Below are 72,089 nucleotides of genomic sequence, written 5' to 3'. Positions count from 1 at the left end.
CCAAATTGAACAACTATCCAAGCAAGAAAGCAGCTTCCTAAGAACCAAAAACTCAGGTGAGCAATCCTGTGTTAAATCTTCCAGTTTTTAACAGAGTACCAAGGACAGACACACTGAAGAGGGAAGGAAGGGCAGTATTCGTTGCCTGCAACATCCCTCTTGCACCCTCAGCAGCGCTCTGCAGAGAGCAAATCTGTGTGCTTGGGGGAGGGAGAGCAAAGCCATAGTGATCGTGGGACTTTGCACTGGAACTCAGTGCAGCCCTGAGTTCCACGGTCTCACAGCAGAACACAACACAGAGCATAATTCTGCCACTGCCTCTCATTTAGATGAGCCCCAGTGGGAGAAACCCAGCTGAGTAACGTGGCCTAGGGTTGGGAATAAATTGCAATCCTTGGACAAGCCCTGGTACTGTGCTAGGCTTGAAGCCAGTGAGCTTAGGGTGCAACCCAGTGAGACACCAGATGTGGTAGCCAAGAGACTGCTTGAGTCACCCTTCCCCCACTCCAGGCAGCCCAACTTGGGGAGAGACTCGTTCCACTTGGGGAAAAGCAAGGGAAGAGTACAGAGGACTTTGTCTTGCAACTTGGATGTCAGCTCAGCCACAGAAAAATAAAGCACCAGGCAGATTCCTGAAGCCCCCAGTTAGAGGCCTTAGCTCCTGCATAGTGGCTTTAGACCTATCCTGGGCTAGAAAGAACCTGCCATCCTAAAGGGAAGGACTCTAGTCCTGGCAAGATTTACCACCTGTTGACTAAAGAACACTTGGATCTTTAATAAACATCCAGCAGTAGCTGGTACTCAGTAGTTTCCACAGGCCTTGGGCAGAACCTAATACTATACTAGCTTCAAGTGTGACCCAGGGCAGTGTCAGGTCTGGTGGCCATAGCAGTGCCCACATCACCCCTCCCCCAGGCAGACCAAAAGAGAGTGAGAGATTCCTTTCAATTAGAGAAAGCTGAGAAAAAAGAGCAAGAGACTCTGCTTGGTAATGCAGGGACTTCTTGATTATACCCAACCCCCCCCATCACAGTGTCTCCAGGAGTCTGCAAGAGTTGCAGAGGGTGGGGCATCCCCCAGCTCTGATACAGCTGCAGTGACCAAAGACCTCATTTCAATATATAATTCCCTTCAATGCCCAGACATCAACAAACATCCCCAAGGAAAACACTACCTGGTTTACTCCTTTGAAACGAAGTAAATAAAGTACCAGCAACCAATCCCAGAATGACAGAGATATGTAACCTTCCAGATGGAGAGTTCAAAATAGCTGTCTTGAGGAAGAACGAAACTTCAAGATAATATAGAGAAAGAATTCAGAATTCTATCCGAGAAATTTGACAAAGAGATTGAAATAATTTTTAAAAAGCAAGCAGAAATTCTGGAGTTGAAAAACTCAATTGATAAACTGAAAAATTCACAGCAGAGTTGATCAAGTAGGAGAAAGAATTAGTAAGCTTGAACACAGACTATATGAAAATAGTCATAGAAGAAAAAAAGAAGAAAAAAGAACAAGCCACATCTACAAGATCTGAAAATAGGCTTAAAAGGGCAAATACACGTGTTATTAACCTTAAAAAGGAAGGGGAGAGATAGATCATGGTAGAAAGTTTATTCAAGGAAACAATAACAGAGAATTTCCAAACCTAAAGAAAGATATCAATATCCAAGTATGAGAAGGTTATAGAAAACCAGACAGGCTGGGCGCTCATAGCTCAGTGGTTAGGGCACTGGCCACATGCTCTGGGACTGGTGGGTTTGAACGCGGCCCAGGCCCAAACAAAAATAGCCAAGCGTTGTGGCAGACACCTATAGTCCCAGCTACTAGACCTGTCGTCCCCAGCTACTCTGTCTCAATTTAAAAATATATTTTTTATATTGTTGTTTAGCTGGCCTGGACTGGGTTCGAACCCAGCTAAACAACAATGACAACTGCAACAAAAAAATAGCTGGGTGTTGTGGCAGGCACCTGTAGTACCAGGTACTTGGGAGGCAGAGGCAAGAGAATCGCTTAAGCCCAAGAGTTGGGGGTTGCTGTGAGCTGTGACACCACAGCACTCTACCAAGGGCGATATAGGAAGACTCTGTCTCAAAAAAATAAAAATAAATTTTTTTAAAAGAAAAGAAAACCAGACACATTCAACGCAAATCAGCTGTCTCAATGTATTTAATAATCAACTCTCAAAGGTCGTGTGGCTGGCACAGGAAAACTAGTTTTGCATGTTCTTACTCATATGTGAGAACTAAAAACTATAAAAATTAAACTCAGAGAGACAAAGAGTAGAATTATGGTTAACAGAGGCTGGAAAGGGTGGTGGGGAGTGGTGTGATAAAAAGTGGGGATGGTTAATGGGTATAAAATACAGTTAGAATAAATGAGATCTCGTAGTTGGCTGAACAGCAGGATGACTACAATTAACAATAACTTATTGCATATTTTAAAATAACTAAAAGAGTGAGATAGAAATGTTCCCAATACACAGATATGATAAATGCTGGAAGTGATGGATACACAAACTACCCTGATTTGATCATTACACAGTGTACACCTGTATCAAAATACCATGTCCCATAAACATGTATAATTATTATATACCAATAACAACTAAAATATTTTTCATTTTTAAATCCTCATGGTCTTCTATAAATACATTAACAGACCCTTGGGTACAAATCCCAAACTAAGAACTTCAATAAAATTGACCCTGTGACTTTTAAAAATCTCATATCGCCCAGGCAGATAAACATACGATGTAAACTAGCAGTTCTCAGTTCTAAGGCAATGGCCAGAGTATCTAAAATGGGCTTAATTTTTTTATTAATATTTTTAGATAGTCTTTAAAATAAAAAAAATCAACCTTCAAGGCCGGGCGTGGTGGCTCACGCCTATAGTCCCAGTGCTGTGGGAGGCCGAGGCAGGTGGACTGCCTGAGCTCAGAGGTTCGAGACCTGTATGAACAGCAGTGAGCCAGAGTAAGACCCCGTCTCTACTAACATCAAAAACAGCCAGACGTGGTGGTGGGCGTCTGTAATCCCCACTACTGGGGAGGCAAGGAGACAGAGCATCTCCAGAAGAAGAACATCTAAAAAAAAAGAAGAAAGAAAATGAACAACAAAAAAAAAGTACTTCAAACGAAGAATGAACAAGCAAGCTGGAATTAAAAATAAATAAGTAAATAAATAATCAACCTTCAAAAGTTACTAGCCAAAATATAGCTGCACTCTCCCAGAAGAAAAGAATAATAAAACAAACACCATATATACTGTCTAATAATTGGGAGCTAATCAATGGACACACAGGCACAAAGAAATGTTGAGGTCATTGAAAATCAAGAAGGGAAGAGAACGGGGGTGGGGGTAAAAATCTATACACTGAACACTATTCAGGTGCTAGACACACTAAAAGCCCTGACTTAAGCCTTATAAAAGGTATCCATGTAACAAAAACATATGTACCCCCATAATATTTTGAAATTTTAAAAAAAGAATGTCTTCAGAATGAAAGAAAATGATACCAAGTAATTCAGCTCTGCATAAACAATGAAAGAGTCCATAAATGACAAATATGTGAATAGGTACATAGGAGTACTTGTTCTTGTTTCTTACTTCCCTCAAAAGACAAAGTCTATCAACAGATAGATGGATAAACAAAACTTTCGATTCAAGGAAATACTATTTAGCCTTAAGAAGAAATGCTGCAACATGGATGAACCTCAAAGACATTATACTAAATGAAATAATCCAGACAAAAAGGACAAGTATTATATGATTCCACTTATACGATGTACCAAGAATAAGCAAATTCATAGAGACAGAAAGTACATCAAATGTCGTCAGGAACAGGAGAGATGGAAGAAGAAGTTGCTGCTTAATGGCTACAGAGTCTGTGTTTAGGATGATGAAAAACTTTCAGCAATAGATAGTGGTTATGGCTGCACAAAATTGTGAATACAATTAATGCCATTGAAACATACACTTAATATATTTTAAATGGCTAATTGTGTTATCTGTATAGTCATGTGTCACTTAACCACAAGAATATGTTCTGAGATACGTCATTAGGCCATTTCATCATTGTGCAAACCTCCTTGAGTGCACTTACATAAACCTAGATGGTATCGTCTACTACACATCTAGGGTATATGGTCTAGTCTTATTCCTAGGCTACAAATCTGTACAGCATGTGAGGTACTGAATACTGCAATGCAATTGTAGGCAATTGTAACACAATAGGCATTTGTGTATCTAAACATAGAAAAGGAATTTTTCAGCCCAATGTAAGCTTGTGGGAAGAATGTTGTACATACAGTCCATCTTTACATGGTACGTGACTGAACTTTGAACTGAAGGAGATTAGAAGGACTTCAGAAGCAAGCTCCTTCTGACCTTGTTCCATCCTTTTGTCTCTGACCCCTTTCTCTCCTCACAAAGTGAGTCATAGAAACCAGAATTCCTCTGATTTCTAAAGCAGGTCATAGAAACTAGAACACTTCCCCCGAAGAAAGCCATAAAACCTAGAAAGGTCACTCTTTCTTTTCTCTCTTCTCCCTTGAAGACCCTCATTCCAGAGGTGTCCTGCCCCATAACCAAGGGGTTGGAGGAGAAATGCTACACAAACAGGCCAAGAATCTGAGCAGACAGGCCTTGCTAGATATCCCCCCTCAGTCTATCACTGTTAGGTAATACGCTTGTGTCCAATCGCATTTCTACACATCTGTCAATTCTTCATCAAATCTAAGAAATAAAGATAGACAATTGATAGACACTTCATTTCTGAAGTGTCCCATGTCATGTAAAATTTTTATTAATTAAATTTATTATAGTTTTTTTTCTTATTAACCTATCTTTTGTTATCAGAATTTGGCCATGACCCCTATGACAGGTAGAAAGGTACCACATCTTCCTACCCCTATAGCAGTTCAAGTCGGGTTTTCTGTCCCTGATAATGGTTTTGGTTAAAACCATTCTAAATTATTCATTCCTAGTGGGGAGGGATCTTGTAACTTAGAGAATAGATATATTTACAACTTACACTCTCAGAGGGGTAACCACAGTAAGCAAGAGGAGTTTGTTCCTTAAATCAAAGGTCAGCAAACTTTTTATGAAAAGGAACAGAGAATAAATATTTTAGGCTTTGAATATTTACAGCATGGTCTCTGTTGCAAATATTTAACTGTGTTATAACACAAAGGCAGCCACAGATAATATGTAAAAGAATGTGTATAGTTATGGTCCAATAAAACAATGGACACTGAAATTTTAATTTTGTGCAATTTTTATTCACTTAATATTTAATAGTAATCTTCTTTGATTTTTTTTTATCATTTAAAATGTAAAAATATCCTCTTACAGAGCTGGACAGATCCTCTAAACAGAAATTAAACAAAGATATAAGAGATTTAAATGAGACCCTAGAACAATTATGCTTGATAGACGCATATAGAACACTCCACCCCAAAGATAAAGAATATACATTCTTCTCATCACCCCATGGAACATTCTCCAAAATTGATCATATCCTGGGACACAAAACAAATATCAACAGAATCAAAAGAATTGAAATTTTACCTTGTATCTTTTCAGACCATAAGGCACTAAAGGTGGAACTCAACTCTAACAAAAATGCTCGACCCCATCCAAAGGCATGGAAATTAAACAATCTTCTGTTGAATAACAGATGGGTGCAGGAAGAAATCAAACAGGAAATCACTAACTTCCTTAAGCATAACAACAATGAAGACACAAGCTACCAAAACCTGTGGGATACTGCAAAAGCAGTTTTGAGAGGAAAATTCATCGCTTTAGATGCCTACATTCGAAAAACAGACAGAGAGCACATCAACAATCTCACAAGAGACCTTATGGAATTGGAAAAAGAAGAACAATCTAAGCCTAAACTCAGTAGAAGAAAAGAAATCTCCAAAATCAAATCAGAGATCAATGAAATTGAAAACAAAAGAATCATTCAGAATATTAATGAAACAAGGAGTTGGTTTTTTGAAAAAATAAATAAAATAGATAAACCATTGGCCAGACTAACTAGAAATAGAAAAGTAAAATCTCTAGTAACCTCAATCAGAAATGATAAAGGGGAAATAACAACTGATCCCACAGAGATACAAGAGATCATCTCTGAATACTACCAGAAACTGTATGCCCAGAAATTTGACAATGTGAAGGAAATGGATCAATATTTGGAATCACACCCTCTCTCTAGACTTGGCCAGGAAGAAATAGAGCTCCTCAACAGACCAATTTCAAGCACTGAGATCAAAGAAACAATAAAAAAGCTTCCAACTAAAAAATGCCCTGGTCCAGATGGCTTCACTCCAGAATTCTATCAAACCTTCAAGGAAGAGCTTATTCCTGTACTGCAGAAATTATTCCAAAAAATTGAGGAAGAAGGAATCTTCCCCAACACATTCTATGAAGCAAACATCACCCTGATACCAAAACCAGGAAAAGACCCAAACAAAAAGGAGAATTTCAGACCAATCTCACTCATGAATATAGATGGAAAAATTCTCAACAAAATCCTAGCCAATAGATTACAGCTTATCATCAAAAAAGTCATTCATCATGATCAAGCAGGCTTCATCCCAGGGATGCAAGGCTGGTTCAACATACGCAAGTCCATAAACGTTATCCACCATATTAACAGAGGCAAAAATAAAGATCACATGATCCTCTCAATAGATGCAGAAAAAGCATTTGATAAAATCCAGCATCCTTTTCTAATTAGAACACTGAAGAGTATAGGCATAGGTGGCACATTTCTAAAACTGATTGAAGCTATCTATGACAAACCCACAGCCAATATTTTACTGAATGGAGTAAAACTGAAAGCTTTTCCTCTTAGAACTGGAACCAGACAAGGTTGTCCTCTGTCACCTTTACTATTCAACATAGTGCTGGAAGTTCTAGCCAATACAATTAGGCAAGACAAGGAAATAAAGGGAATCCAAATGGGAGCAGAGGAGGTCAAACTCTCCCTCTTTGCTGACGACATGATCTTATACTTAGAGAACCCCAAAGACTCAACCACAAGACTCCTAGAAGTCATCAAAAAATACAGTAATGTTTCAGGATATAAAATCAATGTCCACAAGTCAGTAGCCTTTGTATACACCAATAACAGTCAAGAGGAGAAGCTAATTAAGGACACAACTCCCTTCACCATAGTTTCAAAGAAAATGAAATACCTAGGAATATACCTAACGAAGGAGGGGAAGGACCTCTATAAAGAAAACTATGAACTCCTCAGAAAGGAAATAGCAGAGGATATTAACAAATGGAAGAACATACCATGCTCATGGATGGGAAGAATCAACATTGTTAAAATGTCTATACTTCCCAAAGCAATCTACCTATTCAATGCCATTCCTATCAAAGTACCTACATCGTACTTTCAAGATTTGGAAAAAATGATTCTGCGTTTTGTATGGAACCGGAAAAAACCCCGTATAGCTAAGGCAGTTCTTAGTAACAAAAATAAAGCTGGGGGCATCAGCATACCAGATTTTAGTCTGTACTACAAAGCCATAGTGCTCAAGACAGCATGGTACTGGCACAAAAACAGAGACATAGACACTTGGAATCGAATTGAACACCAAGAAATGAAACTAACATCTTACAACCACCTAATCTTCGATAAACCAAACAAGAACTTACCTTGGGGGAAAGACTCCCTATTCAATAAATGGTGTTGGGAGAATTGGATGTCTGCGTGTAAAAGACTGAAACTGGACCCACACCTTTCCCCACTCACAAAAATTGACTCAAGATGGATAAAGGACTTAAATTTAAGGCACGAAACAATAAAAATCCTCAAAGAAAGCATAGGAAAAACACTGGAAGATATTGGCCTGGGGGAAGACTTCATGAAGAAGACTGCCATGGCAATTGCAACAACAACAAAAATAAACAAATGGGACTTCATTAAACTGAAAAGCTTCTGTACAGCTAAGGTGACGATAACCAAAGCAAAGAGACAACCCACACAATGGGAAAGGATATTTGCATATTTTCAATCAGACAAAAGCTTGATAACCAGGATCTATAGAGAACTCAAATTAATCCACACGAAAAAAGCCAACAATCCCTTATATCAATGGGCAAGTGACATGAATAGAACTTTCTCTAAAGACGACAGACGAATGGCTAACAAACACATGAAAAAATGTTCATCATCTCTATATATTAGAGAAATGCAAATCAAAACATCCCTGAGATATCATCTAACCCCAGTGAGAATGGCCCACATCACAAAATCTCAAAACTGCAGATGCTGGCGTGGATGTGGAGAGAAGGGAACACTTTTACACTGCTGGTGGGACTGCAAACTAGTACAACCTTTCTGGAAGGAAGTATGGAGAAACCTCAAAGCACTCAACCTAGACCTCCCATTTGATCCTGCAATCCCATTACTGGGCATATACCCAGAAGGAAAAAAATCCTTTTATCATAAGGACACTTGTACTAGACTGTTTATTGCAGCTCAATTTACAATCGCCAAAATGTGGAAACAGCCTAAATGCCCACCAACCCAGGAATGGATTAACAAGCTGTGGTATATGTATACCATGGAATACTATTCAGCCATTAAAAAAAATGGAGACTTTACATCCTTCGTATTAACCTGGATGGAAGTGGAAGACATTATTCTTAGTAAAGCATCACAAGAATGGAGAAGCATGAATCCTATGTACTCAATCTTGATATGAGGACAATTAATGACAATTAAGGTTATGGGGGGGGAAGCAGAAAGAGAGAGGGAGGGAGGGGGGTGGGGCCTTAGTGTGTGTCACACTTTATGGGGGCAAGACATGATTGCAAGAGGGACTTTACCTAACAATTGCAATCAGTGTAACTGGCTTATTGTACCCTCAATGAATCCCCAACAATAAAAAAAAAAGAAAAAAAATAAAAATAAAAATAAAATGTAAAAATACATCATTAGGTCAAGAGCTATACAAAAACAAACAGTGAGTGGAATTTGCCCCACAGGCTGATGACCTTGCCTGCCTCTAGCTTAGATTTTCATCTCTAGATCCTCTATTGCCCCTACCCAGAACAGGAAAGGTAACAAGTCTCCCTGGCTTCAACTGCAATGAGGGCAAATAAAGTGGAAAGGACTTTCCAGGTTCCCTCCAATACTATAGGAAAACAGCCCAATGGGAAGAGAGGGGGGCAAAAAAGTTATCTATCTTCCAAATTTCACGTGTGTTTGGGACAAGCTATGAATAGGGTTTCATTCTTCCCGAAAACAGATTCTCTCTGCCATACCCCTCTAGAAACTGCAAGACATAGAGATAAGGTTATAATTCTTTCCTAATCCTAAATATTCTTGCAAATTGAGATCCACAGAGGTATTGTTCCAATCTCGCCACTGTGGGGAAAGACCTTCTTGGCTAGGACGCAGCAGGAATTCTCTAACATGGTAGAATAGTCATCAAACATTGTGAGGGGAAAGTCTTAAAGCCAATGAAAAAAGGTAGCAGTACATATTGCTCCTCCTTAGAATTGGACTATGGGTCATGAAGAAGGAAGATTATCACCTAACAGGTTCTTCTAAAGGAATTGTAGGGTCTGAAGGGAAAGTCCTCTTCGGCCAGCTAAAGTTACATAAAGAAATCAACTCACAAAAGACAGTTTAATAGTTAAATGTATTTAACATGAATGACTGGAAGCCTTCAGAATGTAGACCCAAAGATAAAGAGGAAACTGCCCATTTTTATGTTTGGGTCAACAATGTATGGGCAGCTATGTAGAAATATGATTGTACAAAAAGGGCATGATGTAATGCTAATAGACTGAATGGGGAATTCAATATGGCCTGTCTAGATTCTTCTTGACCTCTTCTTGCCCTTTCTTCCTTTTGGACATGGGGCAGGATCCTCTCAGGAGGCTGTCTAATGACCTGCAGTCAAACAAGATAGAGCAGATCATTTTTTGTGGCCAGTCCTTACACAGAGAGGTAAAGTTAGAAGAATATTTTTAGGTTTTATGGCTGGTTTAAGGGATAAGGAGTTCTGGCTTCTATGACCTACCTAGGGAAAGAAGAGTTATATTTTCCATGGCTAGCCTCGGAGGACAAAGGGACTAAGGGACAGGAGAGCAAAAGAAGGTCAGAGAAAACCCTTTGTTCCTGAGGTTGATGGTAAGGCCTTCATTTTCGGGTATTGTTTTATGAGACCCAACAGAACTTAACTGGATGTAGAACTTTGACTTGATCAGAATTAGAAAAGAAATTGGGGGAGAAACAAAGGCAGCACATTTTAAAAACAGAGGGTTGCCAGATTTAGAGAATAAAAATATACCCAGTTAAATTTGAATTTCAGATAAACAACTATCAACAGACAAAGAATGACAAAATTCATAAATTTGGAAAGGAGAGCTTTATTTTTCATAAGGGGGTGCAATCTGGCCATCTTGCACGCTGGGAAGCAGAGCCTCTAACAAGAAGCTGAGAGCAAGCACTTCTAGGGGAAAGTAAAAGGGAACAGGAATTAATGCTGAGCGTGGTGGCTGAATATACATAGTTAACAAGGAATAGGAGAAGTTATGAATATTTATGAAAGGAGAAACATGTACATGGGCAATGAGCTCCATGCAACTTCCTGGGACCCATGTCTTCAAAATGATGGCATTAACATGATCTAAGAACAGAGTTTTTGACTCTCTGAGGTCCAAAGGTGAAACAGAGGACACAAAACCCTCTCTGCACAGCCCATGTATACTAGTCAGAATCACTTTGTAGTCAGTGGTCTCTTATCAGGAAAGAATGCTAGTCAATTGTGCCAAAACCACAAAAGGGAAGGAATAGTCATAAGGATGGCTGAAATCAGCAGTACAGCATGTCTTTCCAAAGGGTTGGTTACTGTTTAACACTTCGGAATTAAAGCCTATTGACAGCAAGGGAGGGGGTACGATGAGGTTTGTCTGACCTCCCATTTCATCATGGCTAGAAACTCTGTTTTGAGTTTTCCCTGGTGTCTGGTGTCTTCTTGACCAAGAGGGCATCCATTCAATCAACTCACAACAAATGCTTTTTAAATCTAAGTATATCCCAAATATTACACTCTATGTTCTTTCTGGCAAGCCAACAGGCTGTGATGAGGGAAAAAACTGAGATCTCCCAGCTCTTTCCTTTCCTGCAAAAGGAAATTGGAACTTTGAGAAGCAATAGCTTCTAGGAAGCAATGAGGAGCTTCTAGAGACTCATCAGGCATCCCTTTAGCTCTGCTCTCTTAAAAGTGTGGAGCAAACACTTTCCATTTTGTAAAGGCACTGTGTTACTGGGAGGCTTTTATGTCATGTAGGTAAAAGCTTATGGCCTCCAATACCTTAGAAAAGCATGGAAGGTAACGCTGGGGCAAAACATTTCACCCGTTTCCTCTATCTCTTTGTCTCTGTGTCACCCTCCTCCCCCCTCCCCTTTCTTTTTCATACTCTTCTCCCTCTCTCTTTCTCTCTTTTTCTTTCATCTCACTCTCTATCTCTCTCTCATTTTGGGTACAGTATTAATTAGTTTCTGCTTAAACCCCTATTCAGATAAAGACTTAAAGAATCTCAAAAATAGCTACTTAGATGGGTAAATTCTTTTTAAATCCCCATTGAGTTTCAAAATAACACTGATTCTTTCATTGACTCAAAAAAGGATTTCCCTTCCTCCAGCTCTGAACTAGCTATTCCCAAACTATAAATGTTCAATTACTTCCCAGACAGCAAATGTGCATTCTGCTTGCTCCATGCTATATATTTTCTGTGGTTTGCATTATCATTTGCTAAATACACTCACACATTCTCTTTACCTCTGGCCACACTCTAAGACCTTTATGTGACTTTTCACCCTCTAGGAGCAGCCCAGATAAATCACTACTCAGCCAGTTAGCACACAAAGAGGAAAAGATTCCCATGTTCCAAATAAGGCAATTTGTTTAACTTACTTGGCTGCTAGGGAGTTGTGGAAATGATGCTAATGTAGACTGGGAAAGAACATCACACAGCCCTTCTGGTTTTATCTCACTTCTGATGGGACAGTCCAAATATTCTTACCAGTTTCTTCTCTGAAAATGCACGAACCTTCCATTTTTTTTTTTTTTTTTTTGATAGGATAGCAAATTTAGGAGTATCTTCACTATCTTGGTATTCTGTATTCCTTACACAAAATTATAAATATTCTTGGCATTTATTCATTTTTTTAATAAAAAAATTTTAATGCGATCCACATTCCCCCACCCCCAAAGAAAGAAATAAAATGTGTTAACCTTTATGCCAACTGGCAAAGCTATCATTTTACAGAAAGCAAGTCAGAGACTATGCAATTCTTCACACGTGGTTAAATTTATTGTATATCCAAAAGACAGATCAATCATTGCACTAAGAAACTGGAAACCTGAGTTCTGATCTCAGCTTTGCCCACAGATGAGTATGGCCATTATTACTCAGTACATTCCTTAAAGATAGGAATTGTGTGCTGTCCCCTGTTTCTCTCTAGTTAATTTTTAACAGATAAATTATACATGATCTACTTACCTAAAATATATAACAACACTATAGATACAGGTGAATTCTCCCTTGGAAGTCTTCAGTCCTTTCCCACCAAAAACACTATTATAATCCAATATGTATCTTCACCAGGCTGTTTACCTGCACCATAGAAAATATATAGTATTGTTTTTTTGGTGGTTTCTTTTGTTCACATAAGTAGTCATAGAGTACATACAACTCTACAATTTGGTCTTTTTACTCTATAATATATATTTTCTTTTAGGTCAATCCATGTAGATATGGGTAGGTCTCATATTTTTCCTCTGAATTTTTAAGTAATATTTCACCATATAAATATACCATCTCCTATCTATCCACTCCCTGAAAAGGAAGATTTATACTGTTTCCAATTTTTCTTGATACAAACAACACGGCAGTCAACCCCTTTGTATGGTCCCACACGTGCCAGAGCAAATACCTGGGCCATAGGCTATGAATATTTTCCATCTTCAGAGATAATATCAAATTTCTCCCTTAGAGTCAGAGATCATTTTACCATTTCCACCAGAAGCACAAATTAGTCTTTTTCCTACAGCTCAATAACACTCAATATTAACTTTTCATTTTTGCCACACTAGTAGGTAAAAACAAAGTGGTATCTTAGTTTGCATCTCCTCACTATCTTAGTGACAGTGAACATCTTATCAAATGTTACTTAGCCTTTAATGTTTTCCAATTGTGTGAATCACGTATTTATATCATTTACCCATTTCTTGGTTTATTTGTTCTTTTCTTTATTTTTCATTTTATTTTATTTTATTTTTTTGCGACAGACTCTCAAGCTGTTACCCTGGGTAGAGTGCTGTGATGCTCACAGCATCCTCCAACTCTTGGGCTCAAGCAATTCTCTTACCTCAGTTCTTTTTGTTTGTTTGGTTGGGGTTTTTTTTTTTTTCTATTTTAGTAGAGATGGGGGTCTCGCTTTTGGTCAGGCTATCTTGAACTTGTGAGCTCAAGCAATCCACCCACCTTGCCCTTCCAGAGTGCTAGGATTACAGGCGTGAGCCACTGCACCCGGTGTTTTATTTGTTCTTAATCATATTGATTTTCTTTATATATTCTGGATATGAATCCTCTATTACACATATTGCATTTGTTCACATTTTGAAACACCAACACCTAGCAGAAGGCCTGATTCTTAGTCAGAGGTAATAATTATTTGCTGAGTACATGAATAAGTGAATGTGGTGTAAAAGCCATATATTGAGCAATCATTCTGTGGCTCACAAGAGGGTTGTGGTATTTCTATCATTTATCTATAAAGATCAAGCAAATAGGAACATTAAATGAGCCTTTAAGCAGTATGCCCTACTCATTTTTGAATCCCCAATTCTTAGGACAAGACCTTCTGTAGAATAATCACTCAATAAATGTTGAATGAATTAAAGACCAGAATGGAAGAAATCAAAAGAGCCTCCTCCCTCTCACATACTTGAGAGACCAATTCTCAATCCCATAGTAAGTTAACAAAAATTGTAATAAAATCTGGTATGCAGCCAGTACAGAAGAATGTATTCCATCTCTGCTCCACTCAAAATCTCTTGATCTCTATAGAAAAAAAAAAACAAAAATGGAAAATGAGGTAGCCAGAGTGGATACCTCACAAGAAAAGCAAACAGAAACAAAATGCATATTCCAAGCCACTTGACTCAATGCGGGGAATTCAAGTTAAAATTGTTAAAATCCGAGGTGCTTCCTCTGCCCTTTCTTCCACGGGAGGTCAGGGGAAGGACGAGGGGCCAGGATAGCACTCCTCCCCCCCCGTCCTCCCCCACCTCCCAACTCTCCACTTCAAGGTGCTCCCCTTTTTCTTTCCAGATTGTTGTTCTTTTCTATCAAGTGTTGATCCCTGGATTTTCCTGGATTGTCATGATTTCTATTGAAAGACTCACTGCAGAAATGCCACCCACATTCATATACATATAAATATGTTTCTTTTCTTCTGCTTTCTTGCTCCATCAGGGCTCTGTGGAGCTATTTGTTATAATTATTTCTGGCACTTTGCCCATCAAAATGTACAATTCTTCAAAAGGATGGAAATGACAGTGAATCTGCCTCCTCCCAAGCAATTGAGGTTTTTATTTGAATCCTGTTGTCTTAGAAACAAGCGAATTTCATTGAACATACACACACCCCACTATAGTGGTTAAAACGTCAGCTAGAGGCACATTTCCCCCACAATCCATTCCCTGCCTTCTCCAACTCACAGGCTGGTTGGCTGCTGGGGTGGAAACAGAACAGAAGTCAAGCCTCTCCTTCAATCCCACACACATGGTTCTTGACAAAATATACAACATTTTGAGGATCTATTTCCTTATGAAAAAGTAAAAATAAAACCAGCACCTTTCTATCAGTCTCACACTCACTAGGAAAATTGAAAGAGAAGATAGATGTGAAAAAACACTTTGGAAACTAAAAAACTAAACAAATGTAATCACATACTTGAATTACTATTTTCCTCTAAAGGAAATCATTAGATTTTAGCTCAGAGATGTATGAATAAGTTCTCTGGATATTATCTTTTCCTGAGGGTAAAACACACCATCCTCAAAGACCCATACTACTGTGAGCTGAAATTAAGCATTTGTGACCAATGGTTTACTCAAGTTTTGGTCCCTTTTGCTAAATGAGAAGTAACTCCGAGCAGACTGGAGGCAGAGGTGTGTCCTGCTGTTCCTGGCTGCTTAGTGTGTAGCACTAGGGACGCCTGTCATTATGTCTGTTTCAGTCAACCCTGACTGCATAACAAACCACTATAATCAAGCAATCCTCTTCTTTTGCTTATAATTTTATTATTGGGGGGGTTCTCTTTAATCTCATGATCGATATGAAGGTACAAATGTTTAGGTTACATTGTTTTCATTTCTAAGGTAAAGTTCAAGTTGTAGTTGAACCTTCATCCAGGGGGCGGGCTGAACACCCTCACATTGCGCACTTTGATGAGATCCTGCCATTCACCCTCCCTCCTCCACCCTCCTTTGTCTCTCCTGTCTCCCTCCTTAGTATTTTTCATGTGGGCATGTAGTTTTTATATATTGCTATTATATCAGTTTTGAGTACATTGGATACTTGCTTTTCCATTCTTGAGATACTTTACTACAAAGAATGTGTTTCAACTCCATCCAGGTAAGCACAAAAGATGCAGTCTCCAACTTTTCTTATGGCTGAATAGTACTCCATGGTATACATATGCCACAGATTCTTAATCCATTCATGGGTTGATGGGCACTTGGGTTGATCCATGTACTGGCAATTGTGAATTGAGCTGCAATAAATATGCTAGTGTAATGTCCTTGTGGCAAAATGATTCTTTTTTCTTCTGGGTAATGGGGTTATGGGATCAAATGGAAGGTTTACTTTTAGTTCTCTGAAGATTCTCCATACTTCTTTCCACAGAGGTTGTATTAGTTTGCAATCCTACCAGCAATGCAAAAGTGTTCCCTTCTCTCCACACTCATAATTTTATAAATCAGAAATTCAGAAAGGTCTTGCCGGGGCAGTTCATCTGTGCTACGCACGATGTCAGTGGGGGGCCTGGGCTGTAGGATCCACCTCCAAGATGGCTTCCTCAGCCACACGTCTGACTTTTCCTTGGCCTTTTTCTTCATGTGGTATCTCAACTTGCAACACCTCTCCACATGGTGGAAGGTTTTCACATCGTTGTGGTCTCAGGACATGGTCTGGCGTCCAAGAGGTGGGCTGCAAAAGCTACTAGGCCAGTTAAGAGCTACACCTACAAATCACACAACATCCTTCTTGTCATGTTCTACTGGTCAAAGCAGAAACAAGACCTGTTCATGTTCAAGTAGATGAAGAAATCAACTGGCAAAGTCACATTGCAGAAGAGCATGAGAAATGGGAGATGATGCCTCCCAAGTAGCAAGTAGCTGGGATTACGGGTATGTGCCACCACACCCAGCTAATTTTTTCTATTTTATAGAATCCACTATGTTGCCCAGTCTGGTCACAAACTCCTGACCTCAAGCAATCCTCCTGCCTCAGGCTCCCAAAATGCTAGGATTATAGGCGTGAGCTACCTTGCCTGGCCCCTGACATTCTTTAAAGATGACTATTTAGGGATTTTTCTTTAAGGAATAAAGGAATTTCTTAAGGAATTTAAAGATACTTTTTATATTTAAATCCATTGCAATTACGATCTTTATTGATATTCAATTTGTCCCATCTTTGGCCAACTGGATCCTCTTTGAGTTAGTTGATGAGTTCTTCTGACACATCTCTGATAGAGTTGAATGTACTGCCCCACTCAGGGAGAACTGACCTGCCAGGAAGAATCAAGTACATGTCCTACCCAGGAAATAATGAATGTGCCAATCCCTGCCCCCTTGACCCTTTAAGTCCCCATCCGCCATAGTCCATGTGTGGAATCCTTTCCTGGTCAGGGACTTCACTCCACCTGCACCAAGGTGGAATAAAGACCCAATGGCCACCCAGAACCAGGACTTTGGTTTCCTTTCATTTCATGCCTCAGAGTAATCTTTCATCTTTGGGTTCGTAACCTCTTAATCTCAAACAATTTATTTTATTTTTTTTTATTAAATCATAGCTGTGTACATTAATGCAATCATGGGAAACCAAACACTGGTTTTATAGACCATTTGACACATTTTCATCACACTGGTTAACATAGCCTTCCTGGCATTTTCTTAGTTATTGTGTTAAGACATTTACATTCTACATATACTAAGTTTCACATATACCCTTGTAAGATACATCTAACAATTTTTTACAACATCTTCGATATTTAGTAATGACAAGATGTCCCAAAATCTTGTATATTTCCTGCACCAGAACTGAAATCTCCATTTCTCCAAGAAGCCCCGTATATCCTCTTAGAGGAAAATGGTGTTTATAGATTCTAACGTGGGCTGCGTGATGGTCAGTGCCATTACTCAGTTGGTTATTATTTCTGTATCTTTTCTATAGACAGAGGTGGCAGATACAAACATATATATGATAAAAAGCATTAGGCATTCCTGATCTTTTAATCCCAAACGCCATTGTATTTTTATCTTAATGTTAGAATATATATCTTTATCTCCCTTTTTAACATCAAATTTTAATTTTTTCAATTTCAAATTTGAAATATCGAATTTTGGCTTTTCATGGGAAAATCAACATAATTTGTGTTCCCATGATAGTCTCAGTATAACAAAACCAACCAGGAATTAGAAGGGGAAGTATCTTCCCAGGATGTAGGGAAAGGTCTAGACACAACAGCCAAGGAATACACCCACACACGCAAGATTAGACTGGCAAGGAAGGGACAAGGTGGCCAAAGTGGACAATGGACCTGGTGCCACATCCACATCACTGCCCTCATCCTCAAATATCCCAGCTGCCTTCCTTTCAGTGAACTCCACGTACTGTTGATAATCTGAGATACGAGTTCTCAGAGAGATCAGAAAATTTGTCCACTACATTTCTCCCAAGTATCTTAGTCCTTTCAGTCTTCTGTAGAATACCATAGACTGAGTGGTTTATAAACAGAAATTTATTTTTCACACTTCTAGTGGCCGGGAAGTCCAAGATCAAGTCACTGGCAGATTCCATGTCTGGGAGGGCCCACTGCCTAGGTTGGAGATAGCCGTCCTCCCAGGTTCTCACATGGCAAAAAGGAGACAGAGTCTCATTATGTTGCCCTCGGTACAGTGCTGTGGCATCACAGCAACCTCCAACTCTTGGGCTTAAGCGATTCTCTTGCCTCAGCCTCCCAAGTAACTAGGACTATAGGCACCCGCCACAACGTCCGGCTATTATTTTGTTGCCGTCATCACTGTCATTTTAGCTGGCGCAGGCTGGGTTCCAACACACCAGCCTGGGTATATGTGGCTGGCACCCTGCCCACTGAGCTATGGACATGGCCTTTCTGGAGTCTTCATCTCAAAAAAAAGAAAAGAGAGAGAGAGTCTCACTATGTCACCCTCGGTAGAGTGCAATGACGTCACAGCTCACAGCAACCTCAAACTCTCGGCTTAAGCAATTCTCTTGCCTCAGCCTCCCAAGTAGCCAGGACTAGAGGTGCCCACCACAACACCTGGCTATTTTGTTGTTGTTGTTGTGTTGTCATTGGTTAGCAGTCCCAGGCCAGGTTCAAACCCACCAGCCCAGGTATATGTGGCTAGCGCCCTAATGGCTGAGCTATGGGCTTTGAGCCCTCTCTGGAGTCTTTTATCAAGCATTAATCCCATTCATGACCTGATCATCTCACCATTGCCCCATCTCAAAATACCATCACACTGGGGGTTAAGCTTCAACATGAATTTGGGGAAAGATATAAATATTCAGTCCATTCAGTCTACCCATAACAACCACTGGCAATGAATCGGCTATGAAGGGAAGCAACCATGAGACTAAATGAAAGACAGGAAAGTAAATGTATGCAAAGATGAACTGTTTTAAGATACAGTAAAGAAACCATAACACAAGCTACTGAGGGGCCAAAATGTTCTAACTCCAATAAACAGCTGAGTTTCTCACATGAATTTATGCAAACTCTATGCCTACAGGGCAAGTTGAACAGAAAAACTGCACAAAGTCTATACGGATACTCCAGGTAGATGTTGTCTATACCTCATAACCAAGATAGAAAAAGGAAACATAAATGAGAGCAAGAATAACATGAAGCTAATTCATCTGTTACAATTACATTCAATTAAAATCAGTAAGCAATACGCATCCACTAACCCCTTCAATACTCCAAGCAACACACTATGAGTTATGCAGGAGGACCAACAGCGAGTAAGACAAGGCTTCTGCCTTCAAGAAATTTATGATGGGACAGCACTAGCAGCTCGGTGGGTAGGGCACCAGCCACATACACCCAGGGTGGCAGTTCAAACCCAGCCCAGGCCAGCTATAATGACAGTGACAACTGCATCAAAAAAATAGCAGGCCATTGTGGCACTGTAGTCCCAGCTACTAGGGAGGCTGAGGCAAAAGAACCATCTGAGCCCAAGAGTTTGAGGTTGCTGTGAGCTGTGACACCACAGCACTCCACCGAGGGCAACATAGTTAGACTCTGTCTCAAAAAAAAAAAGAAACTTATGATGAATAAATCACAGATTTGTTGGTTTTTGTTTTTAAATGCTTTAGGTAGATTGGTTTCCTCAATTGACTTTTGGAGAATGTAATTTGGCTAAATGACTTTGGGGAATAGATCTTCAGTGAAATGATCCGCTGTTAACGTCAGCATGTCGTAAAAGGTACAAAAGAAATGCAAATAATATTCTTTTGGAGGGGAGAGGTGAGAGAAAATAATTTCTACAGGGACATTTGAATCGGTCTTGAGGAATGAGTAGGAATTTAAAAGATACAGAGAGTAGGGTAACAGCATGGCACAGCGTGGGGAAGTGGCAGGCCTATTTTGTGACATCAAATCCAAGATTTGAGCAGATAAAAACCCTATCCATGCTCCCTGGGCTAAAAAATATTCTAGTTCCTGCTTTCATTTCAAAAATGACTATTCTAGTCAGTCAGAAACAAGCAGAAAAACAAGTCCTGCCCAATGAAACCACCACCCTTTCAGCGCATCCATCAGACCCACAGTTTACCATCCTAATCCTCTTTATCTGCCCTCTGTATCCCCCAGCTAAGCCAGGAGACCAGGGGGCAACTGCGGGCACTTGAGAATGCTCCTCAGACCATTGATCCTTGCCCAGGCCAATGCTACGTCCAGCAAATAAGTAGTAAGGCCTTGTGTGCCCTCATTTCCCCAGTAAGAGGAAAGCCCTTTAGAACCCCAAGTCTAGGATTCCTCTTCCCAATTTCTTGTTTGAGTCATAAAACAACTTCTCTTAAAGGAAACATACCCAAAAAACAGTTCACCTTTAGAAGTTATTCAGATAAAGTTAGCTCGGAGTTTTTGCCCTTTCTGGTCCTTAATCAGACTAGGGTACACGGCAACCAAATTCCCTCGCCAGATGGGTAAGGTCTCTGAACATCCGGGCAGTTTATCATGGCACTCAAGTGTATCATTTTTTTCTAAATACTTTTTTTTATTTGTCTTTCTCTCTGTTTCTTTCTGCATTGGAGCCTCCACCCATGAAATTGAAAGATTTCTAGTAGAAATTCCTTTGTTGCATCAGCTTTGGAAATATGGATTACAGTATTCTGTGAAAAACATTTATTACCCTGAACTGTGACTCAGACGTTGTTGCATTTCTGGGGTTATAGATTTTCTTTCAGCTAAACTAAGGCTCTAAGTCACAGTGACAGTTGTAATGTGTGTAATACCACAGTACCAGATTCTATTACACACATATTTTTGCTAGAGGTTTACGATGTTAAAAAATATTTCTTCTTTTTTCCAATACCTTTCTGCACCTGTTGTGTAAATATATTAGAACCTATAACACCAAAGTCAATTTCCAGATGAAATGTGCACAACAACAGTAGTTTGTCCTTTAAGTGGGGGGAGAAGAGGGAATGTTGCATCCAAGCTAATGATATTCAAGCACAATATTGAATTGTAATAAAAGATGAATGAGAGAAAGTGTGTGTCATTGTGAGGGATGGGGAAGGTTACAGAAAGCTGAGGCCAGGAAAGTATTTATCATGGACGTAGCTGCAGGCATTGTGTTGAAAAATCTGCAGGCTTATTTGCAAGTGTGTTTAATGGGAAAATGGAGCAGTCTATAAGAGAAAAGAATTTCTGAAGATTATCTTTTATCTGAGATTAAGATAAAAGTTAAGAAATGGGTGAGAAAGAGGAACATCAAATTCATCAGTGGGTCCTGTCAATTCCATAAACACAGGAAGAGGTCTTTGTTAAACGGCCATAGGTTCTGTAATTTGTCAAGGCAGGTTAGAAAAGGTACACACAGGAGAACAAAGTGGACTTAATTAGCCACCCCAGTTGCAAAGCCTTCATCCATGAGACGACCACACCGACAAGTCCTTCCATGTTTCTTTAGAATCCAAATTTTATTTAGCACTCGAAACACTTCTTCTGGGCCTTTAACTATATTGCTGTATGTCTCCTTAAAGAATCCAATGTGACTAACGCCTTTATGGGGAAAAGACCTGATTGCTATTGACCAAATCATTTGAGGCAGAGAGTGAAAAGATACCAAGAGCAGAGATATTTTTAAAATCATTCTTTTGACTAAGTTTCGCTTCTTATATTTTTCAGTCATCTGCTTGATCAATAGTTAGAAGCAAAATTGAAAAAAAAAAGCATATTTGCCTCTACATAATAGATGGTAAACAATTTAAGTGATTTATCTCTCTACTTCTTTGTAATGCTAAAACCATCTAAAGTGGTTACTTGGAAGGATTTCTTAAACCCTTAAAACGTTCAGATTTGGGGAAATGCATAATATTAAATTTTTGTAAGATTATCTTGTTAGAACCATATGGTCAGCCTAATACCTTTAGGTATGAGTAAGGTTTGTCTTGATTGTTCATTTACACTGTTAATTGGCTTGAGGTAACATCAACCCAACAGTAGCAAATAAGGACATTGGGAAGTAGTCTGAAAAGAGACGAGGAAAAATTATCCCCAGGACTGGCTATATAATTTGTGGGGCCCAGGGCAAAATAAAAACACAAGGTCCCTTTTCTTATCCCAAATGTCTTATCAATGTATTTATCCCAAACAAGCAACTGTGCCTTCCACAAGAGGAATTCTGATGAATCCAAGTATCTCCTTATAGGAGAACCAAGGCTGTTCTTTATTGAATTTATACAAAGTGTTCCTCCTGTATTAACAGAGCTATATGAAGCCTCTGGCCAAGTGAAGTTTTTTCTACAATCAGGGTCTCAAAAAAAAAAAATTCAGCCAGGCCTACAGAAAATTAGAGTCACTGCATTTGCAAGATTGGGTTGTGTGATGATTAATTTTAAGATACTGACTACCTTCAACCTCACAACATTAACCCAAACAGCAGATAAAGCATTACTGTGAGGATGTTTCTGGAATAGAGTGGCATTTGAATCAGTGGACTGAGTAAGGAATATCTGCCCTGAGTGGACTCCTAGATAGAACTAAAGGCACAGGGAAAGCAAATGTTCACTTCTCTGGAGCTGGGACACCCCTCTTCTGCCTTTGAACATCAGAGTCTAGATTTTCCAGCCTTTGGACTTGGATTCCAAGACTTGCACCAACAACTCCCCACGTTCTCAGACCTTTGGCCTTGGACTAAGATTTACACCCTTGGCTTCTCTGATTCTGGGGCCTTCAAACTTGGACTAAGCCACACTACCTGCTAGGGACAGGTAAGGAACAGGGCAAGAAGGAAAAGATAAGCAGACCATTGCTGAAGAAAAGAAAAGCAGGCGATCGCTGAGACAGAGGAAACAGTTCTTCAGCTTAGACATGGTAGGGAAGATAAACTATTCAGGACTGCTTCAAAAGCAGAACTAGCCAAGATTGTGATTAGAAAGTTTTGAAATTCAGAGACTATTCAACTTCTAAGACAAAGTGATTGATTAAGAAGAACTTTTTTAAGAAGGTAGTCAGTATCCCATGATTAATCAAAGCCCTATTAATATCTTGGAAACTTTCCAAAGGAGAAGTTAGTTACGAATAGTAGGGAGTCAGCTTGATCAAGACCTTACATGAAAGAAATGCATAAATATTAGAAGCAGGCAGAGAAAAGCCAAGAATTGAAGAATAAGTACAAGGAGAAAAGCTTGCAAGGGATCCTTCTTCATTTGCAAGGAAGGGACCCACGGCTTCCTCCCACGTATGTTCTATCTGCTTATAAACTTAGGTGTGCTACATTTGTAAACTTTAGTGTGCGCTATCTGCTTATAAATTTAAGCATGTTCTGTATACTTTAAAAAATTAAACTTTCCTGTGAAATTGCCCCTGTAGCTTGATTTCCTCTTTTCACACCAGCTCTGCTACTGCCAGCCATGTCAAAGTGCCTTTAGATTTGGTGGCTGCTTGCTAGTAGCACCCAGAGACAGCCTGAACGAGGGTTGGGGTCTTCATAGCCCCCAATGCTACCAACTTCCCTGGCTGCCTAGTTTACAGATGACCCATGCTGGGATCTCTCAGACTCCATAACCAAGTGAGCCAACTCTCCTAATAAATTCTCTGACATCTATTTATAGTTCTGTGTCATACAGATACAAATAGCCTACTGCATCTATCTCTTCAGAGAACCCTGATTGATACAGGTTGTATCTTCACTTTGAGGTCCCAGTCACTGCTGGGAGGAAGGTGGCATCAGTCAAAGGGGCTTTCTGTGGTATAGACCCATTTTGTCATGTAAAGAGATCTTCTTTGCAGATAAGACTGTCCTTTAAAAGCATTTACTCTGCCTAAAATACTTCAGGTAGTCCCTCTTGCCTAAACCATTGAGCCATTGAGTGGCTTCCCAATGCCTACCAGATAAAGAACAGAATTCAGACCCTCCACCTCATCTCCCACCACTCCCAAAAGGCCCCTCTGCTTCTGCCCAGTGTGTGAGCACCACCGCTCCACCTCCCTGGCCCGGGCTGCTGCCAACGACACTTCCTCACTCACCATGTCTACCTACCAAAGTCTCACCCACGCACTAGGGTTACATGTATTCTGTTTCCTATTTGCCTTTGTCTATTTTTTATCCACATTTATCTGCAATGAATATGTATTGCTTATGTTACTCTTAAAGTTATTTTTAATTTTTAAAAAATATTTAACCCATCTTTCAAAATATAGTTCAAATGTTCCTTCTTTCATAATTATACCATATGGAAGAAATGCTAAAAATAATAAGAACTAACACTTATTATACATGCAGTAGGGGCCCACCATCATGCTAAGCATTTATGTATAAATATATTTTCTCATTTATTCTTCACAGCCAACCTATGAAATGTCTCAAACCTACAGATTAGAAAACTGAGGATCTGAAAGGTTGTTATGCAATTTACACAGGTCTGACTGCTGGCAAGTGTCAGAGCTAAGGTGTCAATCAGCTCATCGAGCCTCCTCTTGCCCCAGTTCCTGACCTTAACAACCACGTCCCTTGAGCTGGTCCATAAAGCAATGGTCATGGCTACCTCATACTGTAGGTAATTGTGTATTGGACAATTTCTCCTTGTACACCATAACTTCCTTGAAAGCATTTTGCATTTTTTCAGAATGTGTAGCACAGAATTCTACACATAATAATAAATTTACTGAATTTTCCTGATTAACAAACTAAGGCCCAGAGAGATTAAGCAACTTGCCCAAGTTCCCACAGCCATTCTGGGACAGAGCTGGAATTAGAAAACAAGTCCTGATTCAGCCCTGCTACCTTTCCACCACACAATTGGGGCCTCAAGAAAATTTAGCCAGGCCTATAGGAAATTAGAATCACTGCATTTGCAAGATTAAGTTGTGTGATGGTTAATAAGCTTCATAAACATTAATGCATAGGTTTATTTCTGGGGCCTTCTGTATCTGATCCTCTCAGGCCACATGGTTTGGTTATAATCACAAACCAGTAAGAATATTAATAATTGGGCAGGCTCAGCGCCCATAGCCCAGTAGTTACAGCACCGGCCACATACACCCAGGCTGGCAGGTTTGAACCCAGCCCAGGCCAGCTAAACAACAATGACAACTGCAACAAAAAAATAGCCAGGTGTTGTGGTAGGCACCTGTAGTCCTAGCTACTTGAGAGGCTGGGGCAAGAGAATCTCTTAAGCCCAAGAGTTTGAGGTTGCTGTGAGCTGTGTCACCACAGCACTCTACTGAGGGGGACATAGTGAGACTCTGTCTCAAAATAATAATAATAATAATAATAATTGAGCATATAAGTTACAAGTTGGTTGAGTGGAATATATTAGAGTTAATGCCTAAGAGATTTCTCTTCCAATGTTTATTTTATTAATGCAAAATAAACTTAAAGCATTGTAAAAATAGTGGCTGTATTAGTAGTGGTAAGAAGTGGTGCATGAAAGGTTTGCTTAATTGAATTGACCATCAGGTTTTTTCAGAACACACATGTTTAAATTTAATCACAAAAGAATACCTAAATTTAAAGTATCTTTAAATAGGTATATGTTTAATGACTGATATTATTGAACATTTATGTTTTGTTATTCAGACCTCCCCCCCCCAAAAAAAATAGTAGGCTAATTCTGTCACAAAAATTATGTTGTAACCTGTTTTATCAGAAGCAGCTAGAAACCTTGATCAGGTTGTGAGCCCCCTACCAAGCCTTAAATATAAATTTGACAACCAAAGTTATCAGAATCATATAGAAGGTCCTCTTGGGGGCAAATATGTTGATGAATAAAGAGAGAACTACTCTACCTTTAAAAAGATCACACAGGTAATACATGGTCATTATTTTGAAAAATTACTGAGAAAAAAATGAAAATCACATTCCTATGATCAAGTGATCATCAGTTTAAACATGTTTCTGTATCTCCTTCTAGATTTTGTCCTTTGTTTGCAGAATACATATTTTTCACCAAAAATATAGGATTATACTTTACACAATTTTATAAGCTGTCCTTTTTTACTTAACATACCTTTAACATCTTTTAATGTAAGTACGCATACATTACTGTTTCCTGCCGACGCAGTCTACCATGGTACGCTTGCTCTATAATTGGAAATAGGTGTAGACAAGTGACTCCAAGCCACAGGAGTAAGATGGCGCATCTGGAGGCTGCGGGCTGTAGTAGTAGGCTCAGATGTTGAGGCAGCCACTCTTGTTGCCCATTTTCTTTGGGTCCACTTTGGACCCCTGCAGGTGCAGTGGACAGTTCTCAGCGGGGGCCCATTGGGGTTGAACTCCCATTGCCCGCAGCTGGCTATACCCCAATACTCAGGAGGATTTGAAAATGCATTTTTTCCTTAATAGAAAAGTTATTCCTATTACTAATCTCTCTCCCATGGCGGGAACGGATAGCACCATAAACATTACCCTCCCCCTCAATTCACCAGAATCCATCCAGCATCCACCTTGCCTGGAGCAGGGCTCCTGTCCTTCTGCTGTCCATCCCTCTTTCTTTCCTGCTATATCCCCTCAGGTTTTTCCACTTTCTCACCTCCTCTGTTTTGCCCCCAGGGACCCGACTCCACCTTAACAAAGACCAGGCTGGGAACAGAGCTCCGGAGCCATCTAGCATCTGGCGTCAGGTCCACAGGAGGCAGATCTCCTGAATTCCTTGGAGTTGAATATCTACAGAGCAAACAAACCTTTCTCTTGCTAATATTGGCCACACCTAATATCGCATCTCACATACTTCATTTCCAGTCCTTGCCTTATCTGTTTACTAAGTGTCTTTCTATCAATATTTCTCTCTAAATTGACTCATTTTTTAAAAACTGAAAGAATGAGGCTGTAGCATAAGCAATAATATCCATAAAATTATGGGTTTGTTATGCTGTGCTGTATTTTTCTAATAATTATGAAAACATATATCACCATTAAAATAAGAAAAGTTCGTCTATGTGCCACCTGAAATTACTCCAGTGTACACACACCACATTTTGGGAAACCCTATATTGTGTAAATAAGGACCACAGACTCAAATTTTTAAGTAAGGCTCTTCTGTTTACTGAAAGCTGCAGTGAGGAGGAAGAAACATCTACACACAGCAGTGTCTCAACTCCCACTTTTCTAAAGAGCTTGAAATAACTAATATTCTTTTACACATCTTCATATGGAACAAATATGCAGAACTAGCTCAGCTACCTGAGCAAGCCGTATAAGGAGTCTTTTCCAAGAAGGGCATTTCCCAGCAGTTAAGGGTACTTGGGATTCAGGAGGACTGAGGACAGAGATCTCTCATGACCCGGGGGAACCAGGTACTTCTAGCAAGAGTGGCAGAGTGCAATCATCCTCAGCTCAGCTGGACCTTGGCACCACAGCATCGTAATCCAACAAAATCTCTGCATTCTCCCTCCTTCGGTTTTGCCAAAGAACTTGTCTGTACCAGGAGAGGAGATGGAACAAGAAAGAGAAAGGAAGGGATAAGAAAATCCCGCACTGTCCATACAAACTGCACGGTCTCAGGCGGGCCCCAGGAATCGTTGCATCTTGGTTTGCAGAACATAAAACGCTGCCGGCAACCTGCGTCGTGGGCATGTTATGGTGTAAGACGGAATCCAGGCAAAACCCTATGGCAGGCCTTATAGGGTGTGCTCAGTTCCTTTCTGATGCCTGATATGGCCCCAAAAGCCAGTGATTGTTCTGGGTAAGAATGACCATCTGGGATGTTCCACTAAATCGTAAAACAACATCCTGCCACTTACGCCTCTGCCTACGACATGCAGACCTGCCGTCTCTCCCATCTCTCCCAGTCACGTGTCTCTTGCATTTAAAAAACCTTGGCTAGGCACGAAACAAAGTGAATTTCTTATATATTGTAGAACCACCATAGTTGACCACCTCCCTCCACTGACCACCTCCTTAATTTGACCTAATTTTCATAGACCGGACATGCAGCACATGTACGTGTCAGTACAGTAGGCCTAGTTCCTTATGTTGACTGGCTTGTTACAGTCCCTTAGGTGCTCGACTTACAGACATTCTACTATAGTAAGTTTGTAAAGTCACCTCAAGTTTCTGTGGGCTAATACTGTTTCGGTCTCCCAGAGGGCTAGGATTATAGGCGTGAACCATCGTGCCTGGCTAGAAATATTTTAAATATTTTTTAATTATAGATTTTCTAAATCTATAAAATATAAAGGAGAAAAAAATAACACCCAAAGTTAGTATCGTTGATACCACTTTAATATACTTTTCTCCAGTTTCTTTCTGTGCATTTTCACATCTTTAAAACCATACTGGATTTTTCATTTCCACAAATATTTTTGTATAAATATTTAATTTCCCAGATTATAAAAGTATGATCTGTTCATGAGAAAGATAAAAGTAACCATTCAGGATCCTACCTCCAAAAGGCAGCAGTCATTAATAATTTAAGCATGGTTTTTTTAGCCAGACTTATGTGTTTAACTTTATACCCAAGCACTTAAAATGTTTGCAATTACAAAGAAATGGAATCAACCTCAGTGCACATCAACAGATGAGTGCCTAAAGAAAATGTGGGGGGTATACACACACACACACACACACACACACATATATGGTATGTAGGTATGTGTGTAAACACCCATATAATATACATACACACACACACACACACACATATATATATATCATGGAGTACTACTCAGCCATAAAAAGGAATGAAATGAAGTCTTTTGCAGTAACTTGGATGAAACTGGAGCCCATTATCCTAAGTGAAATATCTCATGAATGGAAAAACAAATCCAGATGTTCTCACTTATATATGGGAGCTAAACTTATACATATCTATGGTTATAAAGTACTGTAGTGGACATTGAAAACTAAGAAGCGGGGATGGTATTGGGGAGGGCATCAGGGAGTTGAAGGATAAACCTACCTACCAGGTACAATGAGCACTATTCTGGTGACAGGTCCACTAAAAGAAGACAGACATATGAAATAACATTACTGACTTCAGCATGATATAACTTATTCATATAACAAAGAGCACCCATATCCCCTAAACTTATTGAAATAAAAAATAAATAAAACAGAAAAAAAATATTTTGCAAGCATCATTTGGTTGGGAGAGCAGAGGTCATAATGAACATTTTTTAAGTTATGCATACTGAAGCATAATTTATATATATAATAAAATTTACCCCTTTTAGGTGTGCAGTATAATGGGCTTTGGTAAATGTATACAGCTGAGTAACCACCATCAAAATCAAGATAAGCTTCATTAATATTTTCATCACCCCAGAAAGTTCCTTCCTGCTCCTTTGGTGGTAAACATCATTTTTAACAGCTGTAAAATATTATATTTTGTGTCTGCACCATAACTTACTGCTGTCCCTACCATTTAGTTATGAATAAGGATATAATTAGCATTGTTGAGAATAAACCTTTATTTACATTTTTAATTATTTCCTTAGGATAGCAGCTCAGAAATAGGATTATCATGTCAAAATTTTTCTGTTGGTTTATTTTAATGTAAGGTTTTTAATACATTTTTCCTACCTATTTTCCAAAAAGATTTTACCACTTTGCACTGGTGGTACAGAATACCCTCACTCTGTAATCCTTCCCAACATGGCATATGAAATTAGCACTGCATGCATTTGGTTGCTTTCATCAGCAAAGATGAACATTTAAAGGTTTATTAGCCACTTTTAGATCTTTTATGAATGTTTTTGACCTTGATTGTGATCTTAGTTTTTAATTTCTGACTTTTAAGGGCATTATATATATTGAGGATGTTAACCATGTGTCTCTCATACTATTGCAAATAATCTTTTTCACAAAATAATTTGTATGTCTTCAAATTTTAATTATACTATTATTTATTTGATTAGGATTTTTTTGTTTGTTTGTTTTTTCTTTTTAGAGAAATGAACTCACTATAGTCCCCAGCCTGGAGTTCAGTGGCTATTCACAAGCACAAGAATAGCACATTAGAGCCTCTAACTTCTGGCTTCAAAGGATCCTCCCACCTCAGCCTCCCAAGGAGCTAAGACTGTAGGCACACACCATTGTACCCAGCTTAATTACATTTTTAAACAAACACAAAATATTAAGTCTACTGGTCTTTTCCTTTGTGATCAAGAAATTAAATCCAATTCCTATGTTAAGTATATAGTGCTTAGACAATCAAGAAGTTACAGAACAAAACTTTTCTTTTTTTTTTTTTCTTTTCTTTTCAGAAAGAAGTCTCACTCTGTGGTTTGGCTAGAATGCCATAGCTTCAGCCTAGCTCACAGAAACCTCAAACTCCTGGATTCAATCGATCCTCCTGACTTACCCTCCCAAATAGCTGGGACTACAGGCACCTGCCACCACATCTGCTAATTTTTCTATTTTTAGTAGAGACATGAGTCTCACTTTGTTCAGGATGGTCTTGAACTCCTGGGCTCAAGTGATCCTCCCACCTCAGCCTCCCAGAATGCTAGGATTTTAGGCATGAGGCATCACACCTGGCCAGGACAGACCTTTTCAATTGCATTTAATTTTATTATTTTTTAAAATGGCGATTTGTCAATTATTTATCTACATATGACTTAATTTTTACATCTCCAAAATTCCTTTCAAAGTAAATTAATAAATCCAGAACAAAATTTGCTCTCATATTTTGTATCTTGATTGAACTTTGTTTCATTTTCTTTAAGAAAACAAAAAGATGGTGGTGCCCATAGCTCAGTGAGTAGGGCACCAGCCACATACACAGAAGCTGGTAGGTTCAAGCCTGGCCAGGGCCTGCTAAAACAACAATGACAACTGCAACAAAAAAACTGCGTTGTGGTGGGCACCTGTAGTCCCAGCTACTTGGGAGGTCAAGGCGAGAGAATCACTTAAGCCCAAGAGTTCAAGGTTGCTGTGAGCTGTGATGCCACAGCACTCTACTGAGGATGACATAGTGAGACTCTGTCTCAAAAAAAAAAAAAAAAAAGACTAGGACAAAATATATGCAAAATACATATTGATAAATAATTTATATCCAACATACATGAAGAGCCTCCAGAGTAGCTGGGACCAGAGGTGCCTGACACAAGCCTGCCTAGTTTTTTTTTTTAGTAGAGACGGAGTCTCTCTCTTGCTCAGGCTAGTCTTGAACCCACCTCAGCCTCCCAAAGTGCTAGGATTATAGGTATAAAGCCCCGTAACCATCCTTCAGTGGTCCTTATCATCGTTTTAACTTTTTAAATAATTGAAGTAAAATAGCATTTCTTTTTTTTTTTTTTTTTTTTTTGTAGACACAGAGTCTCACTTTATGGCCCTCAGTAGAGTGCCGTGGCTTCTCACAGCTCACAGCAACCTCCAAATCCTGGGCTTAAGCGATTCTCTTGCCTCAGCCTACCAAGTAGCTGGGACTACAGGTGCCCGCCACAACACCCGGCTATTTTTTGGTTGCAGTTTGGCCGTGGTATATGGGCCGGCGCCCTACCGACTGAGCCACAGGCGCCGCCCTAAAATAGCATTTCTTATATTTAATAAAGGGAGGTTTCTCTTTACCCATACAAATAATTGCTTTACTTTTAAAAATTTATTTCATTTTATATTATTTTATTTCTATAGATTTACAGAGGTTTTGGTGTTGTGGGTTTTGTCGTTGTTACATGAATGAATTGTCTAGTGGTGCAGGGCTAGCTTTTAGTGCACCCATTGCCCAAGTAGTGTTCACTGTACCCTCCAGATAATGTTGATCTCTCACATTCCTCCCCCCTTTCTAATTTCTAATGTTCACCACTTCATCTTTCTATGACCCCATATACCAATCATTTAGCTCTCACTGATAACACTATGTGCTGTTTGTTTTTCCATTTTTGAGACATTTCACTTAAGATTATAGTCTCCGGTGCCGTTCAAGTTGCTCAAAAGACATTATTTCATTTGTTTTTATGGTTGAACAGTACTCCATGATATGTATGTGTATTATATGTGTATACACACATAGCGCAAAAAAAGTATACACATTTTTAAAAAGGAAAAAAATTGTATTAAAATTTTAATACTCAATATAAAAAGATATATACAAAAAACTCTTAAAATTCAACAATAAGAAAATCAACAACCCAATTAAAAAGTGTACAAAGATCTGGACAGACACCTCACCAAAGACGATATACAAATGGCAAATCAACATATGAAAAGATGCTCAACATCATACACCATTAGGAAATTGCAAACAAAAATAATAATGAGATACCACTACACACCTATTATAATGGCTAAAAACCAAACACTTGACAAAACAAAATGCCGGCAAGGATATGGAGCAACAGGAACGCTCATTCATTGCTGGTGTGAATACAAAATGGTTCAACCCTTTTGGAAGCCTATTTAACAGTTTCTGGCAAAGTAAGCATAGTCTTACCAAAATGAATTGAAAACTTAGTCTACAAAAGCCTGCACATGAATGTTTATATCAGCTTTATTCACAATTGCCAAAAATTGGAATCAACCAAGATGTCCTTCAGTAGTTGAATGGATAAATAAACAATGGTAGATCCATTCCATGACATATTATTCAGCCAAAAAAATCAACCATCAATCCATGAAAAGACAACAGAGGAACCTTCAATACAGGTTGACAGTTTATCTAGAAAAGATGAAACGACAGAAACTAAAAAGATCAGTTGTTTCCAGATTGGAAAGTAGGGAGAGAAGAGACTAGGTAGAAAGAACGTGGGATTTTTAAGGGCAGTAAAGTATTCTGCATGGTACTACAGACACTGCTGGATATATGACCTTATGCATTTGACAAAACTCATAGAATGTACAGCATAAAGAGTGAACCCTGATGTAAACTATGGGCTTCCACTAAAAATAAAGTATCAATATTGGTCCATCAATTATAACAAAAGTGCCACATCAATGCCAGTTGTGAATAAGACGGACAACTATTGTTTGGATAGGGGGATATAAATGGAAACCTCTACTTTCCATTCAATTTTTTTGTAAACCTAAATCTGCCCTAAGAAATAAAGTATATTGATTTTATATATTGTCTTAGTCCATTTGAATTGCTATAAAGGAATATCAGAGGCTGGGTAATTTATAAAGAAAAAAGCCTTGTATGTCTCACAGTTCAACTCTCCAAGAAGCAGGCGCCAGCATCTGCTTCTGATGAGGGCTTCAGGAAGTTTCAACTCATGTTGGAAGGTAGAGGGAAGCTGGTGTGCCGTGATCATGTGGCAGGAAGAGAGAGAGAGAGAGAGACAAAGGAGTAGGTTCTTTTTAAGGATCAGCTCCCCTGGGAGTGAAGAGAGAGAAAATGCACTGGTTACCATGAGGTCAGCCTCAAGCCAGACATGACTAATCAATCCACCCCCTTAACCCAAACACCTACCAGTAGGCCTCCACATGGAGGTTCAAATTTCAGCATGAGATTTTGAAGAAACTAATATCCAAACTATATCACATAGACAGAGAGATAATATACACATATGCAAATCATTTGTACACACACACATATATACATTAAACCCTTCCTGTAAAAAGACTTACTCTCTGAGAAACCTATCTGCCAGAGCTCACCAACAGCAGGATAAATTAATAAATGACAGACAAACAGCTTGTGTCATTATAGGGATATACTCATAAGAAGCCAAGCCTGGTGTGGATTTGAACTCTGTTTCTACAATCATTGTGTAGATTTGGCATATTATTTAAACTCCTTGAGCTTCAGTTTCCTCATGTACAAAATGAGGAAAATAAAAGCCCCTTGAGAGAAGTATCTTGAGCACAACATGTAACACAATAACATATGTAAATGGCATAGAATACACGCTTACACAAAGTCAGCAACTGATCAATGCTGTCATTACCATTTACAACAACAATAATAATAAACAAACAAAATATTCAATATGGTTGCATCTCAGAAAATGTTAGACCAAACTGGGTTTGATTTCTGGATCTTCCTCAAAGTAGCTGACAGGTCTTTTGCTATGTGATATAACTTGAGAAACAGGATGAGGTTTAAGTGAGATACATTCATTCATTTATTCATTAAACAATTATTAGGTAACTAATGTATGCCAGGCTCTGTTCTAGACCCTGAGGATATAGTAGTGGACAAAACTAATTGCCAGTTCCAATAGAGATTGTAGTATAGTAGAGAAAGCAGTCAATAAACAAGCTGAGATATGATCAACTCTCAGATGGAAAAAAGTGAAGAGGAAAAAAAAAAAGCAGGGAAAAAGAAATGAGGGAGGGATCCACACTTATACCTGGGAAGAGTGTTCTGGACATAAGGAACAACAAGAGCAAAGGCCAAGGAGAAGACAGGTGCCTGTTCTGGCAAAGGAGGAGTGGCTGGAAAAAAGGGATGGAAGAAGGGAAGTTAAAGGAGGTGAAAGATCAGAGAAAGATCACCACCAAATCCCGTAAGCCAGAGTGGGGACTTCAGATTCTATGAGGAACAGAAGCCCTGGAAGGGTTTGGAGCACGAGCAAGTTGTGATCGATTTGCATTTTAATGGGATCATTGGGGTAGCTGTTTAGCAAAGAGTCTGTAGGAAGATTTGGTAGGCAGCCTGAATTGACTTACCCTGTTTGGGAGAGGCCAAGATACAGAAACAGGTAAGGAACTAGAATCCAAGCAACTTAAAAACATCCATGACCTTTTACCCCATAACTGCATTAATAGCTATGATTTAATTAAAAAAAAGAAAGAAAGAAAGAAAAGAAAACCTTTGCAAAAAAAATCCATGACCTGCTATACGTTTAACTGTGTTCCCCCCACTCACACACAAAAAAAAGTATTGAAATACTAATGCCCCAGTACCACACCATGTGACCTTATTTGGAAATAGGGTCCTTGCAAATGTAATCATTTCAGTGATACTGTAGCAGGGCAGGTCCCTAATCAAATACAACTGGTGTCCTATAAGAAGACGCCTGTGGATATGGAGATAGAAACTGGACTTAATGCTGCTGCAAGCCAGGAAACACCAAGGATCTATTCCCCACCGGAAGCTCAGAGACAAAGTATTCTCCCCTACAGAAGTTAGAGGCCCAGCCAACACCTTGATTTTGGACTTCCAGCCTCCTAAACTGAGAGAATAAAATCCTGTTGTTTAAAGCCCCTCTTTTTTAGTACTTTGTTACAGTGGCCCAAGGAAACTAACACAATGCCTGAAATTGGTCTTCCTCCAACTGCTGCCAGCAAGTTTGGAAGATACCGGAGTTAACCATCAAATCTCATCCTTTCACACCAACACAGCCCGGGATTCACAAAGATGGTTAGAGAACACCGGTGACAATGACAATGCTGATGTACTTTTCTTTTATTGTTTCCAATGCACAAAAGGCAAGTCTGCACTGAATACGCCAGAAAGCTTTCCAATTAATGCTAGTGGGTGACCAGCCTCTGCTTCACTCCTTGGGAAATGAGGCCACAAAGAGGAAGTTATCAGTAAGGGATTTATGTTTTAGTAGCATGTTTAATTATGATACAACCACGACTGTCTCTTGCATGGGAATTTAGCGTGCAAGATTTACAGTTCTTAGCACAAGTTTTGTCTTTGTTGTCTGAAAGAGCCTTGTTTCTCATGTTTTATTACACTGTCAGCCTCTGTTCGGCTGTGTCAGACTGCCCCCTACTGCTTTGCCTCATCATCTTGCGTTGGCTGCTGCTATTTTGAGTTGGGTTACAGAATAGGTTTTTGCTAGGGTCTGTAAACCTGCCCCCTCCCACTCCTGAAAGAACACAAAACACAGTAATAGTGTGTGTGTGTGTTGGGGGGGGGTGTGTTTACCTTTTTCTTCTTTTAATAAAGCCAGTGAACAAACCAGATATATATGTTTTTGTTTGTTTCAAAACCACACCATCTGACTCAAGCTTGTAAGAGAAATTAAGTTTCTAGAATAAGAGCCCACCCAATTCTTTTTTTTTTCTGAGACAGAGTCTCACTATGTGCCCCTCTGTAGAGTGCTCTGACATCATAGCTCACAGCAACCTCAGACTCTTGGGCTTAAGCAATTTTCCTGCCTCAGCCTCCCAAGTAGCTGGGACTATAGGCGCCTGCCACAACGCCTGGCTATTTTTTTGTTGCAGTTGTCATTGTTGTTTAGCTGGCCCGGGCTGGGTTTGAACTCGGCTCCTTAGTGTATGTGGCCAGCACCCTAACCACTGAGCTACGGGCACCGAGCCTCTTTTCTTCTTTCTTAAGGGCAGCAAACATCTTCAAGAGATATCCTCTCTTTTCATGATATGACAACAGGGAAATGTTTTTTAAGGGAAGCTGATGAAATTTTAACCAATCCAAACAGCCAGAGGAAAGCAGTATTACAAAAGGGGCCTCAAAGGAAGGGTGGGACTGCTTTTCCCCTTCAATGTCGGACGGACAGCACGAGGAAAAGGCCTCCATCCACCCCCCACCCAAGCGGAGGGGAGCAGAGCCTTCCCTCCCTGCCAGCCTGCGGGACCTCCTTTGCCCATGTGCCACTGTCAGTCAGGAGGAAAAGTGACAGAGTGTCAGGGAAAAAGTGTGAGGATACCTTAGTAAGGAAAGAGGAGGGATCCTGGAAATGAGCCCTTGGGCTTTATAACACAAATTGATTCTCAAACTATTCCAGGGGCTCTCCAGCCAAACTAGCTCAGAACAAATTTCCTCAACTCTGTGCTGGTGGCTTTAAAGAATTTGTTCAACAAAACCCAAAAAACCCACCTGGCCTCATTGCAAGGCAGCTTCCCTAATCCCTGATCTTTCCTTTCTGTTCCCCAACAGCGACAGGTCAGGTGTCCCAGCCTGAGTGGCTCTCTGCCAGGCCTTCCTGGGGATGACTACTTAATCTGACCTGCGGAGCTGGGCTACAGCGTGAACACATGCAGCCTCCTTCCCCAGATTTGCTGCGTTTTGGCATACACCGCAGGCCTGTCACTAGCTCTCAGCAAAAGTCTGCCTTCCTGCAACCCTTGTCATGCTGGGGCTTTGTTCGCATCCCTCAGCCACATGCACACACCTTTATTCTCTGTGTCACTGCCTGTGTCCTGCCCCATCTAGGCTGGCAGCCGGTGGAGGGGATGCTGAGGGTTGGGGTGAGAGGTCTTGTTTCCCTGCCTGCACCGATTACTTCTTGGCGTGTGCTCCGGCCAGTGGTCTCTCCCAGGGCCCACGAAGAACGGGAATGGGTTTGGGGGTGGGAATGCCACTGGAGGATATTTACCCTTCTTGCACTGAGCCAGACAAACTCAAAACCTATTCCATAAAAGATTTTTTATGTTGCATGGTCCAAGAGAATAGCCCAGCTGCTGTCTTTGGCTCTCCTCCATTTCTCACTCCCATTCATAAAATCTTTAGAGAAGGCCGTGTGCTGCTCTCTCATAGACAGGATCGAGTTCTGCTCCAGCGCAGAATGAAGCTGGATTTGGATGCAGGTGGCTAGAAGGGCCTTGACCAGTTTGTCTTTCTAACTGCTCAGTCTACTCCCTACCTAATTATCCCCCACCAGGAATCAATAAATCATATTCTGAGCCTCTCCAAAGATCCAGCACCACGCCAGAAGCTGGGGGATCACAGACATTTATTAAACTTCTGGTGTTTGTGGATTTCATATTCACAGCAGTCCCAAAGACCCGCAACCTACAGCAATTTGTCTTTTGCTGAGGCCTAAATTTGAATATTGACCATCATGACACCAGTGTTTAGGAGACAGTCACTTAGTAAGTGAGCCCAGTTATTCTAAAATCACAGTATATGGGTAATTATTTTCTTAATTTGCCATATGCCAGGTACTGCACTGATTATTTTATGTTATCTCATTTAACCATGATTATAACACTTCCATCCCCATTTTATAGATGGGAAATCAGATTCATAGGTTAAAGAATTTATATAAGATCATATAACTAGCTAATGTGTATGATTTGAGCAAGATTTCACAGCTAGTAAGTGTGATTAGATGATCACAGAGCTGGTATGATTGGGGCTAAGAGAGCAGCAGCTGACCCCAGGTCTGTCTTACTCTGAAATGAAGCATTAACCATCTCAATTCCACCTCCTCTGGCACTCTGTTCTCATGTCAGATAACAGCAATCAATGATCATTAAGTCACCAGAATTGTGTTACCATGTGGAAGATGGCCCCAAGTGCTACAGATACCGTTAGTAAACACTGAAAAGGCTACTTGTACTGTGAGAATACATAAACATTACTAGGGTTTTTTGTTTCTTTGAGACAGAGTGTCACTATGTCACCCTCGGTAAAGTACCGTGGTGTCACAGCTCACAGCAACCTCAAACTCCTGGGCTTAAGTGATTCCCTTGCCTCAGCCTCCCGAGTAGCTGGGACTACAGGTACTCACTACAACACCCAGCTATTTTGGGTTGCAGTTGTCATTGCTGTTTAGCAGGTCCAGGCTGGGCTTGAACCCACCAGCCTCGGTGTATGTGGCCGGCGCACATGAGCTACGAGTGCCGAGCCAAGAGGGTGGGGTGATAGAAATACAAGTGTGGAAAAGTCTGGGAGCCTAAATAAAAACAATTCTAATTTTATGAATTTAAGAAATTTTAAAGATCTGGGGGTGAGGGAGAGAAAAACAGGGGTCTAGACACAGCTATCCATGTGTATGAATATCATTATAGACATAGATGAGGCATATTTCCTGCTCTCAGGAGTCTCGCCAGGAGCTCATGGTGAAAAGGAACAACTTGAAGATAAAATCGGTGGTGGCAACTGCACTGAAGACATTCACAAACTGAGGTGAATGGAAGTGATGGAGAACGTGCCTTAGATGACGCAGCTGGGCAGAGGAAGGTGAAACAGACTAAGACGAGACGCAGAGGCAGAAACAAGCATCACAGACACCAGCATTTTTACCCAGATCATAAGCTCCATGACAGCAGGAACTGTATCTCCAGAAATCAGCATGTGGTAGGTATTCAGAAACTATCTGTGGGTGAAACAAAGAAAGGAAAAGAGGGAGCGGTAAAGAGGAACAAGGGAGAAAAGTCAAATGAAGAAAGATTAAACGGGGAGTGAAAATGTTTGCACAGAAGAAGGTGTGTATCAGGAGTGAAGGGGAATGAGGTTGGTGAGCTTGGGTGGAGCAAAGGTAGGAAGGGCCTTGATGAAAGTCGAAACAAGGGAGCTACTCAGGGGAACGTTTTTTAGGAGTGCTTGGGTCTGGGTGCTGGAGCTCACAAGCCAAACGTCTTCACTTAACTGCTTTAGCTGTTTATTCGAAGAATCCGTTCTGTTGGAGTCTACAAATTAAACCAAGAGTTTTCAACGAATATAGAGCCATGTGGTTCAAATCCTGTAGGATGACCTTTTCCTGTTTGAATAGAATGAAAAAGTACAGGCACCCTTGGACAAGACTGTACAGTGCTTCACACACCACTGTGGACAGCAGTGAGATAAAAACCTTCCTGGTCCTGGCTCACAAGTGGTGGGATATGCAAGGTGTGTAGGCGCCTCTTCATTCTATGAATGACTTGAGGGTGCCATTTATTAGAGACAATCTTTTGAAAACAATTCCTGATCATCAGCCAGGAAAACCTTTGTCTGGGATGAAGATTCTCTATGTTGGCTGTGGTGGTGGATGGTTAACTGAACCTCTAGGTAAGCTTAGGGCTTCAGTGATTGGAATCAATCCTGTGGATGAGAACATTAAAACAGCACAGTGCCATAAATCATTTGATCCAGTCCTGGATAAGAGGACAGAGTACAGAGCCTGTTCCCTTGAAGAGATTGTGGAAGAGACTACAGAAACATTTGATGCTCTTGTAGCTTCTGAAGTTGTACAGCACGTGATTGACCTAGAAACATTTTTACAGTGCAGCTGTCAAGTGTTAAAACCCAGTGGCTCTTTATTCATCACTACAATCAACAAAACACAACTGTCCTATGCCTTGGGAATTGTTTTTTCAGAGCAAATTGCAGGTATTGTACCAAAGGGTACTCATACTTGGGAGAAGTTTGTTTCATGGGAAAAGCTAGAGAGCATTCTGGAACCAAATGGTCTGTCAGTTCAAACTGTGGCAGGAATGCTTTATAATCCCTTCTCTGGTTACTGGCATTGGAGTGAAACTACCAGCATTAACTATGCAGCTCATGCTGTGAAATCCAGGGTATAGGAACAGCCAGTGCCTGCTGAATCTATTCTAATGGAAGAAACAGAAGAGCTTCAAGCTAATGTCCACACCAGCCCAGGTGTGCATAAAGAGCTGAAGAGATAAATTGTTTCTGGAGATCATAGTGATGTATGGCTTGAAAGTCAGTTGTTTACAAATGTAATAATTTATCCACTAAGAAAAAATCATGAAGAAAAAGACAATAAAAAGGTCTAAAAGCTTGAACAAAAGTTTTTATTATTTCACCTAATGGCTGCTTTCAAGAGATCCTGTGGGTAAAAAGTTTCACCAATGTTTTGTGTGATCTAGGAGTTAAGTTCCTCAGGCTTAACTATGTGCTGGATTTGGATTCAAACATTAAGAAGTTCAGATTATGTGGGACATGCTGGTATATATAGTTCCTTAAATGATGTGGGGTTTTTTATTTTTAACTGAGTTTTTCTTTTCCTTTTCCTCTCCCTTCCCCTCCCCTCCCTTCAGTAGAGTGCTGTCATAGCTCACACAACCTCAAACTCCTGGGCTTAAGTGATTGTCTTACCTTAGCCTCCCCAGTAGCTGGGACTACAGGTACCTGCCACAATGCCCAGCTATTTTTTTTGTTCGTTTGTTTTTGTTTTTGTTTTTACCGATTCAATCTGTTTTATTGAATTCTTGATAACAGGAATAGGATTTGCAGGGAGAGCAGGGATATCAGAAAGGTCTGTACTGGATGTTTTCTGAGAGGCCAACAGAGAAGCCGCTGTCTGAATAGTTTCTGATTGAGTTGTATTTGTCTCTGTATCAAGTTGTTCCTTTGTTTCTGTTTTATCATGTCCACTCAAAGCAAAACAGTTAGCATCTTCGCTTGTTTCATCCTCTTCTGTTTTGGTTTTCTTGGGACTCTCTTCTTTATGAGGTGAAGATGTCCTCTTGACTCCCACTATAGGATTAGGTACTTTTGTTGCTGCATTTCCTGAAGGTCTAGGTGGTGGTGGATTTACCAGACGTGTTGAACAAACAACTCTGGAGACCGTAGGCTTTGGTGGTGGAGAAATGGCTGGTTGTGTGGCAGTTTGAGGAATGCTTTCACTCGATGTACCCCCTGAGCTTTCACTGGAATTTACTTGTGGCACAGAAACTTCATTAGTCTGTGTATTGGTCACAGATGCTGCTGTTACAGCTGGAGCAGGACTGTTTCTGCCCTGAGAGCTGCCAGAACTATTCAATGGACTGGTCTTCATAGCACTAGTAGGTGAAGGCACAGACATGCTGTTATCACTGTCCATAGACAAGTCAAGGCTGCTGTCATTCAGAGCTGTCAATCTGACACCTTCTGTTGAATGCTTTTTTTTTTTCTGAAGCACATGATTAGGTAGTAGTTGATGGAGTTGCTTTCTTTTTACGTGCATTGCAGCAATTTTCATATCCACCTCAAACATCTTGCTGTTTATTGCTTGCCTATAAACTGTGTCTGTGAAAGACTGAATATCATAGGTGAGATCAACACTCAGGTTTTCAGAGTTTTCTGTTTTTTTAAACACTAACCCAATCACCCACATTGTGCGAAATTCTTCCTTGTCAGGATTTTCTTTAGGTGCCGGAAATGACTGGGGATTGACATGAGCCAGTGTAATAAATTCATCTTTTTCCAAGCTTCCAACTAGGATTCGAATTTTTGATTCCACCAAGCCCACCCATTCTAGGCGTTGTTTTTCTGTTGGTGCACTTGCTAGAAGTACAATATAATGCTTGTACTTTTGAAAGAAGTTTGGAGCTTCAAAAAGTTTGGACCACTCTGCCTTACTCAGCAAAATTTCATCTGTGATAGCAAGACCTTGTTTAAACTCCTCAACCATGACCATCCGTGTTGAAACGGACACATTGTACGTGGAGTTCTGTTGTGGGTATGCTGGTGTAATTATAGGCATAAGATGGTACCTATCACTGGGGTTTACCCTTGGGTCCCATACAGGCAAATTAAGATTGCATTCTTCAGGCTGTTTCAATAGCACTGGATTTGGCCATTCCCATTTAGAAAATACCAAGAAAAATTTATGTACAAGAGTTGATGCTATTGCATTTGGATAAAGCTGGCAAGTTCTTGCTACTAGCATAGCCCAGGAAACACCACCGAGGAAACCTAATATATTGGAATAGATGTTGTGGTGTTTAGCCCATAGTTTGATAGCTCTCAGAGTTAACCTGAAGTTGTCAATGTTTGGTACTAGATGTAAAATTTCATCGGTTACCCTGCAACCGTTAAGACTTCTTATGCATCGGGGAGGCGGAGCAAGATGGCAGCAGAATAACAGCTTCCTTGCATCTGGGCACCGTGAGTCTGGGGAGATAGGACTCCAGGCATCTCTGGCTGGTGGGAACTGCCTATCATCACTCCTATGAAGATACAGGGAGTCAGCGAGAGACTTCTGGACCCCAAGAGGAGGACTAAAACAGTGGAAAACCGGCAAGTGGTCGCGTGTGTTCAATCCGTCTAAACCCGCCCACAACTGTAAGTTCAGTAGCAGCGAGACTGCAAACCAGAAAGGCCTTACCTGTGAACTGTTTTGATGTCCTTGGACTTGGCACTGAGTTGAACTGCCTTGGGGAAGGCCTGAGCGGGAGTGCGGAGAACTTTGGCCGTTGTCTAGGGCCCCAGTCTGAGCCGCTGAGCCAGACGGAGCTAATAGTGCTTGGCGGTGGGTCACACGGATCCATTGTCAGTGATCTGCCCCGGCAAGCTCTGCCCTCAGGGTCGCAGAGCTAGAAACGGGTGGGAGCTGGTAACCCAGCAACCAAGTAGCCTAAGGGTGGGGTTTGAGCTGCCTTGCAGCCCTAACCCTCAGGGGCAGAGTGAGACCGGTTTTGGCACACTGAGTAAGTGGATAGCCACTTCAGCAGCGATTCCAGTGAGAAAGCTGGGAAAGCTTCTGCTCAGCAAGTTTACAAGTTCAAAGTGCCTTTTAAGTAGGCTGAAGAGAGATTTAGGGTGTCTACCTGCTGGGGTTTGAGAAATCAGCAGCCTCCAGTCGTATCAGAACTGTGACTAACATCTCATACCCCAGAAGACCACGTGTTGCCCAGACAATATTCAATAACATATACAAACTGCTTTGTTTTTGGTTGTGTATTTTTTTCTTCTTTTTTTTTTGGTTTGGTTGTTTTTTTTGTTTGTTTATTTTGACGTTGCTGATGTTCTTTTGTTTTTTTAATTTCAATCTTTTCCACACAGATCCCTTTTTCTTTCTCAATTTTCCTAGTTTAATTATAATTTCCCATTGCTGCCTTTTTTAATAACTTCAACTTCATTTTTGCTAGTGTTTCTACTGATATAATTTGGTTTTTCACCCAATTTTATCCCCGTAAAGTTTTCTGTTTGCTTCTTTTGGTTTGATTTATAGCATTTTTGTCTTTCCTCTCTACTTGGTGGAGGTGGGGTACTGTGTCTGATCAGGTTAGCAAAGAGCTGCTGACCTCAAGGGAACCACGCAACTGGGCACCCCCAGAAGGTGGGGTTTTTTAAGGTTGTGTCAAAGTACCCTACTGTACACCTATATTGCCCTGTCTCCCTCTTTCTGTGCCTCTCTTCTTTTTGTCAATATTCCTTATACCCAACCCTCTCCTTTCTCTATCTTTCTTTTTTTCTTATCACTCGGTCCTCCTTTCTTTCATCCCCTTTTTTTGCTCTTCAACCTTCTCACCCTTCTGGTCCTGTAACCCTTAGTCCACAGGCACAAGAACTTAAAGAGCAAGAGGAAGTGAAAGGAAAATTAGGGCAAGGAAACAGATAAAAGAAATCACTCATGAGGAAGAATCAGCAGAAAACTCCAGGCAACATGAAGAACCAGTCTAGAACAACCCCACCAAGGGACCATGAGGTAGCTACTGCAGATGATTCCACCAGTATAGAAATGTTAGGAATGACAGTAAGGGAATTTAGAATACACATGTTGAAAACAATGAAAGAAATGATGGAAACAATGAAGGAAATTGCTAATAAAGTGGAAAATAACCAAAAGGAAATCCAAAAACAGAACCAAATAAGAGATGAACGATATGAAGAATATAAAAAGGATATAGCAGACCTGAAGGAACTGAAACAGTCAATTAGGGAACTTAAAGATACAATGGAAAGTATCAGCAACAGGTTAGACCATGCAGAAGAAAGAATTTCAGAGGTAGAAGACAAAGTTCTTGAGATAACTCAGACAGTAAAAGAGGCAGAAAAGAAGAGAGAGAAAGCAGAACGTTCACTGTCAGAATTATGGGACTTTATGAAGCGTTCCAACATACGAGTTATAGGAATTCCAGAAGGGGAAGAAGAATGCCCCAGAGGAATGGAAGCCATACTAGAGAATATTACAAAAGAAAATTTCCCAAACATCACCAAAGAGTCTGACACACTGCTTTCAGAGGGATATCGGACCCCAGGTCGCCTCAACTCTAACCGAGCTTCTCCAAGACACATTGTGATGAACCTGTCCAAAGTCAAGACAAAAGAAAAGATTCTGCAAGCTGCCAGGAGTAAGCGCCAGTTCACCTACAGGGGCAAATCCATCAGAGTGACCACAGACTTCTCTAATGAAACTTTCCAAGCAAGAAGACAATGGTCATCTACCTTTAACCTACTTAAACAGAACAATTTTCAGCCCAGAATTCTGTACCCTGCTAAGCTAAGCTTCAGAATTGACGGAGAAATCAAATCATTTACGGATATACAAACATTGAGAAAATTCGCCACAACAAGACCAGCTCTACAGGAAATACTTCAACCCGTTCTGCACACTGACCACCACAATGGATCAGCAGCAAAGTAAGAACTCAGAAATCAAAGGACAAAACCTAACCTCCACACTGATGCAAAAGATAAAACTAAGCAATGGACTCTCACCAAATAAGATGAATAGAATACTACCACACTTATCAATTATCTCAATAAATGTTAATGCCTTGAATTCCCCACTGAAGAGACATAGATTGGCTGACTGGATTAAAAAACACAAGCCATCCATTTGCTGTCTGCAAGAAACACACCTGGCCTCAAAAGACAAATTAAAGCTCCGAGTCAAGGGTTGGAAGACAATTTTTCAGGCAAACGGAATTCAGAAGAAAAGAGGAGTTGCAATCTTATTTTCAGATACATGTGGATTTAAAGCAACTAAAGTCAAAAAAGACAAAGATGGTCACTTTATATTGGTCAAGGGAAAACTACAACAAGAAGACATTTCCATTCTAAATATTTATGCACCCAATTTAAATGCTCCCAGATTCTTGAAGCAGACCTTACTCAGTCTGAGCAATATGATATCTGATAATACCATCATAACAGGGGACTTTAACACACCTCTTACAGAGCTAGACAGATCCTCTAAACAGAAATTAAACAAAGATGTCAGAGATTTAAATGAGACCCTAGAACAACTATGCTTGATAGATGCATATAGAACACTCCACCCCAAAGATAAAGAATATACATTCTTCTCATCACCCCATGGAACATTCTCCAAAATTGATCATATCCTGGGACACAAAACAAATATCAACAGAATCAAAAGAATTGAAATTTTACCTTGTATCTTTTCAGACCATAAGGCACTAAAGGTGGAACTCACTATAACAAAAATGCTCAAGCCCACCCAAAGGCATGGAAATTAAACAATCTTCTGTTGAATAACAGATGGGTGAAGGAAGAAATAAAACAGGAAATCATTAACTTCCTTGAGCATAACAACAATGAAGACACAAGCTACCAAACCTGTGGGATACTGCAAAAGCAGTTTTGAGAGGAAAATTCATCGCTTTAGATGCCTACATTCGAAAAACAGAAAGAGAGCACATCAACAATCTCACAAGAGATCTTATGGAATTGGAAAAAGAAGAACAATCTAAGCCTAAACTCAGTAGAAGAAAAGAAATATCCAAAATCAAATCAGAGATCAATGAAATTGAAAACAAAAGAATCATTCAGAAAATTAATGAAACAAGGAGTTGGTTTTTTGAAAAAATAAATAAAATAGATAAACCATTAGCCAGACTAACTAGAAATAGAAAAGTAAAATCTCTAATAACCTCAATCAGAAACGATAAAGGGGAAATAACAACTGATCCCACAGAGATACAAGAGATCATCTCTGAATACTACCAGAAACTCTATGCCCAGAAATTTGACAATGTGAAGGAAATGGATCAATATTTGGAATCACACCCTCTCCCTAGACTCAGCCAGGAAGAAATAGAGCTCCTGAACAGACCAATTTCAAGCACTGAGATCAAAGAAACAATAAAAAATCTTCCAACTAAAAAATGCCCTGGTCCAGATGGCTTCACTCCAGAATTCTATCAAACCTTCAAGGAAGAGCTTATTCCTGTACTGCAGAAATTATTCCAAAAAACTGAGGAAGAAGGAATCTTCCCCAACACATTCTATGAAGCAAACATCACCCTGATACCAAAACCAGGAAAAGACCCAAACAAAAAGGAGAATTTCAGACCAATCTCACTCATGAACATAGACGCAAAAATTCTCAACAAAATCCTAGCCAATAGATTACAGCTTATCATCAAAAAAGTCATTCATCATGATCAAGTAGGCTTCATCCCAGGGATGCAAGGCTGGTTTAACATACGCAAGTCTATAAACGTTATCCACCATATTAACAGAGGCAAAAATAAAGATCACATGATCCTCTCAATAGATGCAGAAAAAGCATTTGATAAAATCCAGCATCCTTTTCTAATTAGAACACTGAAGAGTATAGGCGTAGGTGGCACATTTCTAAAACTGATTGAAGCTATCTATGACAAACCCACAGCCAATATTTTACTGAATGGAGTAAAACTGAAAGCTTTTCCTCTTAGAACCGGAACCAGACAAGGTTGTCCTCTGTCACCTTTACTATTCAACGTAGTGCTGGAAGTTCTAGCCAATACAATTAGGCAAGACAAGGAAATAAAGGGAATCCAAATGGGAGCAGAGGAGGTCAAACTCTCCCTCTTTGCTGACGACATGATCTTATACTTAGAGAACCCCAAAGACTCAACCACAAGACTCCTAGAAGTCATCAAAAAATACAGTAATGTTTCAGGATATAAAATCAATGTCCACAAGTCAGTAGCCTTTGTATACACCAATAACAGTCAAGATGAGAAGCTAATTAAGGACACAACTCCCTTCACCATAGTTTCAAAGAAAATGAAATACCTAGGAATATACCTAACGAAGGAGGTGAAGGACCTCTATAAAGAAAACTATGAAATCCTCAGAAAGGAAATAGCAGAGGATATTAACAAATGGAAGAACATACCATGCTCATGGATGGGAAGAATCAACATTGTTAAAATGTCTATACTTCCCAAAGCTATCTACCTATTCAATGCCATTCCTATCAAAGTACCTACATCGTACTTTCAAGATTTGGAAAAAATGATTCTGCGTTTTGTATGGAACCGGAAAAAACCCCGTATAGCTAAGGCAGTTCTTAGTAACAAAAATAAAGCTGGGGGCGTCAGCATACAAGATTTTAGTCTGTACTACAAAGCCATAGTGCTCAAGACAGCATGGTACTGGCACAAAAACAGAGACATAGACACTTGGTATCGAATTGAACACCAAGAAATGAAACTAACATCTTACAACCACCTAATCTTTGATAAACCAAACAAGAACTTACCTTGGGGGAAAGACTCCCTATTCAATAAATGGTGTTGGGAGAACTGGATGTCTACATGTAAAAGACTGAAACTGGACCCACACCTTTCCCCACTCACAAAAATTGATTCAAGATGGATAAAGGACTTAAATTTAAGGCATGAAACAATAAAAATCCTCAAAGAAAGCATAGGAAAAACACTGGAAGATATTGGCCTGGGGGAAGACTTCATGAAGAAGACTGCCATGGCAATTGCAACAACATCAAAAATAAACAAATGGGACTTCATTAAACTGAAAAGCTTCTGTACAGCTAAGGACACAATAACCAAAGCAAAGAGACAACCTACACAATGGGAAAGGATATTTGCATATTTTCAATCAGACAAAAGCTTGATAACCAGGATCTATAGAGAACTCTAATTAATCCACATGAAAAAAGCCAACAATCCCTTATATCAATGGGCAAGAGACATGAATAGAACTTTCTCTAAAGATGACAGACGAATGGCTAACAAACATATGAAAAAATGTTCATCATCTCTATATATTAGAGAAATGCAAATCAAAACAACCCTGAGATATCATCTAACCCCAGTGAGAATGGCCCACATCACAAAATCTCAAAACTGCAGATGCTGGCGTGGATGTGGAGAGAAGGGAACACTTTTACACTGCTGGTGGGACTGCAAACTAGTACAACCTTTCTGGAAGGAAGTATGGAGAAACCTCAAAGCACTCAACCTAGACCTCCCATTCGATCCTGCAATCCCATTACTGGGCATCTACCCAGAAGGAAAAAAATCCTTTTATCATAAGGACACTTGTACTAGACTGTTTATGGCAGCTCAATTTACCATTGCCAAAATGTGGAAACAGCCTAAATGCCCACCAACCCAGGAATGGATTAACAAGCTGTGGTATATGTATACCATGGAATACTATTCAGCTATTAAAAAAAATGGAGACTTTACATCCTTCGTATTAACCTGGATGGAAGTGGAAGACATTATTCTTAGTAAAGCATCACAAGAATGGAGAAGCATGAATCCTATGTACTCAATCTTGATATGAGGACAATTAATGACAATTAAGTTTATGGGGGGGAAGCAGAAAGAGGGATGGAGGGAGGAGGGTGGGGCCTTAGTGTGTGTCACACTTTATGGGGGCAAGACATGATTGCAAGAGGGACTTTACCTAACAATTGCAATCAGTGTAACCTGGCTTATTGTACCCTCAATGAATCCCCAACAATAAAAAAAAAAAAAAAGACTTCTTATGCATCTTATATCTAAATTTTTAAGTAGACTATCATCTCGTAGATCCAAATCTTCTGGAATAGTCTGCAATGCTAATCTTGCAAACAAAATATCAATCTCTATCCCATCAAAACAGAGTTTAATAACTGGTACAAATGCCTCTTCCACAGCTCTTAAATCTTTTACTTCTTCCTGTAATTTCAACTTATCATAGAATGAGGTGAAAAAGTCACTTCGATCAACATGTCTTGGTGCAACACACAATGCATCAATATCAGCACCTTTTGTATGTACCCCTAACCTGTAAGATCCAAAAGTAAAAATTTTTCCTCCAACATTTTCAATTACAGACTGTGGAAGATTCTTGCTTTCACTGATTTCTCGAATCCACTCTTTTACCAGGTTATTTAATTTTCCCAAAATTAAAATCCTGCGCTGCAGTTCCTCTTCTTCTTCAAAAACCCCAAAAGGCTTCAGAGTCTCACTAAGTTTCTGTGTAAGTATGCAGTCAGTCTCCTTGGGGGCTGCTAAGCTGATAGGAGAAGTAATGCCATAGTGCTTCTGTGGCAGCTGTGTTTGTTGTGATCCCTGTGTTGTAACTGGACTGGGGGAGTGATTTTCCACTTTCGCCCAGCTATTTTTTTAAAGTCGGGGTCTTGCTCTTGCTCTGGCTGAGCTCGAACCTGTGAGCTCAGGCAATCCACCCACCTCGGCCTTCCAAGTGCTGGAATTATAGGCGTGAGCCACCTCGCCGAGCTTTAACTCACTTTAAAAATTCAGTTATGGGGCCAAGCATGGTGGTTTATCCCTATAATCTCAGCAATTTGAGAAGCCAAGGCAAGAGGATAGCTTGAAGCCAGGAGTTCAAGACCAGCTTGGAAATTATAGTGAGATCCTGTGTCTGCAAAAAATTTTAAAAATAAAATAAAAATTTTGTTATGGTAAAGTATCAAAAGAATGGAAAAGTGAATATTCGATGTACTCAATACTAATATGAAGGCTGTATACAATCTAATACATGCCCATAAGGAGAAAAACTCAATTCACTTCAAGTTGGGGAGAGGGGAAATAAGAGAGGGGAGGAGGGAGGTTTAGGGTACTCCCATTTAATGGCACAATGTAGGGGTGTATGATACACCTTCTGGGTGTGGGACGCAACTACAAGAGAGACTCTACCTAACAAATTCAAATATTGTGGCCTGGTTGTTTGACCCTCACATTAAACTAGCATAAAAAAACAAAATTAGTTATGGAAATTTCCCTTTTCAGTTAACATCTTTATGATTAAAAGGGCTAATTTAAAAAATATGTTTATGCCTCTTGCAGTACACGAGTCTCTGGATTTTTCTAAAAGTCCACGTGCGGTAGAAGATACATGCAAGGGGTGTTGGCCAGATACGGTGTGAATGGAAAGCCTGTGGCCCATGTAGTTTACGGTCAGCTTTTATTGTCTAGCCAGTTTCACTTTTCAGTTTGCATGTTTTCTGTGTTTCTTTGTCAATGTCTGTTGGATTGGACTCCTTGGGCAAACAGTTCCCAACCGTTTTAGCTTATCATTTGTTCACAATGGCATTTTAGGGGAAGAAATTGAAATTTAAGTAATTAGAAAATATATATATATATATTATTTTATTTTTTTGAGACAGAGTCTCACTTTGTCGTCCTTGGTAGAGTGCTGTGGCGTCACAGCTCACAGCAACCTCCAACTCTCGGGCTTAGGTGATTCTCTTGCCTCAGCCTCCCAAGTAGCTGGGACTATAGGCACCCACCACAACGCCCAGCTATTTTTTGTTGCAGTTGTCATTGTTGTTTAGCTGGCCTGGGCTGGGTTCGAACCTACCAGCCTCAGTGTATGTGACCGGTGCAGTAACCACTGTTCTATGGGCACTGAGCCTAGAAGATAAATTTTAACTTAAGTTGCTACTAGATAATTAGGGGGCTAAAAATTAGGAGTTCCCGCTGGCCATCATTTAAAAGTTTGATTCTTAGTCTGAATTCTAATAGTTTAATTAGTAAAACAAAGCCTCCTCTGTTGGAGGAAAATGTGTTGATATGGAAGATTAATCTAAGAAATGGTATAATGGAATTGATTAAAAGGCATACCCCCTCCCAACAAAATGTATTTATTTTAGAAAGAGATATCTTCCATATGTACTAAATGTATACTATGTTAACTACTGGAAATTCAGGATGATTTAGTAATAACTGCTTCTGTGTTAATAAAAGATGAACATTTCCACTCTCCCTTCCTCCTTAGGAAAAAAGAAAATGTTAGTGGGACATCTGGCTACCCAGAATAATAACTACCTTCCCCAAATTCCCTTTCAGCTGGTTCACCACGTGACCTAGTTCTGGCCAATGTGATGGGAGCAGAAGTGATGTACATAAATTCAGGGTCTGTAACTTTAACAGAAGGAACGTGATTTATTCTTCCCTCTTCTTCCTCCTCCTTGTTGACTGGAATGTTAGTGGGATGCTAGCAGCCAGAACAGCCATTTTGAATAAAATGGAAGCTGCATGTTGAAGGTGGTAGAGCAAAAAGCTGAAAGAATCTGAGACTGTTAACAACTATATAAATACATGTGCACACCTTTTCAGCCACCAACCCTCACAAGAGAGGAGTAAAGCTCTGTTTTGTTCAAGCTATTTTATTTGGGTTTCTGTTACAGCCACCATCGTATATGCTACCTAATACCATGGGTTCAAATCTCTGGCTCGGTCATCACCTAACGAGTTACTTAACTTCTCTGAGCTCCAGTATGTTCGCCCACAAAATTTAGCCTATCCCATAAGGTCACTGGAAAATTTTAATGAAATAATATATTTACATGCCCTCAGCCCAATGGGTGCTCAATAAATTGTAGCTGTTATGATGACTACTGCCATGTATTTATACAAAAATCAGCTATCTCAAAAATAAATCCAACCAGTCAGAATTCCTTAGAAGTTGTTTTAAAAAAAACTTTTTACTGCACTTTAATATAGTAGTTGAGGATTAGTATATTAATCTGAACAACGCTGACATAGAATAAATATCTTCATTTCACAGTCAAGAAGCCTGGAAAAGTATAGAAATTAGCTTGGAGCAATACAGCAAGTAAGTGGCAAAACTTGAATTAATTTTACAGCCTTCACCTCCTTGAGGGTCAATCAATTGAGGAGCAAGCAGTGGGACAGAGTGTGTGTGTGTGTGTGTGTGCACGCGTGTGCACATCAGACAGAGGGGAAGACTGTCTAGGAATCTCCCTGTGTCTTTTCAGCCCCAACCCTTCCATGTTCCTAAAAGACCCAAAGATCAGCACCATGGGAAAGAGTCTGCTCTCTCCTTTACCAAGAAGCTGTTTCATCAGTCTTCCTTAAGGTATCTTTCCAGCATTTTGCCAGTCTCCTCTCTAATTGAGAAGATACCAGCGTTGTCCTTCAAGGGACATCAAGGCACACAGGGCTTAGGCTACCCTGAATCACTGTCCTAACATCCTCCCCCAAATTCCTCTGTCTTGTCAAAGTTTCGCCCTTTTCCATTTCTCTACACAGCTCAAGTCTTACCAGAGAGCGCTACCTTGAGAACACTGCAGAGCTCTCTTTTTTAAAACATTACTCTAATTTAGGCAATAAACTGCGGTAAGAAATGTGAAACATGGGCCGGGCACGGTCGCTCGCGCCTATGATCCTAGCATTTTGCAAGGCCAGGACAGGCAGATTGCTTGAGCTCAGGAGTTGGACACCAGCCTGAACAAGAACAAGACACCATCCATCTCTAAAAAGAGCCAGGCATCATGCTGGGGGCTGTAGTCCCAGCTACTCCGGCAGTGAGGCAAGAGGATCACCTGAACCCAGGAGTTTGAGTTGCTGTGAGCTATGATGGCCAAAGCACTCTACCCAGGGTGACAATGTGAAACTGTGTCTCAAAAACTAAAAAGAAAAAGAAAAAAAGAAATGTGAACACTCAGTATGTAAAAATCCATGAATGGTTGCAGGGACAGAAGGAAGGAAGGGAATTTACTTGACTCAATGCTACAAGTGCCTTAAAATTAACCATCTCATCTGGTAGAATCAAGAAAATGTTCCATTATGGGGAGAAAAGCAAGAAAAGGAGCAGTTATGTTGTTAAAAGATAAATCTGGGTTTCAAAAGGAAATTTTGTTATAAAACAGAAGGCATAAGGCATTCTCACTGCAAACCATATTCCAATTTCACAAAAAAAATAAAGGAAGAAGTAAAATGTGCCTTTTTTTATTCCGTAGCTTTATTCCCGAGAAGTAGCTGTGCCACACATTATTTTATAGATCCTCTAGAAATTGTCTTGCATGCACAAGATTAATTCCACGTACATCAATACCTGTGCCCATAAAATTATATATTTTTCTTCTTGTATTATCTCAAACTGACAATGAAATAACTACATTTAAAATCCCGATTCTTGTACAGGCGAAACTCACTAAAGGCAGAATACAAATGTCTACATACAATAACTAAGAAAATGCCATGAAGGCTACGTTGAACAGTTTGATGAGAATATTTCAGATTGTATATGAAACCAGCACACTGTACCCCTTGATTGCACTAATGTACACAGCTATGATTTAACAATAAAAAATAAATAAATAAATAAAAATTAAAAAAAGAAAAATGTCCTAAAACTGAAAAAAAATAAATAAATAAATAAATAAAATCCCGATTCTTAAAGCAAAACTCCCTACTAACAAGAAGTAAAAACCTCTCACACAACAATCTCAAGACTTCACAAGAATCAGCAAAAGTCCAGGTAGTCTGCGAAACAGAAATAATCAAATGCCTTGAAATATTTAATTTCCTATTCCAGGAATGTGAAACAGGTGTAATTAAAATAACACTTTTTTAATTAAGTGACCTCTCTTGACCAACCATCTGTGAATAATTCAGATTCCCCCCTTATTATTACTATAAAATTAAAACGAGGTCATATAAACAGGAAGATCCTCTTTAACTATCTTTAAGCACCAGCAATATATATTTTCCACCAGTTAAAATCCTTAATGATACAAAAAATCTGTCAAGCATAACTCCCCCAATTCATTTGCCTGAAACCATCAATATTTTATCATGCACTTGCAGTTGGCTTTAATTTAACAGTCCAGGTTACTAATCAAACAAAACACCCAAGTCATTAAAAGTTAGCGTGCCATTTAGAAAGTGCATTTCACGTTTATTAAAATATCTTTCATGCAGCCATTAGAAACCTAAAGTTTTAATTACAATCAGATATTTGGTTCTACTCTAGTTATGCATTTGGCACTCTCTTGCAACTGCCCTGATTAATCTTCCAGACCAAGTTCATCCATTACCTCCTGAAATTATTTTCCTCTCAACTTCTTCAGTATTCATCTTTCTACTCCACCCACCACAAATAAGTAAAATGCATTTTAAAGGTGTGCAAAATAACTACCCCAAAGATAACTCATTTAAAAGATTTCATTTCAAATGTAATTTACCCTTCATAAAATTCCAAAGCGACATCATTCAAAAAGACAAATTGAAATTGAAAATTAGCTCTTCGTGTCTTTATTGTCAATTCTCATTATTTATATTTCTTTCTAGTGATGAGGAAAACTCAAGGAGCGTTTTCTTACAATTTTCTAACTGGGAGATTCAAGTAAGTGTTCTTTTCTTTAGCTTTCCAAACCTCTCTTCTCCTGTTACAGTCCTGGCTTACCCTAAAGTTCCATGAAGGGGATGACTAATGTGTAAAACATCAAATTTCACGTTAATTCTAGATCCTCTGAAACACAACATTTAGAGCCTCCATCATCAGATTTACCACACACAGTATTATTAAATTATTTTGGGCTTAGGGGTGACAATAGATATAAAATCACTTTTATTTTCAAACTCATTGAATCTTAGCTCCTTTATATCTTCTTAAAATTTTTTTTGAAAACTGAAAATTTCCATTTTAAGCTTATATCTCTTTATCTATAGCTTATTATTATAAGTAGTTCAAAGAAAACAACTGGCACTTTCAACATTCTGCCAGGAAATCTCTCTAGCCAAATCCACCAGTTTTCTTTGTTTTTTTCTTTTTTTATATAGTTTTGCAAATAACCGTGTTGTCAAAATTTTCTCCATTCTATAACAAGGATCATCTTTTTTCCTAGCCTCCAAATTCAGTTTTCCCCACATCCTTCCAGACTTTATCAGTCATCTCTTCAATGGCCTTTCTGCTTCTATTTTTTCCTCAATCCCTCCCAGCTTTTGGCAACTGTCCGGTTCTAAAGCCAATGGTACATGTTTTAAGGTTTTATTAGAGGAGTGCCCCACTTCAGGCACCAAATTCCATTCCAGTTATCTATTGCTTCTTACCAAACAGCTTAAAACAACAATCATCATAGCTCATGATTCTATGGGTCAGGAATTCAATCAAAAACTCAAATGGGCAGTTCCTTTGGTCTATATGACACCAGCTGCAATCAGTGAGGTCATTTGCTGGTCTTCAGCTTATGGATGGGCTGGGTGGAGAGTCCAAGATGGCTTCACTCCTACGTCCATCACCTTGGTGGTGATGGCTAAATGGCTGGCTCAGCTGGGACAGTCTCATACTGACTCCAGCATGGTGGTCTCAGGGTACATGGACTTCTCACGTGGTGGCTCAAGATCCCCAGAGAAAAGTTTCCAAGAAAGGAGAAGGAGAAGCTGCCAGTCTGTTACGGCCTGGTTTCAGACACGGGCGCCCTGTCACTTCTACCACATTCTATTAGCCAAGCAATTATAAAGCCAAAGCTGAAGGACCAGAGATATATATTTTTTTCTTGTTGATAGGAACAGTCAAAAACTGTTGCAGCCATCTTTACTATATCACAAATTCTATAAGCTAGAAATTCTCGTTCTTATTCTGCAAATAAGGAAACAAAGATGTGGCTCAACGGAGTAGGGCGCCGGCCCCATATGCCAGAGGTGGTGGTTCAAACCCAGCCCCAGCCAAAAACTGCAAAAAAAAAAAAAAAAGGTAAGTAACTTGCCTAAAGTCAGTTAGGTCAGAGCCAGAATTCTAACTTTATCATCCATATGTATGGGAAAGTAAGTAAATTACCTGACAATGCCCAAAAAGTGATTAAAATGGCATCATTTTCTAGAGAAACAAGAAACGTGCCTAGGTGACCCTGTTTTCTATCAGCTCAGGATACAAGCTTTCTCTGGTCCTTTCGTCCCTGCTCTCAGGTGGGTTTCTGCCAGTTGTATCTCATGAATGTTTATAAAAGAACAAATGATCACATCTCACAAAGGTCTCACAAAGGCAAGGTCCTATTCCATTCATAAAAGCACATCTGACAAATTCAGCCGGACAATATGATATCTCAGAGGTGGAGGAAATAATGCAGGAAACTGCTCTTCTGGACCCACATGGGAGAATTGTTTGGGGAAGATGAAGTGATAAGAACCTTGGGGAACAAAGGGACTTTGTCATCCTGGAGTGCTGACCATCAGGGAAGGGAAGGCTGGCCTCCCTGGTGGCAGGCCTTCTCGCTGTGCCGGCAGGAAGAGAACACAGCCATGGGGCCTCAGTCTATGGCCCTACAGGGAAAGATTATGCAGGAAGGGCAGGGATTTCCAAAATAAAATTCTGAACTAATTACCGGAAATTATTTGGGGAAGAAAAAAGAGATCAAAGAACAAAAAGTGATGTCACCACACAGAAAGTGCCTTAGGGATCTCAGGGCTAGAAAGGACATACACATCACAGATGGAGTCAAGACACCCACAATCAAGATCAAACACAAAAGTTGGCACAAACAGATAGGATCGTGTCAGAACGGCCATACTCAGAAAGCACAAGTGCTGCGAAGGACAATACAGAAAATTAAAAAGCGTTCTGTGACTCTGGAGCAAGAACAAGGAAGATATAGGTCTGTAGAGTAGAGATTATGGTATAATATTAACAGGCCACAGAGAAAGGAGAATTGCTCAACTCCTACTTTGCTTCTTTTAAGAGAATGGACACTTGACTGGAAAGAATAGTATTAAATACTGAAGACACAGAAGCCAAGGTGGGGCAAATGATGGTGACAAGAGCCCCTCACTAGTGCAATGGCTTCGCTACTTCTTAAGAATCCGGTATAATTTAATAGGTGAGCTACTAGAGCTCTAAATGCAAGATGCCCCCCAACCCTGTACAATTTAGGATGCAAAAATAAGTGCCAGCCAGCTCCCAGAATGGAAGTTTCAAGTGTCCACACATCCATAATGGCAGGAAGTCAGAAGTCCAAACAGCGCTGGGGGAAAGGGGAAAAAGAGGGACTGTTTGTTAACTGGGACAGGGTTGCTCTGACAGTAATGTTCTGGAATTATTATAGATAGTGGTGATGGTTTCACCACTTGGTGAACATACTAAAAACTACTGAACTGGGCGGCGCCTGTGGCTCAGTCAGTAAGGTGCCGGCCCCATATACCAAGGGTGGCGGGTTCAAACCCGGCCCCGGCCAAACTGCAACCAAAAAATAGCTGGGCGTTGTGGCGGGCACCTGTAGTCCCAGCTACTCGGGAGGCTGAGGCAAGAGAATCGCTTAAGCCCAGGAGTTGGAGGTTGCTGTGAGCTGTGTGAGGCCACGGCACTCTACCGAGGGCCATAAAGTGAGACTCTGTCTCTACAAAAAAAAAAAAAAAAAACTACTGAACGGTACATTGTAAAAAGTATAGATTTATGGTATATGAATTACATCTTAATTTTTAGGAAAGAATATATTATCACATTTTATCTAATCTCCTAGGTATTGATTTTTTTCCATGTCCACTCATCTAAAAAGCAGTAACCAGAGGATATATCCACCAGTTAAAGAACAAAACCAGCCAGGTGTGGTGGCTCACACCTGTAATCCTAGCACTCTGGGAGGCTGATGCAGGTGGATTGCCTGAGCTCACAGGTTTGAGACCAGCCTGAGCAAGAGCCAGACCTCATCTCTAAAAGAAATAGCGGGATGTTATGGCAGGCCCCTGTAGTCCCAGCTACTGGGGAGACTGAGGCAAGAGAATCACTTAAGCCCAAGAGTTTGAGGTGAGCTATGACGCTACGGCATTCTACCAAAGGTGACAAAGTGAGACTCTGTCTCAAAAAAAAAACAAATTCCACTGGAAAGTTCTTGTTCTTTGTGACTGATGGCAAAACATACAAACAAAAATGTTTTGGTTTTTAGTTTTATGGAAAAAAATAAAGGGCTATGGCTCGGCACCTGTGGCTTAAGCAGCTAAGGCGCCTGCCATATACACCTGATCTGGCGGGTTTGCATCCAGCCTGGGCCCGCCAAACAACAATGACAGCTGCAATCAAAAAATAGCCAGGCGTTGTGGCAGACGCCTGTAGTCCCAGCTACTTGGGAGGCTGAGGCAGGAGAATTGCTTGAGCCCAGGAGTTGGAGGTTGCTGTGAGCTATGATGTTACAGCACTCTACCCAGGGCAACAGCTTGAGGTTCTGTCTCAAAAATAAAATAAAATACCTGGCTTATTGTACCCTCAATGAATCCCCAACAATAAAAATAAATAAATAAAATAAAGAGCTATAACCAAAAAATGTTATAAAAGCAAATATAGGTTTATGTCACTTTAAAAATAAAGAAAGAACAAGAAAAACAGACGGAATCACAACTATGCCAATGTTACATGTTTTACAGTTTTACTAGACAAACACCTCACTTCTAGGCACCGAATTCTTTTTCAGTTATCTGTTGCTCCTTACTCAATAGCTTCAAACAACAATCATCCACATCTTCTGATTCTGTGGGTCTGGAATTAAATCAAGACTTGGTTGGGCAGTTCTTTTGGCCTATGTGACATCAGTGGCAATTAGTAAGGTCACTGGCTGGGATTCAGCGTGTGGAAGGGCCGGTTGGAGAGTCCAAGATGGCCTCCCTCCTATGCGTGTCACCTTGGTGGGGATGGCTAGAAGGCTGGGCTCAGCTGCAACTATCTCATACTGAGACTCCAGCATGGTGGTCTCAGGGTATGAAGACTTCCCATGTGGTGGCTCAAGACTCCTAAGGAAAGCTTTCACAAGAGAGCTGGGTGGGATAATAAATCAGCTGAAGTAGTGAGTCCAGTTCCCCAATACCTTGGTTCCTCTAGGTACCAAGTGCACGTGTAATTGCTGGAAGAGATATGACTAAGGGCAAGAACAGGAAAGGCCTAGAGACGTTTGTGGCCACAGGCTATATAAGTAGCTGGGGCCACTGGGCTCTTGATGAATCTGAGCGGAGATCTAGCATCCAGTGAGGGAGGGGGTTGTGGACAGGAGCCCCACTCTACTTCATGTGGATGAAAAAGGTATCTATAATACTGCACGCCACCCTGGTGCCACCACCTAAAAAGATCACAGGCCTACCAGAACCTGACAGTGTATGGAAGGTCTGACACCTTCCATTCAAAGGACAGATACAATTTAGCTTGGAAAAATGAAGACAAAAGAGAAATATGAAAATTGTCTTTTAATAAGTTGTCAGAATTTATTTTTGGACTCCAAAGAGAAGAGAATTTTCTTCAAGAATCTTATTAACAAGACCTCCAAAAAGAAAAACTTAAGGTTGCCAAACATTTGAGAACTACATTGAATTACCTCAGACAAAATAGCTAAGTTAGCCAAAAGTCACAATTAACTGATGTCACGGATAAATGTGAGGAAGCAAGAAAGGGGCTTTCGTTTTGTTTGTTTGTTTTTTTTTTGGGGGGGGGGCTTTCGTTTTAAAGTGGAAAAGAAACCTGTTAGGGAAAGAGAAAAGAGAAAAGACAATCGATAGAGACGTGCGTGGTGAATTCCCAAGACACGTCCCAGGGATGTTTGGTATTAAAATGTCCCCAAGTGATTCTTAGACAGCCAGCCTTCCACATGCTTACCACTCCACATTTGGAAAACTCTCTTCTGGGGAACTCCTTTGGCCACTCCTTTGGAACTCCTTTGGTCTGTCCTTAAAAATATCCAGCCATTCCCCAGATTGCCAAAAATGAAGTTCAAAGTTTTTAATTGGCTTCAGAACTCTACCTAATATAGCTCAGACCTACTTTTTTAAATGTTATCTCCCATTCCTCCCTGTCACTGCTCCTGGTCTCTAGTCAGACTCACAGACTATCACTCATCAAGCACACACCTCCATTCGGTCCTGTGTGCATCCGTTCACCCCACTCCTTCCACTTGGGACACCTCTCCTCTTTACAGCCTTCTGACCTTGAAGCAAAGGATCGAAAGCCAATTCAAAAGTTGTCCCATCATCGACACCCTCCTCTGAAGCCTCATCGTTTAGGGACTTCAACTCAGGTCTTAGTTCTTCATCCGTAAAACTATTGTAATAATATCACCCACTTCATAGGGTTTTGAGAGAATTAAGTGAATTTGCAAATACGAAGTACATATAACAGTGCCAAGAAAATGTGAGCTCTATACCTTATGATTAATCTTCTTATTAGTGTGATCCTTTCTACAAGAGGAAGTTAGTAAAACAAGCCATCGCTTCTATTGCCATCGCTTCTATTGCTGCAGGTGGTTTTTAAGCTGTAACTGGTAACACCCCTTCTAGATTCTTCTCCCTTGGCTAACTGCTGGTCTGGGTTGCTGACCCAGACCTAACCCTAACCCTAACCCTAACTGCTGGTCTGGGTTGCTGACCCAGTGGGTGACCTAGACCTTCAACCCTGAGGGTCTGAGCTCCTGGCTGCTGTGTCCTTAGAAGGCTGCAGCAGCTATAATTCCTTTTTCACACAATAGCACTAAGAGACAGCCCAGGGGATCTCCCAAGTCTTGAGCCTACTATTCCCTACCCCCATTATGGCATAGCAACCCCATGTCCTCCTGACCATCAGGTCACTTATTCCTTCCAATCTAACTCCTTTCTTAGCCTGCTAACAAATGTCATGCGAGGAGTAAAATGACAAGGTTCAATCATAGCTTTATGTTTACTAGGACTCTAAGAATCCTGCTGTACACCCTTGTGAGAACCAGCACCTCTACAACCCCAGGACCTAAAACTGAAGGACAAACAGCACAGATTCCCCCAAGAAGGTCAGTGGGATTGATGGTGATCAGTGATACTCCTTTTCCCACCCCTTGGAATCTACACAAAACCACATGATGGCCACTGACTCAGGAGAAATGGTAAACCTTGAAGGACAGTATTCCAACCTTGCAGACCATCATTTTCAAAGCGGCACTTTAGCCATACCTTCCTGAAGTTATTCCAACTTTTAAGCCAATTGCTTTAAGCCAGTAAGCAATTATGCAATGTAAGGAAAGATCAGCGACTTGTGATCACCTGTCCACTGTCGTACTTCTCTAACATAAAGTGAGTAGACATTGGTCTGGCTAATACATGGATTTCCACATTGGTAAATTAGTCTGTGAGACCTTGGATCGTGGTACTAGCTGAGAATCCAAAGCTAGGAAAGGCAAACCCATACCTAGAATACATGTTGATTCAGTCCAAAGACAAATTGTTGACTTTTCCAAGGTAGAAGGGATCAGACACAATCACCTTATAACTAAATATCTGCTTGGTCTCCTTGAGGTATGTTCACACCCAGTGCTCAGACTCAGTCTCTGAGTCAGGGAGGCAGTAGCCTGGCTAAAAGGAGACCCAACACATGGAGGACCCGTATCTCTGCCACCATGGCTCTGGGTGACTGGGGACAAAGGCTGGCTGTCATCTACTAGATAGGTCCTTCTGAAAAACTGGTCAACCATGTCTTATCTGCAGTAAATGTTCTCTAGTGGAGATGAATATGCAATAAAAACATGCTGACACTTTGCCCACTCCCACAAGTGCACCCACATGCCTCCTCTCAAGACCAGGGGAGGCATTTTGGCAAATATACTTGGGTGGGAAAAAAAAGTTATCCAAGGTAAAGATATGCCTGCATTCCAAGACTGTGAAGCACAGTTTGGCTATCAGTCAGGGGCCTAGGAAAATGAGATAAAAGCAAATTACTTCTGGTGGTTCTTACAAATTGGTAGAAAGAGAAAAGCATTAGCTAGGTCTACACCAAATGACAGGGGCTGTATTGATTTGTTTTAGTAAAGACTCTATCTGAGACAGAAGCTACAGACTCACAACCCGACTAAGATAATATTGGTAGTCATTCTTCAAGACCAACCCAAACTGGAATTGGGTTGATGAATTACATATAAAACATGACTATACATAGAATTATATAGAATAGTGAATTATATCAAACATGATACCAACCCTGGAGGCAATCATATCTGTCACCAATAGATGTAGTATTGCTTCTCATTTACTACCCTGGTAAGGGAAAGGAAATTCCAAGAGCTTCTACTCAGTCCCGCCTATTACAATGGCCAGGTGGAGATTCTGACAATAACAAGCATATTTATTCCAAAATTACATTCTGGAATTAGGAAAATAACCACAAGAAGTGTCCATGAATCAAGCGAACCATTGTGAGTTGAAATTGATTTAAGTTTCCTTTTATTACCTGACCACCATGAGCCTCTACTTTGACTGTGAAGTCACAGCAGCACTTTGCTTTCCCAGGAATTAGCATGAATTCAGAGCCAGGGCCTTGTGATACCTATGGATTTCCTGTTTCTCGGTGCACTGTGACTCTAGTCCGTGACCCCACTGGAGAAGGCTTGCGGGGAGAGTTATAGTATGTACTTGAGGCAACATTGGCCAGTCCTTCCTGAGGGGATTCCCCTACCCTTCAAACAAGGGATTCTGAGTCTTGGAGTTGGCTTAGGTCCAGAAAATGGATGAACCACCATGACTTTCCATTATGACAACTCAAATCTTAAGTGGTTGGCCACCAGATCTTGTATTTTGTTCTTTGAGTTTTTTCCCCTGCTAGATAGATGAAGCAACATTGTACTAGAATGCCCATATCCTTTTTTTTTTTTTTTAATAGTCTCACTCTTTTACCCTTGTTAGAATGCAGTGGTATCACCATAGTTCACTTAACCTCCAACTCCTGGGCTCAAGCAATCCTCCTTCCTCAGCCTCCTGAGTAGCTAGGACTACAGGTGTGCACCATACACTTGGGTAATTTGTATATATATATTTTTTTAGAGATGGGAGTTTCTTGAACTCCCAGCCTCAAGCAATCCTCCTGCCTCAGTCTCACAAAGTGCTAGGATTGTAGGCATAAGCCACCACACCCAGCCCATTTCCTTTTAGTTCCTAAAAGCACTATGATCAATTGACCTCTGGCAAGAATACTATAGACATCCTCCTACCCTTCACAGTGAAGCTGGTGGGGCTGAATTGGAGCAGCTGCACAGGAAGCAGCCTGCTGCCTCAGCCCACTGTTTGCAGCCGCACCATCAGAGGAGGAAAAAAAGCAAAAGGAATATCCCACCAAAACAAGGAAGAGGAACTCCTTCTTTCCTCACACTCTGCAACATCTCTCCAGCACCCTCTACCAATAAGGCCTGATTCTGCACCAGGTAGCAAAGGAGAAATGATCATATAGTCTAGCTTCAACATTACAAAGCAGAAAAGAAAAATGGAAAGGGAGGATTTGGAGCTGAGAAATAAGTTGACAACTGACAAATATGCTCACTTACCAAATTAGCAGCTTCACCTTTGCTAAAGTCAAGGTCCAAAGGAATTAGCATGAATTCAGAGCCAGCAAATTTGACACTGTGCCAAGGCAGTTCCGGCCTTCCCACCTCCTTCAATGTGGGCCATCCGCAAGCCATCTAGCAGAATATTGAGGCTATCTCCAGGAGCCCTTGCCAAGACATTAAATCCTGAATCACAAGAGAATATATTCATATTAATAAACTCTCTCCTTATCTAATACGGGCCAGCCCACCACTCTCCAAATCCATTCCCAGGCAAATATGTCAGTTTACATTAGCCAGATCCTGAGTGCTGCTACTTTTTCTTTCAGCAGGGCCAGCATTTCCCAGTTGGGACATGACAACATTTGACCCAAATTACTAATCTGATGGCCAGAAAGAGAAATGAGAGCAGATAATAAGGGGTGGCGCCTGTGGCTCAAGGTGTAGGGCGCTGGTCCCATATGCCAGAGGTGGCAGGTTCAAACCTAGCCCCAGCCAAAAAACCAAAAAAAAAAAAAAGAAAGAAAGAAAGAGCAGATAATGAGAATGGCAACTTAAGAATCTGCTTCAGTAACAGCCTCTGCATAGTCTTCAGACAAGGGCTAGATGCTACTATCCTCTAGCAAAAGGAAATGGTCCATTTCTGCAGGCCCAGAGAGTTCAGGGATATCTATCCTCTAGTGCATCCAACTGTCCCCATCCCAAGTCTCAAGGTGTCACACCTTCCATATCAGGACCTTGACGTTAGCAAAGGTGAAGCTGCTAATTTGGTCTTCTCCAAAGTTATGCTACTCTTCCACTCAGTTCCTGAGTCCTACTGTAGGCATGCTCTGCCTCTGGCTGCTGAATTAGAGGCATTCAGACTTTCACATCCGGCTCTATTTTGTTAACACTGTCCTTTTCATCACCACTTCTCTCAAATTTCTCAAATACTTGGTACTTGAGATAGTATATGAACTAGAACATCCCCTTCTAACTATATCCCCATCCTAATTTATCATAAAAGTCTTAGTACTGTAGAACCTCCATAGTTACCCACCTCCCTGCATGGACCTTCTCCATTAGTTGACCTAATTTCATAGACCAGACACGCACCACATGTACATATCAGTTCAGTAGGCCTACTTCCTTACATGACCACCTTTGTCTGTTCACCAGTTTGGCACAGTCCCTTGGGTGGTCAACTTACAGAAGTTCTACTGTATTTGCAAAGCTACAGTACGCTCACAACATCCACTTACTACAGTGATGGCCCTGTTGCCATCTGGCTGACACATTATCCAATTATAGAAGCCCATCATTAGAATCTGCTGCCCGGGAATTGTCTTATAGAAGGTGCATGTGCAAGTAATTTATTAAGGAAGGGTCCCAGGAAAAACCAGTAAGAGAATGGAGAAAGCAAGACAGGTAATGAGAGGAAACCAAGCAAGGCATTGTATGAGCCTATATAACCAATTACTCCAAAACTTGGCCTCTAAAAACAATCATATTCATTATCTCACAGCTTCTGGGCATCAAGAATCCAGGCACAAAATAACCGAGTCTTCTGCTTCATGGTGTGCCACAAGGTTCCAATCAGGGTGTTGGTCCAGGGACTTCAGGGTCTGCAGGCTCATTTCCTTCCTTCCTTCCCGTTGTTGTTGAGTCAGTCTCTCACTCTCTTGCCCAGACTAGAGTGTCCTGGCATCAGCCCTGCTCATAGCAACCTCAAGTGATCTGCCCACCTGAGCCTCCCAGAGTGCTAGGATTACAGGCTTGAGCCACCATTCCCAGCTAAGCTCATTTTCTATAATAAGCATATATTACTCTTTTTTTTTTTTGAGACAGAGTCTTACTATGTCATGTCACCCTCAGTAGAGTGCTGTGGCACCACAACTCACAGCAACCTCAAACTCTTGGGCTTAAGTGATCCTCTTGCCTCAGCCTCCCAAGTAGCTGGGACTACAGGCACCTGCCACAACACCCGGCTATTTTTTTGTTGCAGTTGTCATTGTTGTTTTTAGCAGGCCCGGCCCAGGTTGGAAACTGCCAGTCCCAATGTATGTGGCCTGCACCCTAACTACTGAGCTACAGGCACCGAGCCATGTCCTTGCTGATTATAAACATAATGCATGGGTCAGCACCCATAGCTCAGTGGTTATGGAGCCGGCCACATACACCAAGGCTGGCAGGTTCAAACCTGGGCCCAGGCCTGCTAAACAACAATGACAACAGCAACAAAAAAATAGCCAGGCATTGTGGTGGGCACCTGTAGTCCCAGCTACTTGGGAGGCTGAGGCAAGAGAATTGCTTAAGCCTGAGAGTTTGAGGTTGCTGTGACCTTTGATGCCCGTACTCTACCGAGGGTGACATGACATAGTAAGACTCTGTCTCAAAAAATAATTTTTTTCTGTCTCAAAAAAAAATTTATATATGTATATATATATATATATTTATATAATCAGCAAGGGGAAAAAACAGCCAAACTGGGTTTTCTCCACCTCACCCCAACCCTCCATCCCCAGTATCCTCTTCCTTTATTTCTCCACCTACACCTTCCCGGATGATTTTTGGAAAGATACAGTATGGTTAACATAACACAGCTAGGTTAAGCAGTAAGGGGCAGTCCTTATGAGCACTGGAAACTTTTGCCTTATATATTATTTGCTCTGAGGAATCTGAAGAACCTGAAAAGTCATATGCCATTCCCTCAGGATGAAGATGGAACCATGGGGTGGAAGGATGGACTAACAGTGCTATGAGACAAAAGAGGAAGAAAAGAGACCAATCCACCATAGACTCCTTACACAGGCTGTTGGGTGACTCTGTAGAGAAAGTCAAGTTTAGCGCCCTCGTGTGGACTTGGTGAATAAAACGAATATGTAATCACAATATTCTTCTACCAGATAGCACAGGTATAAGCAAAGAATGGCAAACAAACAAAACCAAACCACAGTCTAAGAGATCGTATGATAAGTACCGAGAGAGACCCAAAATATAGGTTTCAGGAACTATACCTGTAATTCTCTCTTCACTTGTTTTTTTCTTTCCTCTAGCTAAGCCCTCACAAAAGTATTTTAGAAACCAAGAAAAAATGCTAGTAACTCCTACAGATTTCTAACATAATGAAAAGATATATACATTAACGGGGCATATTTGAAAACATTGCTGATCCTGTTAAGTCACATCCAGTCCTAGCCTGGGCCATTGGTCTGCATGTGTCAAGGACAGCCTTCAAATAAGCTTCATAATAAGGAAGGAATATTCCTCCATCTTCTTGTAGAATCACCCCATCTGAATATGTTGAAACCTTGCCTAATTTCTTTTAATTTGACAGTTTTCCTCATTATAATATAACACTCTGTTGGTTCTAGAAATTCTTCCCTGTGACTATCATCTCTCACATGGTCAGGTAAGTCCATTTCTTCCCCGTGGTGGAGCATAATAACTGCTTCCCATCTTCCCTAGAAACACTTGTTAGAGCCCACCAGGGCCTTGGCTATCCATTCTTTAAGCACAGAGTGATCCGCTTTTATTTGACCTCTCCTCATGTGCTTCCTTTTCCAATTTCAATTAAATTTGTGGCTTCCCTTTGAATCTACTCTATGTTTTTCTTGCTCTCCTAAACCATGGAACTAAATCAAATATGTGGACTTCTGGGTAATTTCTAAGCACTACACTCTCCTTAGTCCAAATGAAAAAAAGAAACACAAACATGTAAAGGGATTTCTTTCATGTGATGGAATAGACGGCTATGCTAATGCATATAAGAATTCTAGCATTTGCTCAGGCAGGACAGAAGTGTCCATGAGTAAAAGTTATTCATACTTAGTAAAATGGCGCCATCTACTGCCCTGGACTAGTAACAACATCTGCAAGAGAAGAGTAGGAAGAAAACTGTAAATCAGTAACAGTGCAAAATGATAGCCCCAGAAGCTAGCAGGGCCAACATTTTTTTTTTTTCTTTTTTTTTTTTGAGACAGACTCTCACTATGTCACCCTTGGTAGAGTGCCGGGGCGTCACAGCTCACAGCAACCTCAAACTTTTGGGCTTAAGCAATTCTCTTGCCTCAGCTTCCCAAGTAGCAGGGACTACAGGCGCCTGCCACAACACCTGGCTATTTTTTTGTTGCACCTGTCACTGTTGTTTAGCTGACATGGGCCGGGTTCGAACCTGCCAGCCTCAGTGCATGTGGCCAGCGCCATAACCACTGTGCTACAGGGGCCAAGCCAGGGCCAACGTAATTTAATAACAGTAGGTTGATTGACTCTGGGGACCATAACTCTTAGCCTATTAACTGGGTCATCAGAGTAGCTAAACAAACAACGTAGTCTTTTTCCAGAGAGATACTAGTTCTGTTTTGAAAGTGTCAGGTGTCCCTGAAGGTTAGGGAGGATGAGAACACAGCAAGATCAGCACCTACCTCCTGCCAGTCACCCCCTAGGTATTTTTGCACACGTGTTTTAACTTTATCATTATATCTGCCTTAGGAGGCAGGTATTGTTATCCCTGGGACAGATGAGAAACTGAGCTGTCAAAGAGGCTCAACCTTCCCCTTAGGTTACACACTCAAGCCAGGCCTGACTGTAAAGCCCACATTCTTATCCCCCAGAGAGGATGCAGAGAGAACCTTCTCGGTCCCCTTCCTTATCTGTCACTCTCCACGAGGAAGACCACCACCCAACTCCATGCTGCGATGTACAACTCTGCTGGAAGATGCAGAGGAGAAATTTGGAAGTCCAAGAACACAGAGACAAACAGTGCTGGAACAAGGACGAGGTAGCAAAAACATTTCCCGCAGCTCACTTTGCATGCTATTTTTTGTATTGCCATTATTTTTGTCTGCCTTTAAATCAGAAGCCCCTAGGGACCAGGGTTGTGCTTTGGGGATGTCACGGGAGTGCTAAGGAAGTATTGACCAACTGACTGGACTAAGGGCACAGTGAAGCTTCCTCATTTACACCTGCGTCTCTTTTGCCATGATAACATTCCCAGCCTTGACAGAGGAATCTAAAGAGGGAAACCAGGATGGAAGAATTCAATTGAAAAAACAAGAAAAAGCTGCCAGGAACTAAGTCCCTTTCAGACACAGGCTGACTACTGTCACTTGGCTAATGGAGTCACTCCCCAGGTTAACGAACCAGCACATGTCTTAAAGGCAGGGAATAGAAAGAAGGGGCAAAAATAGTACCTATTTTTGTAAAAGTTAAACCTTGTGTGAAGTAGTAGAGAATGTGTAACATTTTCATGTATGTAATTACTTTTAGTTCAGCCATTAAGTCTATTAAGTAAGTCAAGGAGGCAATTAAACAAAAAATTAAATAAATAAAATATCAATGATGTTATCATAAAAAACTGCAATGATAAGCTTCTCCTATAAAGTGGATAAAAAGACATGGAAAATAAAATTGAAAAGAACAGAAAAGGCTCAGCACCTGTAGCTCAAGTGGCTAAGGCACCAGCCACATACACCTGAGCTGACGGGTTCGAATCCAACTCGGGCCCAACAAATAACAATGAGGGCTGCAACCAAAAAATAGCCGGGCGTTGTAGAGGGTGCCGGTAGTCGCAGCTACCTGGGAGGTGGAGCCAGGAGAATCACTTGAGCCCAGGAGTTGGAGGTTGCTGTGAGCTGTGATGCCATGGCATTCTACCCGGGGCGACAGCCTGAGGCTCTGTCTCAAAAATAAAAAAGAAAAGAAAAGAAAAATACAGGGTGTCCCAAAGTCATCCCTAAAGTCTCCATAGAGGACAATGGTTCTCACCCTGTGGGTCATGTCCCACAAGAACTGTATTAAAGGGCAGCGGCATTAGGAAGGTTGAGAACCACTGATATAGGAGAAACTTGGAAATCGTAGCCAAATGTACATTGACTTACAATATATTTTACAAAGAGGTGGCTGACACATAAAATATTTTATAAACTTTTATAATGAACATTTTGATAGTCAAGGTACATTTAACTACGATTTCCCCATTTGTCCTATGTGTGGCGACTTTAGGGGAATTTTGGGACACAATGTAGTGAGTTTATTAAATCCTATCAGTAAATTTTGTTGTTGATTTGTGGGTTTTTCCTAAAGGAAGTATCATTTGAAGTATGGGTGCATCCAGGAAATATGTGTTGAGAATTCCGTTCTACTTGGGAAGATAAACCAAAGAGACATTAAAGAGAATCCTGTATTTCTTCTAACACACACACTCTCCCTCAATTTTGATGATTTGTAGACAACTGTAGAATATTCTCAAAGAAAGGACAATCTTAGCCTTTTATATATTCCAGTTAAGTTCTAAAAGGGAGTGAATTAAATTGAGTATCTTGGCCAGATGCAGTGGCTCATGCCTATAATCCTAGTACTTTGGGAGACTGAGGTGAGTGGATCGCCTGAGCTCAGGAGTTAAAGACCAGCCTAAGCAAGAGGGAGACCCCACCTCTACTAAAAATTAAAAAGAAAAAAAGCAGGGCATAGTGGTGCACACCAATAGTCCTAGCTACTCAGGAGACTGAGGCAAGAAGATCACTCGAACCTAGGAGTTTGAGGTTGCTGAGCTATGAAGCCATGGCACACTACCCAGGGTGACAAAGTGAGACTCTGAAACATGACAAAAGAAAGAGCATCTCCTAAGTGATACTAATGAATATATTAAGCTTTATAGATCCTAATCTTACACAGAGAATTGTACATGTGTGTTGTCTCAAGGAAGGAAGGAAGAAATAAAGAAAGGAATCTATCTATCTTAAGGCTTCCCAATGAGTCAATAGCATATCCAAATATAATCCAGGCCCAAGTTTATCCTACAGTCTCCATACAGCCAAAACTCATCCTATGTGGACCTTCCTATGTGTGTTGCAGCAGGGGGTCAACTGGGTCTAGAATCTAGACACACGTGTGAAGATGAACTCAGTGGCCCCATCAGTAAAACAGAAGGTGTGAGAGGTCCCAGAGCAGTCACCACTTGTGCTTCTCCATCCATTGTCTCTTGAGGGGTCTCCCTAGAAACCACAAGTCTGTAAAACTCCTGCCTGTGCTAAGAGGTACATTCTATGCCCTGGAATACAACAGCTTTGCCAACTAACCCTAATTAGGGTACAAATGACTGATGGAGAAGGAGAAAGGGAATACCACGTGCAAAGACACAGGAGGATGAGAGCATGTTTGCCCAGCAAAAAGCATCACTCCAAAGAGCTGACACGGAGAGTGTGTTTATGGGAAGAGGTGATACTGAAGGGCAGGCAAGGCTTAGGTGGGGAAGAGTCTTGTATGAATGCCAATACAAGTATATGACCACCCAAAGTGCTTCACACCTCATCTCACTTCATCCTCAAAAGGAGGCCAATGTCATCCTTATTCTCAGTGACAGACCCCAGACTGTCCTGACTCCAGAGTCACATTTTAACCTGTACACTATGCCCCCTTTTATTTTTATTTATTTATTTTTGTAGAGACAGAGTCTCACTTTATCACCCTTGGTAGAGTGCCATGGCATCACGGCTCACAGCAACCTCCAACTCCTGGGCTTAAGCGATTCTCTTGCCTCAGCCTCCCGAGTAGCTGGGACTACAGGTGCCCACCACAATGCCCGGCTATTTTTTTGTTGCAGTTTGGCCAGGGCCAGATTTGAACCCGCCACCCTCGGTATATGGGGCCAGCGCCCTACCCACTGAGCCATAAGTGCTGTCCATAAGCCCCCTTTTAGAAAAGGAAGCACTTGGGACTCCCTAAGAACAGGCCATGCTTAATCTTATTGTAAGAAATATATGAAGCTGTTCAAAAGGAAAAATGTTTTACAAACCCTGTATTGGCTTAAATGCTCATTAAATACTGTGGCAGAAACTACTAACAGTTCCCTAAAATTTATTCTCCCCATTTTCTTTTTAGTTAATAGAATTCCTCAGGGTTTCCTCAGAGCCTGCATTTTGCAGCCTGCCTTGCAACTGGGCCCCATGACCAAGCTGTGGCTGGTGAGAAGTGGAGAGAATACACACAGCTCCTGCTGCGTGCTCGCGGAGCAGCTGCTGGCCCTGGCCGTCCTCTGTGCCCTTCCCTCAGCTGCCCAGCCAGGAAGTGGAGACAAGCCCACATCAGCAACACTCAGGGCCTCAAGATCTCAAATGTGGTCTGGGAGCCCGGGGAAGGGGCATCAGCAGGCAGTTAGTAGAAATGCCTGATCTCAGGCCCTCCCTAGACCCGCTACTGATGCCAGCTCTGCATTTAACTAAGATTTGCCAAGCACTGAGCTATGAGAAGGTCACTGACCTACAGCAACAAGCTGGAAAGAACTGGGTCCCTGACAACCCTACACTACCGGACCCCACCCCACCAGCTTGGACATTAATAAGAGAAGGAGATAGACCATCTAGATGTGTCTGGGCACCTTTAGTCTCACTTCTGTTTGATCAATGTGTTAACTATATTGATATGTATAAACATAAGACATGCTATAAATCCCTTTTACGGCTTTTTTTTTTTTATGGATAACGTTTTTTTTTATTGTTGGGGATTCATTGAGGGTACAATAAGCCAGGTTACACTGATTGCAATTGTTAGGTAAAGTCCCTCTTGCAATCATGTCTTGCCCCCACCTTTTACAGCTTTT

The 72,089-nt window shown here is 40.7% G+C and overlaps 2 protein-coding genes across 2 annotated transcripts; one reads left to right on the top strand and one right to left on the bottom strand.

Annotated features, from left to right (window-relative positions):
* The first annotated feature begins 36,355 nt into the window (after positions 1–36,355).
* LOC128588604 (ubiquinone biosynthesis O-methyltransferase, mitochondrial-like) lies at positions 36,356–40,260 on the top strand. Its single transcript, XM_053595509.1, is given in 2 exon segments — positions 36,356–36,469; positions 39,099–40,260. Coding segments are annotated over 2 exon segments (1,218 nt in total). The 3' UTR covers positions 40,203–40,260.
* Positions 40,261–40,714: 454 nt separating this feature from the next.
* LOC128588603 (poly(A) polymerase alpha-like) lies at positions 40,715–61,672 on the bottom strand (the record flags this gene model as incomplete). Its single annotated transcript, XM_053595508.1, has 5 exons — positions 61,509–61,672; positions 60,087–60,276; positions 56,644–56,792; positions 49,009–49,584; positions 40,715–42,356 (listed from the first exon to the last, which is right to left on the bottom strand). Coding segments are annotated over exons 1-5 (2,721 nt in total), but the record flags the coding sequence as incomplete, so codon positions are not given.
* Positions 61,673–72,089: the final 10,417 nt, after the last annotated feature.

This window comes from Nycticebus coucang, chromosome 6 (genome assembly GCF_027406575.1).
Source record: "Nycticebus coucang isolate mNycCou1 chromosome 6, mNycCou1.pri, whole genome shotgun sequence".
In the NCBI taxonomy this organism is placed as follows: domain Eukaryota; kingdom Metazoa; phylum Chordata; class Mammalia; order Primates; family Lorisidae; genus Nycticebus; species Nycticebus coucang.
The sequence above is the reverse complement of the archived record's forward strand: the minus strand, read 5'-3'. Positions and strand labels throughout refer to the sequence as shown.